Genomic DNA, 69,490 nt, shown 5'->3' with positions numbered 1-69,490 from the left:
TCCTGCTGCAAATTGTCAATGGCAGTCACATACTCATCAGCATTGACTCTGGCACCACCATCAATAATTGAATGGCATGTTGGGAAGTGGACAAATCTTTTCTCTGTGAGCTGTTTTTTTTTTTCATAAGCTGAGTTTCACAGAGAAGGTTTTTACACTCTCAAATGCTACAGCGACAAGTTGGTCTGGCCCCTCCAGTTTTAAATGAAGTGTTAAGTGCCTGTGTGATATCAACTAAGAAAGTGAAATCCATGAGGCATTTGAGATAATCAAGCTCAGGGACATGTAGCCTTCCTTCTTTCATGAATTCTCTGCTCAAACCCTCAATTCAAAAAACGTTTTCAGAACACTACCCCTTCTCAATCAGTGCACTCCTGTGAAGTACAACACATTTTCATATGTTGTTTTAATTTCTCCAGAAATGAACTGATGGTGTTGTAAACCTCTTGATCTGATGTAATTAATGCATTTCACTGAAACAGTCATGACACTGTCAAATTTCAGCATGTGCTGTAGAGTGCCTGCTGGTGAATGATGCAGTGTAATGCAATTGCGGTATCTACATTCTCTTCCTCCAGCTTTCTTTGAATCAGTGCTACAAGCCAATTTTCCCCCCGTCATTGATCGGGCACCATCAGTAGTGATTCCAACCAATTTACTCCAGGGTAGATCAGCACCCTCAATTGCATTGTACAGCTCATCTCATCTCATCTCATCTTATCTCATCTCATCTCACCATCAACCACTTCTCCGAGGTCGGGTCACAGTGGCAGCAAGCTAAGTAGGCCACTTCAGACATCCCTCTCCCCAGCAACGCCTCCAGCTCCTCCTGGGGGATCCCAAGGTGTTCCCAGGCCAGATTGGACATGTAGTCCCTCCAGCGAGTTCTGGGTCTACCCCAGGGTCTCCTCCCAATTGGACGTGCACAGAAAACCTCCAAAGGAAGGCACCCAGGGGGCATCCTAATCAGATGCCCAGACCACCTCAACTGGCTCCTTTCGACACGAAGGAGCAATGGCTCTACTCCAAGCTCCCTCTGGATGTCCGAGCTCCTCACCCTATCTCTAAGGCTGAGCCCAGACACTCTATGGAGGAAACTCATTTCAGCCACTTGTATCCACGATCTCACCCTTTTGGTCAGTACCTAAAGCTCATGACCATGGGTGAAGCATGGAACAAAGATTGACTGGTAAATTGAGAGCTTTGCCTTCTGGCTCAGCTTCCTATTCCCAAACAGAATCGGAGACAAGGGACAACTTTGGCGAAGTCCGACAACCACTGAAAACTGTTTGACATGGTGTCAAGAAAACAGCCACAGCTCTCACTTTGGTTATACAAGGACCAGATGGCTTGTAGCAACTGCCCCAGTACCTCATACTCCCGTTATTCCACGGCCAGGACAGAATCCGCATTGCTCCTCTTGGATCCAAGGTTCGACAATCGGTTGGAACCTCCTTTCCACCGAGTACAGTAGACTTTCCGAGGGAGTCTGAGCAGTGCGATGCCTCGATAATTGGAGCACACCTTCCAGTCCCCTTTTTTAAATATGGGAACCACGACCCCAGTCTGCCACTCCACAGGTACTGTCCCCGACCTCAACGCAACACTGAAGAGGCGTGTCAGCCAAGACAGCCCAACAATGTCCAGAGCCTTCAGCATCTCAGAGCGAATTTAATCCACACCCAGCGCCTTGCCACCAAGGATCTTCTTAACTACCTCAGAGACCTGTGCCAGGGATATGGGTGGGGCTTCCCTCGAGTCTTCAGATTCTACCTCCTCCACTGAGGACATGTTAGCCAGGTTCAGGAGCTCCTCAATGTGTTCTTTCCACCACCCAACAACATCCCCAGTCCGGGTCAGTAGTTCCACTCCCTGGCTGAACACAGCCTAAGTCAAGCCCTGCTTCCCCTTCCTGAGTTACTGGATGGTTTGCCAGAACTTCCTTGAGGCCAACCGAAAGTCCTCCTCCATAGCCTCGCCGAACTCCTCCCACACCCGAGTTTTTTGCTTCTGCAACCACTGAAGCCACAGCCCTTCTGGCCTCCTGGTACCTGTCTGTTGCTTCAGGAGACCCGTGGGCTAACCAAGCCCGAAAGGCCTCCTTTTTCAGCCTGACGGTTTCCCTCACCACCGGTGTCCACCAGCAGGTTCTTAGGTTGCCACCTTGACAGGCACTGGTGACCTTATGAACACAGCTCCTACCTGCCACATCTGCAGAAGAGGCTTTGAACATGGCGCATTCAGACTCCATGTCCCCAGCCTCCCTTGGGATACATGAGAACTTCTTCTGGAGGTGGGAGTTGAAGACCTCACGGACAGAATCCTCCACCAAATGTTCCTAGCTCACCCTCACTACACGTTTGGGTTTGCTAGGTCTGTCCAGCAGCCTTCCCCACCATCTGATCTAAGTCACGACCAGGTGGGGATTAGTTGACAGCTCTGCTCCTCTCTTCACCTGTGTGTCCAAAACATACGGCCGCATATCTGACGTTATGGCCACAAAGTCTATCATCAATCTTTGGCCTAAGGTGTTCTGGTACCAAGTACACTTATGAACTACCTTATGTTCGAACATGGTGTTTGTTATGGCTAATCCATGACTCGCACAGAAGTCCAATAATAATGCACTGCTCGGTTTCCTATCGGGGAGGCTGTTCCTCCCAATCATGCCCCTCCAAGTTTCTCCATCATTGTCCACTTGAGCGTTGAAGTCCCTCAACAGAACTATAGAGTCTCCAGGCGGAACCCTATCCAGGACACCATCCAGAGACTCCATGAAGGCCGGATACTCCAAACTGCTATTCGGTACATAAGCACATCCAACAGTCAGAGCCTTCTCCCCAGCAACTGGCAGTCGTATAGAGGCAACCCTCTCATTCCCCGGGGAGAACTCCAACACAGCGGCGCTCAACCGGAGACTTGTTAGTATCCCCACACCCGCCTGGCGCCTGTCACTTTGGCCAACTCTGGAAAAGTAAAGAGTCCAGCTTCCCTTCAGGACATTGGTACCCGAGCCCATGCTATATGTGGACGTGAGCCCAACTATATCTAGTTGGTAATGCTCCACCTTCTGCACCAGCTTGGGCTCCTTCTCTGCCAGAGAGGTGACATTCCACATCCTGAAGACCAGTCTGCGATACTGGAAGTCGGCACGCCCCGGTCCCTTCCTTTGCCTGCCACCCGGCCTGCATTGCACCCTACCCCAATACTCATCCTAACGGGTGGTGGGTCCACGGAGTACTGCATCCCAGCGGTGCTGCATTGTACAGCACCTGATATTTGGTTGTAGTCTTGTAGTCTTTCCCTGCACTGGATATAACGTTAGCAGTTAATTTGTTAACTCAAAACGGTCCTTGATACCGCTTACAAATATAGCGAGCTGAGCATTGTCATTTACATCTGTGTTTTCATCAAGTGCCAAAGCATAGTGCAGGAAATAATTTGTTTTAGTCCACAACTGTCTGTAAATGTCACCTGAAAACTTGTTGATCCATTCTGCCATTGTATTTGGGCTGAGACTGATGTTTCCGAATACAGATGCCTTCTCCGGGCAAATAATATTCGCTACCTGCAGCATGTAGTTGCTCAGAAACTGTCTCTCCATAAATGGCTTGCCAGCCTTCGCTATTGCCTCACGTACCACATATTGGACAGATCACAGGCGCATTAAATTCAGTGAAGAAGTAGTCACATGTCCATTTCTCTTGGACCTGTCAGTGCTCCTGGTCAGCTTGCATGACCAGAAAGAAGAGAAATTATCCGCAATGGTAAGTATTAATGTGTTGCCTTGGGATGGAGGTAGGCCAGTAATGAAGTCGAGTGCTGTGTGTGGAGCAGCCCAGCAGGCAGCTGGTGGGAGGCTTTTTTTGCAGTCAGTAAAAGTACACAGTACAGGCGGAGACAGAGGTATGATTGTCAGCATCCATGGTGAACATCCCTGGTGGGCCACCAGAAATGTCATTTCAGAAGGGACAGGGTGCGATCAATCCCTGGGTGGTAGGTGAACCGGGAAGTTTGCCCCCACTGGAGAACCTGGGAGCATACAGAATCAGGCAAAAAGACGATTAGGGGGATCATTACCTGGGCCTCTTTAATCATGGATTTGATCTCCCAGGTAATTGCAGCCACGACAAAGGATGATGGGAGGATGGAGTTAGGATTGGAAGCGGCTCTTTCGGAGACATACTGGCAAGGGAGAGTTTTAGGTTTCACATTCTTGGAACCAGGACAGTAGACCCCTTATCATTTCTCTTCAGACAGAAGAAAGAATGCATGCGTGTGGTCCCCGCCGTTGAAATGCTGTTCTAGTTTATCCTGGTATTTATTTTGGCTGACTTCATGGCTTTCCTAAGCGCGTACCTGGCTTCCGATCCTTCATCCCCGGCCTTAAAAGCAGCAGTCCTTCCTTTTAGTCTCAGCCGAATGTTGCTATAAAGCCATGGTTTCTGATTCGGATAGGAGTGGATGGTACGAGTGGGAATACAGATGTCCACACAGAATTTAACATAGTAACTGTGTCAGCGTATTTATTCAGGTTCAGATGGTTCATAAAAACCGACCAGTCTGTTGAATCAAAACAACCCTGAAATTTGAGCTCATTTCCCGCCGACCAGCACTGCACTGTCCTCAACGTGGGTTTGTGTCCCTTTGAGAGCTTATACGGCAAACGAAGTTAGTCCATATTGTTGTTGAGGGACTGGATGTTAAACATCAGTATGCTGGGAATCGGGGGTCGGGTAGGACGCTGTCGAAACCTCACCAGGACACCATCTCGTTTCCCTCGCCTCCGGCAGCGCTGTCTGCGACCTTTACAACATGGTGGTACCTGTTTGTTGTAGGTAATTTCTCTCAGCAAGTTAAACGGCTTCCAACTGGTGGGAACATCAAATCTTATGTCCAGTAAAGTCTGGCGACCATAGGTAATTGTGCAAGACGCATTTTGTGTAACAAACGCGACATATAACACGAAAATCAACAACAAAGCAAGAGCAGCTCGTAGCGAGTTACCATAATGTAACGCCATCTCCCTCTCCTCTGGTGCCCTCTGTTGGTCTTTGTTTGTGTGTGTGTTTATCTGTCACGCCCTCACCTGTATTCAGCACACCTGCTTTCCATCAGCTCATCACACACTTGCCTTCCATCCGCTCATCACCCATCCTGTATTTCAAACCTAGCTTTTCATCCATTCTTCGTCGGGGTGTCATTTCAGTTCTCATGGTAGTCACGTATTTAGACTCTCCTAGTTAGCGATTAAGCTTTTAGTGATCCTAGTTCTCGAGTAGTGATTAAGTCTAGGGATATTTTGGCTCTTGGTATTTTGGCTCCTTGTGTTCGCTCGTTACCTGTGACTAACAGACATTTCTTGTTCAGGATCACGCCTCACCTGTTGCCTGCCTGCTTGCTCATAGCTGCACCTTGCTGCTCAGCCATCTGCTTCTCCCAGCTTCCCCCCTTGTCCTTCATTAAACAGCTGTTCAGGCTTTGATCTCTCTCCTGTGTTGTGTTCTGCGTATGAGTTCACACCGAACTTCATAACAAAGTGGTGCTGAAGATGCTGCAAGGAGGAAGGAATAGCTTGGAAACAAAAATGTCCAGATTCCTGTTTAGTTACAGAATCACCCCTCAGTCTACCACAGACTTGTCCCAGCAGAGATGCTGATGTCCCGGAGGCCTAGGTCTGCATTGGACCTGTTGCTCCAGGACTTGAAATCCAAGATAGAAAAACAAAACAAAAAAACAACAAAAAAACAGTGGACATAAAGTGAATTATGACACAAATATTAAGCACAGAAGTTCTGCACCTGATGATCAAGTTTTTACTAAAAACTACGGCTACAGTCCCAAATGGATGCCTACAACCATTGAGAGCTGCACAGGTCCACTGTCATACATAGTTCTCATTGGGAATGGACCTATTCTGCGGAGGCACATTGATCAGATAAGGAGGTCGGAGCTCAGCGAGATATCTGAGATAGATCTTAGTACACCCAAGTATATGGGTTTCCCAACCCCTGTGGAACCAGAACAAGTGCAGTCCCCTGAGGTCAGTGTCTCTGACTCCCCAACAACCCCTGTGGATGACTGAGAGTGGCCCACCTAAGCTGGAGAGTGAGTCCCCACCTGTATTACAGGAAACATCATCCCTCAGGCGCTCTACCATAGAGACGCCAACCTAACTATTATAGGTCCTAACCTTTGGGGTCAAGATGATGAGTACTACTACTACTACTACTACTACTACTACTATACTATTACTACTACTACTAATAATAATAAAAATAATACAGTAGGCTAATAGACTATACAAAATAAATTATTTGATTAATTTCAGTTAAGTATTGGCTGCAGACCTGAGAAGGGGGAGATGTACTATCCTGAGACTTTATAGCATTACTTACCTAGAGGGACCTCTAGGCTCCATGTGTTTTGCCTGTCCAGGTAGTCTATATTAAGAAGATGGGTGTGCCTGTTCTCATGCTTGTTGAAGCTGCCAAAGACAAGTAAAGCTAAGAAAAGCTACTTCTGGAGTCCTCACTGATGTTTTATTTATTTATCTTTCTTTTTTTTTGATATGCTGTTATGCCACCTATCTCCTACAGAACCCAACTATGACTTTGGGAACCGTGAGTTGCTTGCTGTTAAACTCACCTTGGAGGAGTGGAGACACTGGCTTGAGGGACCAGAACATTATTTCATTGTTTGAACCGACCATAAAAACCTTGCTTGGATCCAGACAGCTAAACGCTTTAACTCCCGCCAAGCTCATTGGACACTGTTTTTTGGTTGCTTCAATGTCACCCTCACCCACAGACGTGCTCTCTTGTTTACATGCGCCAAATGTGCGTGCGCAGATTGTGAGACAAAAAGGGGTCACGAGTCTTGTGTTGTAAACGTTACTACATTCATTTCGAAGAGATCACGGAGAAATTGATTTAGAACGAAATGCCTCACAGTTGTTGCGCTGTCGGTTGTACACATTGTAAAGATGGTAAAAACAGGCAACTGCATTTTTCGCATGCCGAACGGGAAAAGTCCAATCGAAAAACGAAGAAGACAGGCGTGGATTCATGCAATCCGACGGGAGGACCGGAAGACGTGGTCAGCGGAGCAAATATCAGACGTGAAGATTTGCGGAGAACATTTCATATCTGATAGACATCCGTTTCTCACACAAATAAGTACTGTGATTGAACATACAAACAGCTCTAAATGTGATACTGTCCTAGTAGAGCAACTGCCAAACCAAAGTTTGAGTTGTTAATGCCTAGCTTACCTCAAATTTGACAACAATTCCATCAGCTTTCTTGTGTCATGATGTTTGAGGTCATATTTTGACTCCAGCCTCAATCTCATAACTTTACAAACAATTCAACTTTTGTTGAATACAAACAATTCAACCGTACAAACAATTAAACTACGAGGGTTTACCTTTGATTTGATGAAGCAAAACTTGTTTTCCTTCGATAACGGACGGTAAAAGCACTCTTGGACATGTCCACCACCAAAGTAATTGTATGCTTCTAAAGACTTGTATGCCTTCATTGATTATTTCGTAAATATCACTTGATGTGTCTATGAGGTATTCAGTCACATTCCTCCAGCCGATGTTTGGCAACTTCGTGACATCACTTGTCCACTGAGCTTCAGCAAGCACAAACGGATCAGGAAGTTTTTCTCCAGTGCTTAGTGTAAATTTCGACTCGTAATGCTTTCTGTCTTCCTTGCTTAGACCTTCAACATATTCTGAGATTTCCATTGTCTCGAATTTCTAACTTTCCTCGATTTAATTTTAAGTTTTATACGCTTTCATCTGTGAGTTTCATAGGTACGCCCGTTGTTTCTCGGCCATGTTTTGCCACATGTTTACAATGCAGCTTTTACATCATGCGATAAGGAGTCTACTGCCCTGGTTCCAAGAATGTGAAACCTAATGTTCTCTCTCGCCAGTATGTCCCAGAAGAAGCCCCTTCCAATCCTGACACCACCCTACCATCATCCTTTGTCGTGGCTTTAGTTACTTGGGAGATCAAATCCATGATTAAAGAGGCCCAACAGACTCAACCTGTCCCAGGTAATGATCCTCCTAATTGTCTTTGTGCCTGATTCTGTATGCTCCCAGGTTCTCCAGGGGGGGCACACTTCCCAGTTCACCTACCACCCAGGGATTGATCGCACCCTGTCCCTTCTGAAATTAAATTTCTGGTGGCCCACCAGGGATGCCCACCATGGATGCTGACAATCATACCTCTGTCTCCGCCTGTACTGTGTACCTGTACTGACTGCAAAAAAGTCTCCCACCAGCTGCTTGCTGGGCTGCTCCATCCCCTGCCTGTCTCTCGTCACCCTTGGACACACAGCACTCGACTTCGATACTGGCGTACCTCCATCCTAAGGCAACACATTAATACTTACCATTGTGGATCATTTCTCATCTTCATGCGACAGGCATGGGCGCAAGTCTATGAACACTGGGATGGCATCCAACTCTTTACCTGTGCCCCCATCCACAGGGTTCATGGTTGTGTCAGGAAGGGCATCTGATGTAAAATTTTGCCAAATCCTTATGCGGGTTTAGCAGACCATAGATTGACCAGTTGAGGCTCACTACCAGATCAGTCAAGGCCCGAGTTAACAACGATCACCATTGATGCTATGCCCGCACAAGGCACCAATAGAAACTATAAATCCACTGTGGCGAACAAGCTGAAAGAAGATGATCACGGATAATTTCTCTAAAGCTGTGCACTTTGTGGCTCTCCCCAAACTCTCCCATTAGATGCTCAACCTCCTAGTTCATCGCGTTTTCTGTCTTCATGGAATCCCCTTGGATATTGTCTCAGACTGGGACCCCAAATCATCTCACAAGTGTGGAAATCCTTCTGTCAAGCCCTCAGAGCCTTGGTGAGTCTCTGTTCTGGTTTTCACCTGCAGACTAACGGTCAGATGGAATGTGCCAATCAGGACCTGGAGGCTGCATTCCGTTGTATCTCCACAGTGATCCATCTTCCTGGCGCCCACAACTCCCTGACCAGCACTTCCACCAGTATGTCTCCTTTTGTTCTTTGGGCCATCAACCCCCTTTGTTTCCCACTCAGGAAGATGAGATTGCCGTACCGTTGGTTCAGACTAATCTCCACAGATGCCGCAAGGTCTGGAGGGATGCTCACTCTGCCATGCTCTGCTCTGCCAATCACAATCAGCGCATCACTGACTACCACCAGACCGCTGCACCCAACTATCAACCAGGTCAGAAAGTTTAGCTTTCTTCTAAGGACATTATTTTAAAGACTGGCTCTAAGAAACTCATCCCACTCTCCATGTCTCCCAGTTAAAACCTGTGTCTGTCAGTCCATTGTTCCTTCCAGCTGATCCCCTTCCACCCACCGGATCATCGACAATCACCCGGCTTACACTGTCCGGTGGCTACTGGATGTGCCCCGCCGAGGATTTCAATATTACATGGACTGGGAAGGATACGGTCCAGAGGAGTATACCTGTATTCACTGCTTCATCTTGGACCCGTTCCTCATCCAGGACCATCTGGACAAGCCTGGTGGTTCACCTGGAGGCTCTCTCATTGGGGGGAGGTACTGTCATGGTCACGGCCATGCCTCCAGTTAATTCCTTGTGTTTCTAGTATTTCCCTTTCCCTGTGTCTCATGTGCTCCCGTGTGTGTGTGTGTGTGTGTGTGTGTGTGTGCGCGCGTGCACACACGCGCACATTGTGGGCACACGCGCGCACATTGTGGGCACGACGTTCCTCTCACTCTCCTAGCTTCCTGGTTGCTGTTCCACCTGCACACCTGCAATCCATCTACTCATCAACCCAGCAGTATATCTATCTTGGTTATTCAACCACTCTTCCCCAGATTGTTGTTTCAACCTGTGTGGTAGATCACATTCTCACGCCACTTAGAATTGTGTATTCTAAGCTTTACTCTCGTGTTGTTTGTGATCGCTGAACTAATCCCTGTCTCCCTGTGCCACAGAATCATTGCATTCCTGCCTGTTTCCCTGTTCGTCTCCCTGCCTGCCAATCAGTCATCCAGTTGCACTCTCAACCCTGCATTCATCCCTGCTCTGCCTTGCTTCACCAGCTTCCCTCTGCCCTCTGCCTTTGCCTCTCGTAACCACCTCCATCCACCTTTAGAAAAGTCAATAAACCTTTTCTCATTCAATTCTACTGAGTCCACGCTATACATTTGGGTTCCCCTAGTTGATCGTAACAAGATCACGTGATGTTATGCTGACTTATGTTATCTGGGCCAAGCAATCTAAGTAGTCTTCAGCTGTAAACCTAAATGCCAGATTTAACAAATATAGTAATTAATATAGTAAAACAACAAAATATATCTATCTAGCCACTTTGTCTGAAACCTTTGTGTGATGATCCACATTGACCACCAGAGGGCAGGATGCATCTATAAAGCTAATTAAACATTTAAACGAACCTTAACTATAATTTTAGTGTCGCCAAGCTTCCAATGTTACTAAACTCTTTCAAGCAACGTATTTTTGTGCAATTGATTGTTACCCATACTATTAATTTTTTGGTCATTTATTGACGTAAGAGTTTGACGAATGTAGTTTTATGATGTTTTGGGAAAAAAACGGACGTGAGAGGAAAAGGGAAGGAAAAACGTAACAGATAAAGGAGACTAAAGAAGAGCAGTTTGTTGTTTCATACCTGCCGGTAGACACTTGCACCTTTCTGGTTAATGTGTAACACTGCTCATCTGTTGAGGTGTATGTGTGGGTCAGAAAGAGAGACAGACAAGTTAATTGACTCCCTGTATCTCTCACCTCCTCCCATCTCGTGTTCCACTTGAATGTTGAACTTTGAACCTTTATGAGGGCGGATAGTCGCACGTTGTGGCCAAGGAATTACAGTTGTCTCCATGGCAACAGTGTCACCTGAGCCGACAGTCAGAACAGGTAGAGCCAGGTATTCATAATGGAGAGGGCGGCAGACAGGAACAGGTGTACTATAGAAAACAGAGTCAGGTGATTAAAGAGAGAAGTAAAATAAGCGAAACGGAACTAGGAGTGAGAAAGTACGGCAAAAGTCTCTGTAAGCTGATGAAAAGGGGGTTTGTCCAACACAACTGGGCAGTAGGAGAGAGAAAGTCAAGAGACGGCGAGAGGAAGAAGAGGGGAGAGAAGTCATGGACGGAGAAGTGGACGAGGAAGATGGCACCTTTACAAATATCTCTCTGGCGGATGACACAGGTAAAGACTTTACACATTTGTCGGGCAACCCCCCTCCCTCACACACACACACACACACACACACACACACACACACACACACACACACACACACACACACACACACACACACACACACACACACACACACACACACACACACACTCCGAATTTATGTGAAAATAGCGCCTGTAGGTAGTAGCAAGTGGCCACGGGATCAGGTAAAACTAAACATTCAGTAATTTGTCCCGCGGGGTGATTTACTAGACTGATAGGACAGAGATATTGCATAAGATATGAGGCATATTTCGTTCAGGAAGTAGATTTAGACAATGATATTTAAATAATCCCAGTTTTGCGTTTTTCATGCAATCGTACAGGAAGGGGCAGAGACGCCTTGCGTTGTCGATGCAGCAAATTGGTCGGCAGACACGACCAATCAATAACAGAGCACCTGGCCGGACGCAGAGACGGAGGGCGATGCAGCCGTAACACGGCTTGTAAAACTGGTGCGGTTGTGTGGATGCATTTTGGCGTGACAGCTGTTAGGTGTGTGTCTCTCAGTAAAAACTGGGTGTGTTGATCTGATATATTTGTTATAGAGGCTTATGCACACACACAAATAAACATGTGCGCAGGCGCGCGTTTGCTATTTTCAACGACGGATATAGTTGGGCGAGTCTTGTAGATAGGAATGGCTTGAAGACAACAATCGGATTCCCCCACAATACGAGCTAGCCTATTTATAACATCACGTACAATCAATGTGCACGTATTGCATCAAACAATCTATAAGAGTTGGATTGAAGTGTCTTAATTTGTTCCAGCTAAATTAATACCCAACACGCCGATAAGCGACCTTGATAGCGCTTAACTAATCTGCAGGCTCGAGTTTTTTTGTTTTTTAATTAAACTTTAGATTACATTTTCTTGAACCTTAATATTTCATGCAATGGCTTTATTACCTTGCTTTTGCAGTTGGAATACAGACAAATGAGAAATGCATACCTAGGTTTCACTCAGTCCGTGCCATCTCCTGTAACTTTCAACACAGGCACAGAAACGCAAACACTCACACAGAGAGAGAGAGAGAGAGAGAGAGAGAGAGAGAGAGAGAGAGAGAGAGAGAGAGAGAGAGAGAGAGAGAGAGAGAGAGAGAGAGAGAGAGAGAGAAAATAGTTTGTGGTGTGTAGAGTTTGGGCTGAAGCAGAAGTGTCCCCATGAGTTTACCTTGGCTAACAAGCAGCAGTTTATGGGCTCCTCTGCACAGAGGCTTGTGACCTGCGCCTGCACACGCCAAGTCAGAGAGAAGCCTCGCCTCATATCTGTCCATCGCTGAGATGGCCAGACAGACAGAGATGGACAGGTGTGGACCTGTCACACACACACACACACGCACGCACGCACGCACACACACACACACACAGCACACAGGCGGCGTCTGGTAGCACTGCAGCGCGCATGCGCGTGTGGCAGGTGAGAGGTTCTGAACCAGTGGAAGGTTACAGTCTGCAGTTAAACTAGTCCACCCCTCCCTCCTGTCTGTCTGTCTGTCTGTCTGTCTGTCTGTCTGTCTGGTCACAAAGGAGGAGCTGATGGCTGTTTTGCACAGCCCGTTTCCACAATGATTCAGCCTGGCGTAGTCACGCCGTGTCATCCAGAGGGTTGGTGCAGTGCCCTCTGTCGGTGTACCGCAGACACTACAGTGACTGTTTTTGTACTTGTTGTGTAGCGTACCGGCCAATGATGTTACGTGAGTGTGTCAGAGAACCGGTGACCCAAACCCGGGGAAACCTCGGTGTCTGTTGACAAGGCGAGTAAAAGCAATTGGAACTGACTTTCTATTCGTCTTTACCGAAGGTGAGTACAGTTATCTTGCACAATCGTTCGCGTTGTCATTGGAGATGTATAAATATACGTAAACCGAGGATGGAGTTGGGAGATTTCGAATGCACTAAACTAGCTAGCGTTAGCATTAGCAGACGGTCTGCCCAAACCACAGTATTCCACAGCTTTTTAGTTAAGGAATGCTCCCTTTTTACACAACATAACGGGTCATGGTCTGTCAGTGGACGGTGACGCAGTTGTTAAAGTCAGACTAGAAATAGGCTAGTTTACTGAGGGTGGTTGGCTTGGTGCTACATGTGGGCCTGGGCGGGGTGTTCTCTGCAACGCCAAATGTTTCTCTATCAGACTTGCTCCTCTACGCACAGCACACGGCATTTAAACCGTGATTTTATTTGAACCAAATCCCATGAACGTTACATACTCAGGGGATAGGGGTGTTCAGGTGGCGAGTCTCTTAAGAGCCATCGAAAAGACCCCGATCTCCTTTTCTCAGAGTGATGAACCGAAAATGACACGTATCTGTCACAGACACAAGTCTGTTTGAGAGCCCCCCATTTCTGAGTTTGTCGACGAAATTGACCCGATTTACTTGTTTTGCGTTACAGCGGACACTGGAACCGCAGCACTGTACACAAAACAGGACAAGCTCCCCACCATGAACTGCGACATGGATGGTAGGTCTATATACCCCTCTGTTCCATTCTTTGTGCTGGGTGGGGGGGGGGGGGGAGAAAAACAGGGAGAGTAAGTGGGTGAAAGGGTTTTCAAATTTGCTGTTGTTTGGGTGTTGTATTTAAGGAGAAATGGAGAACCAAGTGGAGATGGAGGAGAAGACGAGGCTCATCAATCAGGTTCTGGAACTTCAGCACACACTGGAAGGTATTGTACACACACACACACACACGCGTGCCTCTAAATGCTTTCAAAAATATTTCCTCCCCGTGTCTGTGTGGGTTTCCTCTGGGTGCTCCGGTTTCCTCCCACAGTCCAAAGACATGCAGGTCGGGTGAATTGGCTGTACTAAATTGTCCCTAGGTGTGAATGTGTGCGTCGGCCCTGTGAGGGCCTGGTGGCCTGTCCAGGGTGCCTCCCCGCCTGCCGCCCAATGACTGCTGGAGTCAAGCATCCCCGTGACCCTGAGAGCAGGATAAGCGTTTTGGATAATGGATAGATGAATTGGAAGAGCCATCAAATGCCTCATTGTTAAACTTGATGTAACAAAAAGATGTGAGATTTCAGCAGACTTAATATGTCCATGCATCCACTTACCATCCATTGTCTATACTTGCTTATTTCAATCCAGGGTCACGGGATGTAGTGAAATAAATGTATATGATTAAATTATCATCCCAATGACAGCTATTCCAAAACTGCATCCACCTGCTGGAAGGGATCCTGGAATAGGTTGGAAGGAGCAAATCTTTGTGTCAGTACCATAAATCAACCTATGGAAGAGAAAGAGAGGCAACGTTTCGACTCTTTCACCCCTTGCACTCAAAAGCTCTATCTCCCCCTTCTTCCGCTCACTAATACCAACTCAACCAAACAGAACCCTGCCTGCCTGTTTTTATCTTATGCCTATGTCAGCTTATCATGGACTGTACAGCATCAAACCTTTTTAAAGCACCGGTCCTTCCTGTCCTCTCTCTTCATCCTTCATTCATATCCACTATTCCTTTGTCTTAACAAAGTCCTCTGCTGATGACTTTCTTTCTCTTGCTTTTTCTTTCTTGTTGTACATAAACACTAAAACACCAGAGATTGCATCAGCCAGTAGTTTTCAGTCAAGGGCCTGCAGAAGTGTTGATGCACCACCTGCAGAAGTGTTGATGCAGAGAGTCAACACAAGTTCAAGAAAGCCAACAGTCAAATCTGCGCTAATTTTTCCAAAAGGTTACCTTAATCTTATCACGATATCAGTATTTAGCTGTTTTGGCAGCTGGAGTTAGCATGCGTTTAGGGAGAAAATGATAATTGAACACTAAAATTACACTTATTTTGTAATAAAAGACTGGACAAATTCTATTTTTTCCACTAGTTAAAATAAATTGGCAATCCAGTTTTTTAAATGAGGTGAGCTGTTAGTGTGAACTGTTGGCAGGCTTGCGTGCATGAACAGATGTGCGCGCACACTGCTGTGACAATAAATCCTTCAGTTTCAGTTCGTTTTTCATCAGTACAGCTTTGAAACAATTTGGGCTCACTTCTCTCCCGACAGTCTAATGCAGTGCAGTGAAGCATTCAGGTCTTAAGTCGAAAATTTTCGAGTTTCCTGTATTTATTTTTCCAGCAGTTGCTGGGCAAGAGGAAAGCACCAGGAACTCCCACCTGTAAAGTGGGTCTAACCTGAAAACTCTAGTGGTTATGTGGCCGTCTCCCTTTCTGCAGAGCTCATCTGCTTTAGAAGTTGATTTCCTCCGGCACAAACACGACAGCTTCCAGTATTTGTATTGCAGATTACCCTTGTGTAATTGGAATCTTCTTTGCTTTAAGATAGCCATTCTCCCTTCATGTTTCAGACCTATCTGCACGGGTGGACGCGGTTAAGGAGGAGAACTTGAAGCTGAAGTCGGAGAACCAGGTTCTAGGCCAGTACATCGAGAACCTCATGTCTGCCTCCAGTGTCTTCCAGACCACCGACACCAAGAGCAAACGCAAGTGATGAGCCGGCCTGGAAAAACTCTGGACGTCGATGCCAGCGTCTGGGAGATTGAAACCCACCATGGAGGCATAGAGAGGGGGTTGTCTTCTGAACAGACCGAGGCATTCTCTTGGCTTGCCTGAGTCCATATAAATTGAACTTAACCAAAACTGCAAGTTGGCTGTTGGCCATCCATCCAACTGACTCTTCCTTGACCCAGAAGTAACCAATTGATTTAATAACAGTTTGGATCTGGGTCTGTTTTGCAGCAGTTTTCTCTCTATGTTATAGACTAGGTAGACGTCACCCGTAGACCACTAGTTAAGGGTCAGACGGTTTTTGTCTTTAACAGTCAACGCTAAAATGCAGGGTAACTGGAATTCTTCTACTGAATATTAGAATAATAATGATCTGATCCAAGATAAGTGGTTGTGGGTCATTTCTACCAATTAAATTCTTAGCTCTTGCTTTACTGTACTTGTGAGTTCCAGATGGGTGGGACCTACAGTATCAGGACATTACGATAAGTGTCAGATGTGTTGTCCGTCAAAATGATTTTCACATAATTTCCTGTGTTGTCAAACTTATGCGGCATTTATTATCCTCCATGTGGCAAATCCCACCCATCTGAACCACAGCACATTAAACCAAAAGGATATTTTGCAAATACTTTGTGACACTTGTCTGCTCTCAATCTCCGGATCAGGTGTCTATTCCCTTTTAGCGCTCAACTTCCCTCTCTGCTCATATTAATTTATTTGTAGTTTCCTGTGTTGCGCCCCCCCCTTTTTTTATTTTTCTTTGTCAGTTTGATCTGAGTTTTATTAGTTCTCAGATGTCAGTACAATGCCATAACCAAATTTTTCTTGAACTGATCTCAAAAATGATGTGGAGAATGTGGAATATGTTTGAATTGCATGGTCATGTAATTCACCTGTGTGTAGTTCACTCCTTATAACGGTTTTTATCATTTATTTGGCCAACAGCTCAGTTTTTGCGTAGCTGCAGCACATGATTGCAAAAGGCCTGATGGTTTCTTCAAAGTACCTCTACCGCCATGAATTGGATTATACATTCATATGTAGTTATGCAGCCCCAGTTAACATAATTTTGAAAGTAAAACCAGAGAAAGGTCATGTGAATGTCTTGGTTCATGCATTTTGTTAATCAAGTAGTTCTTTATAAAATCACTGTATGATGTAACACAGAGATTGAGATTTTCTTTAGTTTATCAACTTGCTGTATCCAGCATCAAGTGATTGTTGGGGTACAAACTAATAGTCTTTTTTCCAGCATAATGCGATATTGTTTCCAGGCACTCCCCTCTCATAGTTGGTTTGCAGGACCTAACACTGCGAATTGTATTTTGTCTCTCTAATGCTGTAATGTTTACTGACTAATAATGTTAGGGAACAGCAAAGTGGATTAAAACCGGGAAGAAGCGAGGGTTTAATGAACGAAGAGGTAGGAAGGCAGACGGGCGTTCTCCTTTAAGTGTATAAGGAAAAGTAAACCCTTGTAAAGAGGCCTTGAGTGCTATTGATCCAGCCTGTTAGCAGGAAATGTGCTGAGCTCAACATGCTGTGGGAAGGCCGAGCAGAGGCCTGCGATGCCCCAGTGAGCGGGATGCTGGCAGAGGCTCGCAGGAGAAAGTATTGTGATTGTTTTCATCTTGAATTGCAGATATTATCAACAAAGATATCCAGGGAATTTATGTCCACAAAGTGAAAGTGTTTAGAGTCAAGGAGTTATGCTTCTGGTGCTACTGTAAAAAGTAAGTAATTTATTTAGTTTTTTTCCAAATAAGGTTAAACACATAAATGCAGCCTTTAATTTATGGCCATAACCTGTATTTATTTTTTCTCAGCTGTTGTACAGTTATGTGCTTATTTACTCATTTTGTTTCTCTCCGGCATGCTGACTATGCCCTACTACCTACACATCCTGAGAGTTCAACTGCCTTTTGTGTGGCAGTGTACATTTGACTGAGTTGCCTTTGAACATTTGTTTTAATAAAAACATAAGGTCACTTCTTTTTCTGGGTGTTTTCCTCACTACCCAATCCCACATATACAACACAACATGGTAACACGCGTCCGGGTAGCATAGCGGTGTATTCCGGCCTAACAACACGGGGATTGGCGGTTCGAATCCACGCGTGACCTCCGCCTTGGTCGGGCGTCCCTACAGACACAACTGACCGTGTCTGTAGGTGGGAAGCTGGATGTGGGTATGTGTCCTTGTCGCTGCACTAGTGCTTCCTCTGGTCGGTCGGAGCACATGTTTGGGGGGAGGGGGAACTGGGGGGAATAGCGTGATCCTCCCACGCGCTACGTCCCCCTGGCGAAACTCCTCACTGTCAGGTGAAAAGAAGTGGCTGGCGACTCCACATGTATCGGAGGAGACGTGGTAGTCTGCAGCCCCCCCCCCCCCCCCCGGATTGGCAGAGGGGTTGGAGCAGCGACCGGGACGGCTCGGAAGAGCGGGGTAATTGGCCGGATACAATTGGGGAAAAAAAAAACTTCGCACATGCTTAATGACAGCTGATAAAACTTGCAACAATCATATTAAATATTGTTTTATTTCCAAGAGCAATGTACACTTTGCAAACATATGTAAACAGGGATATTTGCCATCTGGTAAGAACATAAGCTCCAAACTCTTGAGAGTATCTCAAAAACAAACAAATATGCATAACTTCTTTACAGGCAAGCATTCTACAACAAGAACTGCAGACACTCTGGGACAGCACAGCTGTTTGCCAATCGAATGGTTTCATGTTCAGTTGTTCAGCGAAACGCGCTGACTTGTATGTAGTGACTGACTACTGACTGTCAAACTTATCTTGGTGCCTAGAATTGCTGGATTCAAAGGCAAGCTACTAAGACCTGGCAAGTTATCAATGGAGCATTTCAAAACAGGCCCAGGTTCAAAGTAAGCAAATTGGAGGCAAAATACAAAACGGCTTATGTCACTCAAAAAAACTTTTTCTTCATACTGGCTTCAAAATGAACACAAGTTCTAAAACATAATAGCGTTATCAGTGCTGATCCTCTAGATCCTCTGAATGCAAACAGCTATAATTTAGTAAAAAAACGTAACACACATAAAACTGATGCTTCCTGACTTCCTTTGAAAAATAACCTTAAAATATGAACAGAACATCTTTTTCTGAAAGAGGTAATCTTTTAAACCTAAGCTGAGGCAATTGATCTAAGATGTCCTGTCGCCATGGTGACATCTTAAAAGCAGTCCTCCTCCATTGTCTGGCATCCCCTCCTCCTGACCCGCTCTTAAAACTCATTCAATGGACTATTAGCTACATAAAAGTGGGGACCTTGGTCAATGACTGTTTCATCAAATATGTACCTGCCAGAGGAACAGATGCAAGGAATGCAAGAATCAAACTTTTGAGATGTACCCACCCCTCTGTGCACTGTGGTGAGTGCTGTGAATAGCAGGAGATGACAATGCCGCAGCGACTGGTGATTTGTTCTCTTGGAGGAGCCAGATTGGTACATTGTAAAATACCAACAATGAACCCTAAGAAGTACAGTGAACTATATTCATTAAAGGAAGACTGAAAGCAGAGATGGGGTGGAACGAATTGGAGGTAGAGGAGGTGGGGCTTCTTCGGCTACAAGGTTTTCGACTAACAAGTAGAAGGGAAGATGGGAAGCATGGAGGCTGTGAAACGGAGTGGACAAGCCAAACAGGCAAACACTCTCCAGGATTTATTTGCAAGCTGAAGGAATGGATGAGTAGGGTAGAGTGGGGGCTGGGGGGTTAGGAGATGTAACCAGGATGTTGCTAGCATGCTGGCGGCCCCTACTGGACCATTGCCGAGCAATGGAGGAGAGGTGAGTGTCGTCACGGCAGAATGGACGATTGAAGGATACAACTTGGCTGGAGGATGTGCATCCTCAACCTGGAGAGGGGAAGGAACAAAGAAAGCCCTTCCACCTCTTCCCTTTTAGGGCATGCTTGAAGGAAAGGAGAGAGAGGGGAGACAGTAGTTGTGTGGCTCTCGTCCTCAGTCTTTCCGTACCCTCCTCTTTCTCACAGCTTGTTTTTGACAATCCCCAACAGCATCTCCAGAATCATTTTGCTGGACAGAGTGAGAGAAGGAGGGGAAAGAGAGAAGGCCCTGTTGAGGTTTCAAGGTATCGACATCACCTAATTGTCAGACCATTTTCGATCAGTTACTCAACAAATGCCAATGAGATTATTTATGAGGCTGGCTTCTGGAAAAAGGATAAGTAATAAGTAGGCTACTTAAGCCAGGATCATGCTGAGTTTTAATATTTCCCTAAACATAAACCTATTTGCATTGGCAATGATACAACATTACCAAGTATTTTTTTTCAGAATTCAATTAAGGAAAAAAAATTCTGAGTAGGAAATGATTAAGATCTAAATCTTATTTGGAGTTTTCCCCTAAGCAGTGTGTGATGTTGTACACAGACAAATATGCACCAAGAATGGAGAAAAAGTGTGTCAAAAGGCATCATGTCAGTTTTTTACTATGTAGTCTGGATGTTTTACTTAAGTACCAGTAGTTGCTGATGCACAATGTGCACTGCATCTGTTTACACAAATTTTTCAAGCACACAAAGACACATATTTGACCAATCATTAACTGGATTAGCCACAATATGAACAAAGTGGGCTATTGAGTTGTTATGCTACATTGACATGAATACTTTTGGCAGATGAAACCATTAATTTCCCTATCCATAAAGACAGCCTTTTTTCATTTTTCTCTCATGTTAGTTTGCCTTGCAAGTGATCCTCTTTGCATACAGGCCACAGTGGCTGTTCAGTGCTGGAATTCACTGGTAATTTTTAAACTTGGGCCTCCAAAATTATCTTAACAGATCTTAGAATACAGGAGAACAGCAGCTTTTTGGCAACTGGGACTTATGGCTGGGGAAAACAAGTATTCAAAAGAAAAACACCAACCTCATCCTCTGATGTTCGCTCCTGAGCTTTGCCCTCATCGCCTTCTTCCTCTTCCTCCAACTCCTCTTCATCTTCATCATCCCGCTCAAGGCTGTCCCCTCCTGCCTCTCCCTCATTGTTCTGCTCCTCTTTCTCTGTCGCCTCTGATAAGAGTAAAGGAGAGATGAACAGAGATGAGGAGAAATAAATATAAACACTCATCGTTAATGCTAAGGTTACATTTAATCTGCAGAGCAGATATACGCTACCGCACATGGTCCCTGAGCCATGGGATCCTTGCAGAGAACATTAGGAGATAAACTAGATAAGATGTAGTTTTTGACTGGTGTGTTAAAATGGAAATTATCATTGTGGTTTATTTATGGACTTTAAGGAGATCAAGTAGCAGAAAAGAGTTTAATCTACACTAGTGAAATAAATCTGATACATGCGACATATACATTACGAAACACCTGCAGTGCAGCATCGACCCTTGTACAACATCATTTGTGAACCTGCGAATGTGCACTGCTAGAGATGCACACTTGCACATTCCACTTCAATTATTAAATCAGTACACATAAACACTACCCGCATTTATTTGCCACCCACCCCCACATTTTTTTTTGGTCACCATCTTTACCTTATTTGTACATGTATCCTAATTCTCTGCTTCTCCCATTAGAGCACGAATAAAGTTTCATATCATCTAATGCAGTGGTTTTCCACCTGGTCCTCAGTGAACTCTGGTATAACCAGTTTTCTATTATGCCAGGTAGATACTTACATTCACCTGTTGTGCCAGGTCAAATAACTCACCGATTAGATGGCTAGAATACTTGACACAGGAGGTGAATGTAACCAACTATCTGGCAGAATAGAAAACCAGCAGTACTGGTAGACATGAGGACCTGATTAAGAACAACTAATTCAATATGATGCTTTCATTTACAAATGGTGAAGCTTTAACTGAAAGAGAAAGTGACACTGAGGGTCTTGAGTGCGATTCCTGCTTGACATTTGCTGCTGCGGTGGAGAGGGTTTGAATCAACATGCTATGGAACAAAAGAGGGCTATGTACGTGTGGTGGGTGATGAGTGTGCTGTGCCCCGTGTCTGGCCCCCTGACCTGCTGCCGGTGCACTCTCAGTGGCTAATGCTTCGGCAGCTCTCTCTTCTTCCTCTGCTTCCACATTCTCCTCTTCCTCTTCCGCCTCCTCCTCTTCTTCCTCCTCTAAATCAGCCTGAGGCAGGTCTACCTTCTTGTACACGAAGTCATCTTCTGATTTCTACAGAGGTGAAATGATGTGGGGACAAAGTCAGACCAAGCGACTGAACAGTAACAAAATGGAATGCATTTGATGTTCAGACATAACAAAAGCAGCCCCGACCTGGTGTGTGTGTGTGTGTGTGTGTTGTTCAGTCAGAGATGTGGTCAGGAACACACCAATAGAAAATTAGACAACAAAAATGAAGGAACCCGGGCATTACAAAGAAAAAAAACACAAAACAAAAAACACAACACTTCCTCGTAAGCATACCTTTGGCCAGCAGAAAAGAACAGTAAGTCCTATGGGCAGGCCTACTGTCAGTATGTAGATCACCCAGAGCCACGGTCTCTCCTCTGCAGCCATCAACAGTTGGGCAAACACCCCAGGCTGGTGGGAGGATGGAACAGAGGAAGAAAAGGGGTATACAGGGGAGAAAGTACATACAGGTGCAGCTGAAAAAATTAGAATATTGTGGAAAAGTTCATTATTTTCCATAATTTAATTCAAAAAGTAAAACTTCCATATATTCTAGATTCATTACACATAAAGGGAAATATGTCAAGCCTTTTTTGTTGTAATCTTGATGATTACGGCTTACAGCTCATGAAAATCAAAAATCCAGTATCTCAAAATATTAGAATATTACATAAGACCAATCAAAAACAGGATTTATAATACAGAAATGTCGACCTTCTGAAAAGTATGTTCATTTATGCACTCAATACTTGGTCGGGGCTCCTTTTGCACAAATTACTGCATCAATGCAGCGTGGGATGGAGGCAATCAGCCTGTGGCACTGCTGAGGTGTTATGGAAGCCCAGGTTGCTTTGATCATGGCCTTCAGCTCATCTGCATTGTTGGGTCTGGTGTCTCTCATCCTCCTCTTGACAATACCCCATAAGCCACAGAAGGTCATTGCTGAAAGGGCTGGCTGTTCGCAGAGTGCTGTATCAAAGCATATCCATGGAAAGTTGACTGGAAGGGAAAAGTGTGGTAGGAAAAGGTGCACAAGCAACAGGGATGACCGCAGCCTTGACAGGATTGTCAAGCAAGGCCGATCCAAGAACTTGGGGGAGCTTCACAAGGAGTGGACTGAGGCTGGAGTCAGTGCATCAAGAGCCACCACGCACAGACGTGCCCAGGAACTGGGCTACAAGTGTCACATTCCTAGTGTCAAGCCACTCCTGAACCAGAGACAATGTCAGAAGCATCTTACCTGAGCTAAGGAGAAAAAGAACCGGACCATTGGTCAGTGGTCCAAAGTCCTCTTTTCAGATGAAAGTAAATGTTGCATTTCATTTGGAAATCAAGGTCCCAGAGTCTGGAGGAAGAGTGGAGAGGCACAGAATCCAAGTTGCTTGAAGTCCAGTGTGAAGTTTCCACAGTCAGTGATGATTTGGGGTGCCATGTCATCTGCTGGTGTTGGCCCACGGTGTTTCATCAAGCCTAGAGTCAACGCAGCCATCTACCAAGAGATTTTAGAGCACTTCATGCTCTAAATATCTAAATCTTATCTGCTGACAAGCTTTATGGAGATGCTGATTTCATTTTACAGCAGGACTTGGCACCTGCCCACAGTGCCAAAACTACCATGGTATTACTGTGCTTGATTGGCCAGCCAACTCGCCTGACCTGAACCCCATAGAGAATCTATGAGGTATTGTCAAGAGAAAGATGAGAGACACCAGACCCAACAATGCAGACAAGCTGAAGGCCACTATCAAAGCAACCTGGGGCTGCGTAGCCGCAGACTAGTCAGATTGCCCATGATGGCCCCTGTCCACCGTTGAACTGGACCTTGGAACAGTGGAAGAAGGTTGTCTGGTCTGATCAGTCCGGTTTTCTTTTAGATCATGTGGATGGCCATGTACGTGCGCACCGTTTAACTGGGGAAGTAATGGCATCAGGATTCACTGTGGGAGGCAGCAAGCTGGTGGAGAGAGTGTGATCTGGGCAATGTTCTGCTGGGAAACCCTGGATCCGGCCATTCACGTGGATGCCAATTTGACACGTGCCACCAACCTATACTTCGTTGCAGACCAGGTACACATGGCAATACCCTGATGGCAGTGGCCTCTTTCAGCAGGATAATGAGCCCTGCCACACTGCATACATTGTTCGGGAATGGTTTAAGGAACATGAAGAGCTCCAGATCTCAATCCGATTGAACATCTGAGGGATAATGCTGGAGTGATAAGTCCGATCCACGGTGGCTCCACCTTGCAACTTACAGGACTTGAAGGGTCTGCTGCTATTTTGGTGCTAGATACAAAAGGATAACTTTAGGGGTCTTGTAGAGGCCATTCCTCCATGGGTCGGTGCTGTTTTGGCAGGACCAACAGTATATTAGGCAGATGGTCATAATGCTTTGCCTCATCAATGTACTTTTTTTTGTGCAAAATAAAAATATCCACCTCACTAGGCAGGACTTTAACAGATAAAATGTATAACTCAAACAGAATTAAACATAGTCTAATTAAGTATTATGAATTGATCTCTTTAAAGCTAGAGTAAAGGACTTTTACATATCAATGAATGTTCGTGACACTCAAGCCCTTGCCAAAGGAGTTCACACAATAATGATTAAGTCCATCACCGCCAGGTAGCTCTCTCAGTATTTCACAGCATACTAGTTTTAAATCCAGTGTCTGGGGTGACAGGCCCGTGCTGCATTCTCGCACTGGCACACCACAGGTGATGCGTTTTACATCAACCAGCAATGATTGCTTTGCCAGAGCTGAACTTCCATGTGACGAAAGCGTTCGTATGCCTCTAATTGGCTTGCCTTCAGGGCTTTCTGCCAGAAAGCTTTCGGACTTGGAAGCTATGACGGAAAAACCTAAGAAACATCTAAGGAAAGTTTCTGATGCTCCAGAGAAAAAAGAAACTCCGTGTTCAGAGGAAGGATTAAAGCAAAAAAAACAAAAAACAAAAAACAAAAACGAAAGTGACTGACGGTGAGGACAAACGCGGATAACCATTGTTCTAGTTTTTTCTCAGAGAGCGCTAAAAGAAGAGAAGTTATTACTTTTAATGCCAGACGGGGAAAACAAAACTTACGCATTGCAGGTTTAAATGGATTTAACGTTTGTCTAGTAAATTTCTATAACCATTTCTATAGTCATGCAGGTGTTAACATGCACCCTGTACACCTCATGTTTAAAGTTTTTCTTGCGGCACTGTAGATAACAGCATTCTGCTAGAAAGATTTATGTTGGATATTGTGTTTTGAGATGAAGATCATTTTTAATCACTGTATTGAAGCATGTCTGAGTGGAGTAAGAGTAGCCATGTAGTATATTAAAAGGGATCCATGGGCATTCAGTTCCTCTGAAAAACAAATGTGAAACATACTCTTTGTATGCTCGCTCGATTGCCTTTATGAGCCGTCACTAACTGAAATTGAAATTCCAGAGGTGCACCTTGAACCTTTTTAATTTAGTGTGGTGTACGACAAAGGTCTTCACTGGAATGTACAAAAGTACTGCTGATAAATTCAGGCTCCGACAAGATATCCCACCGAGCCTCCCAGCATGACAAGTCTAAGGACTTGACTCTCTTAGCCCCCTCCCTTCTAATAGTGGCATGCCTGGGTGTGTGAGTGTTAAGTGTGTTGTACCTCATTGGCACTCGCCACCAGTTTTTTTAGCCCCCAGCTGTCAGAGGCCCAGCGATCAGCCACCTCCTTGTGGGAAGTGATGATGAAGTTGTCAAAGTAGATCTCCGAGGTCATGGACCACAATTCCAAACCTAAGGCCTTGAATGCCATCATCCTGAATGGCTGCAAGTCCTCAAAGTACTCTGGGTTTTCAATTTTCCGGGGTCTCCACACTCCCTGCAGTGATGGGGGACAACTGTTTAGACAACACTTTATCTTTACAATCCTTCAGATTTATGTGCAAACAAATTACATTTTTGGTACTTTATATTTGCTGCCATACTTAGGCTAAGAGCTAATCCACAAATATCTAAATTGTGAACACATCTGTAGTTACGCATTTTTACTGGTTACCATCAGGTAGGACTTTGGTTCATTTAGTACTTTGGTTGGTCTGTTTAGTGTTTACCTGATAGTTCGGGTTGTCCACCAGAGAGGCCTTCCATTTGCCTTTGTACTGAGGGTTGTTGACCATGGGGGGCTTCCACAGCCCACAGCCAGGAGCCGTCTCACAGGCTGGGTTGGGGATTTGGGGCGCCTCCCACTCTCCATCCATCTCTTCATCCCTACAGGCAAAAGAGGAGAGGGAGCATAAAAGAGGAGAGAGTACCAAGAGGCCTGTTTCTACTTTAGGAAAGGTAAATGCAATATATTTCTAGATTTTTAGGGCCATGAGTGAAGTCCTTTTCCCTTGTGTGTGTTTGCATGTGTGCATGGTTACCAGTCATCAGGTTTCTCAGCGCTGGGGTCAGGGACAAACTCTGCTTCCACATCCAGCCAGCCTTCTGGCTTCACAGCATCAGGGTCCTCAATTTTGGCAAGTGCCTCTTCATCCCTGGAACACAGAACTCATTAACTAAGGAACACTTTTGTGCAGCTCCCATCATATACCCTATCCTGTCAAAACCAATGGAATCAAATCAAACTTTATTTATATAGCGCATTTTGTGCAAGACTGCAATACAAGATGCTTAACAAGACAATGAAAATACAACAATAAAGTGAAAATAAACGGTAATACAATGAAACGAGGGGATATTGTCGAGTGGTGGAAAGAACACTCTGAGGAGCTCCTGAACCCAACTAACACGTCCTCAGTGGAGGAGGTAGAGCCTGAAGAATCAAGGGAAGCCCCACCCATATCCGTGGCAGAGGTCTCTAAGGTAATTAAAAAGCTCCTCGGTGGCAAGGCGCCGGGTATGGATGAGATTCGCCCTGAGATGCTGAAGGCTCTGGACATTATTGGGCTGTCTTGGTTGACACGCCTCTTCAGTGTTGCGTGGAGGTCGAAGACAGTACTTGTGGAGTGGCAGATTGGGGTGGTTCCCATATTCAAAAAGGGGGACCGGAGGGTGTGCTCCAATTATCGGGGCATCACATTGCTCAGCCTCCCTGGGAAAGTCTACTCTAGGGTACTCGAAAGGAGGCTCTGATCAACTGTCGAACCTCAGATCCAGGAGGAACAATGCGGATTCCATCCTGGGGAACAATGCGGATTCCATCCAGGCCGTGGAACAATGGACCAACTCTTTACCCTTGTGGAAGTGCTGAGGGGGGCATGGGAGTTTGACAAGCCAGTCTACATGTGTTTTGTGGACTTGGAGAAGGCTTACGACTGTGTACCCCAGGGCACTCTGTGGTGGGTACTGCGGGAGTATGGGGCACTGGGGCAGTTGCTACAAGCCATCCAGTCCTTGTATAACCAAAGTGAGAGCTGTGTCCGCATTCTTGGCACCAAGTCAAACACGTTTTCGGTGGGTGTCAGACTCCGCCACGGCTGTCCCTTGTCTCCGATTCTGTTTGTGATATTCATGGACAGGATCTCAAGGCGCAGCCAAGGTGAAGAGTGTGTCCGTTTTGGGAACCTCAGAATTGCATCTCTGCTCTTCACAGATGATGTGGTTTTGTTGGCTTCATCAGAACGCGATCTCCGGCACGCACTGGGGCGGTTTGCAGCTGAGTGTGAAATGGCTGGGATGAGAATCAGCACCTCCAAGTCTGAGGCCATGGTTCTCTACCAGAAAATGGTGGATTGCTCCCTCCGGGTTGGGGATGAGTTGTTGCCTCAAGTGAAGGAGTTCAAGTATCTCGGGGTCTTGTTCATGAGTGAGGGTAGGATGGAGCGGGAGATTGACAGGCGGATTGGTGCAGCATCAGCAGTAATGCGGACATTGTACCAGACCGTTGTGGCGAGGAAGGAGCTGAGCCGGGAGGCAAAGCTCTCAATTTACCAGTCAATCTTCGTTCCAATCCTCACCTATGGTCATGAGCTTTGGGTAGTGACCGAAAGGGTGAGATCGCAGATGCAAGCGGCTGAAATGAGTTTCCTCCATAGGGTGTCTGGGATCAGCCTTAGAGATAGGGTGAAGAGCTCGGACATTCGGAGGGAGGTTGGAGTAGAGCCACTGCTCCTTCACATCGAAAGGAGCCAGCTGAGATGGTTCGGGCATCTGATTAGGATGCCTCCTGGGCACCTTCCTTTGGAGGTTTACCGGGCACAGCCAACTGGGAGGAGACCCTGGGGTAGACCCACAATGCGCTGGAGGGACTACATGTCCAATCTGGCCTGGGAACACCTTGGGACCCCCCAGGAGGAGCTGGAGGGCATTGCTGGTGAGAGGGACGTCTGGAGTGCCCTACTTAGCTTTCTGCCATCGCGACCCGACCCCGGAAAAGCGGCTGAAGATGAGATGAGATGAGGTGTTTACAGATCATGATGCCCTCAGCTCCTCTGGAAAGCTGTTCCAGAGGCGGGGCCCATAGACACTAAATGCTGTCTCCCCGTAATTCTTTGTCCTCACCCAGGGAACAACTAAAACGCCATTGTAAGAGGACGTGAGTGATCTAGAGCAGTCATTCCCAAAGACTCATCTCACCAAATAAAATCTTTTGCAACAGGTCCCACAGTATCTTACCATTAGGGGCCGCTGGGGCCTGGTCCTAGCAGATGTCGCTGGTATACAACATGATCAATAATTCAGTGTAACAAGTAATACATATAAAATTTCATCGTAAATAACATTGTTGTACATTTATTACATATGACAATGGTAGCGCTGTCTGACATATCCAAATATCTTCCTGTACCTGTTGCATAAAGGTCAGTACTTGAGCAGTCTTCGTTTGGTGAGCATGGGCCCGGCTGTCAGCGTTCATTTAACCAGGTGAGCATTTGAAAACACTGCGCATGTTCAACGCGCTTTCAATAAGGAGCTGTGGGGCACGATCATGTTGCACCCATGCTGAGAGCAGCCAATAACAAAAATAAAAGAATGACATAAGTCAAGATGTTTAGCAAACATTGTTTATGGTATCGGCGTTGCTACACAGCTAAATGCAACACCATGTGGCACAGAGGTTAAATGCACTTGCTATGTATCAATTGAAAATGAATTCATTCATGGACTGGTGGACTCCGACAGAAAAGCTATTGAGAAGTTTTCCCTGATGAAAGACTGCCATGCATCTTTTCTTTTCAAGTAACTAATGTCTCAGGTGAGTCTCTTTTGCATTATTACTGGGCGTGTTATTTTGGCTATAGGTTAAGGCCCAGAAAGCAATGGGTTTCCCTGCTCTGAAATGTTGCTTTGGATGTGTTATTACAGTTCCAGACCAGTGATGGTATACTGCTTGACAGGGATTAAATTGGGCCGGGGCTGCCCAGGGGTCAGCACCGCCACATAGCACCTCACACGTCATCAGGCGGAGTTGAGCACCGGCATACACACACACAAAAATAAAAAAAACTTCAATCAACAATTCATTTATACATTTTTACTCTGCCTTCAATTGTTAAAAAAATACATATATTACATGCTGACCATTCAAATAAATAATGATTCATGTTTTTCGCATTTAAAATTACTTTGCGGGGGCTTGGCACTCTACTCCGATGCCTACCAACATGGGGATCGCCGTTCGAATCCGTGTGTGGCCTCTGGCTTGGTCGGGCGTCCCTACAAACACAATTGACCGTGTCTGCGAGTATGCGTCCTGGTCGCTGCATTAGCGCCTCCTCTGGTTGGTCGGGGTGCCTTTTCGGGGGAGGGGGGGACTGGGCGGAATAGCGTGACCCTCCCACGCACTATGTCTCCCTGGTGAAACTCCTCACTGTCAGGTGAAAGGAAGCGGCTGGCGACGCCACATGTATTGGAGGAGGCATGTGGTGGTCTGCAGCCCTCCCCAGATTAGCAGAGGGAGTGGAGCAGCGACCGGGACAGCTTGGAGAGCGTGGCGATTGGCCAGGAACAATTGGGGAGACAAAAAAAAGGGGGGACTTTGCATCATCACTTTCGTGGTCAGTGGCGAGCTGACGGTCATATCCACCAGCGGCTGCGCCCGACTCTTGCAGGAATCGGCAAAGGCGCATCCCCGGAGAAAATGTCCAGTTGGTGTATCCGGTAACATTGGCGTTATCGTCGTGGGTTTATTAACCAGTGGGGAAAATTTCCTCACTATGGCATCCCTATTGGGAATATCAGACAAACTATGGTATACTCGTGACAGCTCTGCCTGTCACGTGCATGCGAGACAGGAGTGAGTATACCATGCAGTTTGTCTGATATTCCCACTAAACAATGTCGCCTCTATCAACATTGATATTTTAGCAAACTGCTGTAAACTTAATTAAATCAAGGCAAACTCATCATATCCTCAAGACAGCCAAGTAACTTCTTTTAGCTAGCTAGGTATGGCAGTAATATCAGCAGCCAGCACCATTTTGCTAGGCTAACTTTGTGACTGCAATTTGATAAGAACCATCCCGTTAATCAGGTTAGGCTGGAGACCAGTATGACAAGGCAGGGAGAAAAAAAGGTCAGAAACTGTCAGGTTTAATAACAGAATGTAAATTGCTCTGATATTCTGCTTAATGTTTCGATTTTACAAAATGATATAAACATAAGATAATTTGTGGCTCCATATTCAGCATCCTTCTCCCAATATACCCAGCATCTCTCCTCCGTACATGTCCAAACCATCTATATCTTGCCTCTCTTGCTTTGTCTCCAAACCGTCAAACCTGAGCTGTCCCTCTAATATACTCGTTCCTAATCCTGTCTTTCTTCGTCACTCCCAACAAAAATCTTAGCATCTTCAACTCTGCCACCTCCACCTCCTGTCTTTTCGTCAGTGCTGTTGTCTCCAAACCATACAACACAGCTGGTCACACTACCATCTTTATTCCTTCCCTTTAACTCTTGCTGGTACCCTTCTGTCGCAAATCACTGCTGACACCCTTCCTCACCCACTCCACCTTGCCTGCACTCTTTTCTTCACCTCTTTTCCGCACTCCCCGTTACTTCGAACAGTTGACCCCAAGTATTTAAACTCATTCACCTTCGTCACCTATACTCCTTGCATCCTCACCATTCTTCTGTCCTCCCTCTTGTTCATGCATATGTATTCATTCTTGCTCGTACTGACTTTCATTCCTCTTCTCTCCAGTGCATACTTCCATCTCTCCAAATTCCTCTAAACCTGCTCCCTACTCTCGCTACAGATCACAATGTCATCTGCGAACATCATAGTCCACGGAGACCCCTGCCTGATCTCGTCAGTCAACCTGTCTATCACCATTGTAAACAAGAAAGGGCTCAGTGCCAATCCTTGATGTAATCCCACCTCCACCTTCAACCCATCCATCATTCCTACCGCACACCTCACCACTGTCACACTCACCTCATACATATCCTGTACCATTCCTACGTATTTCTGTGCCATTCCCAACTTCCTCATACAATACCACACCCCCTCTGTTAGTACCCTGTCATATGCTTTCTCTAAATCCACAGACACCATGTAACTCCTTCTGACCTTCTCTATACTTCCCCATCAACAACCTCAAAGCAAACATTGCATCTGTAGTGCTCTTTAGAGGCATGAAACCATAGTGCAGCTTGTTCATCATCAGTTCTCCTCTTAACCTAGCTTCCACTACTCTTTCCCATATCTTCATGCTGAGGCTGATCAACTTTATACCTCTGTAGTTACTACAGCTCTGCACATCTCCCTTATTCTTGAAAATCGGTACCAGTATGCTTCTTCTCCACTCCTCAGGCATCCTCTCCCTTTCCAAGATTATGTTAAACAATCTAGTTAATAACTCCACTGCCTCATCTCATCTCATTATCAGCCACTTCTTCAGGGTCACATTGCGGCGGCAGCAAGTTAAGTAGGGCACTCCAGATGTCCCTCTCCCCAGCAACATCCTCCAGCTCCTCCTGGGGGATCCCAAGGCATTCCCAGGCCAGATTGGACATGTAGTCCCTCCAGCGAGTTCTGGGTCTACACCAGGGTCTCCTCCCAGTTGGACGTGCTAGGAAAACCTCCAAAGGAGGGCGCCCAGGGGGCATCCTAATCAGATGCCCGAACCACCTCAACTGGCTTCTTTCGACGCAAAGGAGTAGCAGCTCTACTCCGAGCTCCATCCGGATGTCCGAGCTCCTCACCCTATCTCCAACGCTGAGCCCTGACACCCTATGGAGGAAACTCATTTCAGCCATTTGTATCTGCGATCTCACCCTTTCGGTCACTACCCAAAGCTCATGGCCATAGGTGACGGTTGGAACGAAGATTGACTGGTAAATTGAGAGCTTTGCCTTCCGTCTCAGCGCCCTCTTCACCACAACGGTCCGGTAAAACGTCCGCGTTACTGCTGATGCTGCACCAATCCGCCCTATCAATCTTCCTCTCCATCCTAACCTCACTTGTGAACAAGACCCTGAGATACTTGAACACCTTCACTTGAGGCAACAACTCATCCCCAACCTGGAGGGAGCAATCCATCATTTTCCTGTAGAGAACCATGGCCTCAGACTTGGAGGTGCTGACTCTCATCCTGGCCATTTCACACTCAGCTGCAAACCGCCCCAGTGCACGCTGGAGGTCGCGTTCTGATGAAGCCAACAAAAACACATCATCTGCGAAGAGCAGAGATGCAATTCTGACGTTCCCAAAATGGACACACTCCTCACCTTGACTGCATCTTGAGATCTTGTCCATGCATATCACAAACAGAATCGGAAACAAGGGACAACCTAGGCGAAGTCCGACACCCACTGAAAACGTGTTTGACTTTATGCCAAGAATACGAACACAGCTCTCTTTGGTTATACAAGGACCGGATGGTTTGTAGCAACTGCCCCAGTACCCCATACTCTCGCAGTACCTCCCAAAGAGTGCCCCGGGGTAGACGGTCGTAAGCCTTCTCCAAGTCCACAAAACACATGTAGACTGGCTGGTCAAACAGCCATGCCTCCCTCAGCACTTCTGCAAGGGTAAAGAGTTGGTCACTGTTCCATGGCCAGGATGGAATGCGCATTGTTCCTCCTGGATCCAAAGTTCGACCATTGGTCGGAGCCTCCTTTCAAGCACCCTAGAGTAGACTTTCCCAGGGAGCCTGAGCAGTGTGATGCGCCGATAATTGGCGCACACCCTCCGGTCCCAACTCCGCTGCCATCTTTCCTAAACACCTCCATGCCTCCTCAACAGGTGTTTATGTTTTCAATAACATGTATATAAAACAAAGCTGTAATTTAACAAACGTACATCTTTTTGAAATGGCTGGTTTATCTATTCAAGATAATATAAGGTGCTGTGGAAATGGCAGTAAAAATGGTCAGGGATGTTCATTTATGCACAAATTCGTTCTTCTGACAATTTATAGATAAGGTCTATTGTGAATTGAGTCACAATGGTTTGTCATTTTTAAAAAGTGGGTCCCCAAAGAAAAAGTTTTGGAAACACTGATCTAGACGGAGCATAGAGCAATAGCATGTCTGACAAGTATTCAGGCACTAGTCCATTGAGTGATTTGAACACCAATAAAAGGATCTTAAAATCTATTCTAAAACTGACAGGCAACCAATGAAGGGACTTTAGGACAAGTTAGAGGTGTGCCCACTTGTCATCCCCCTCTAACCACAGATAAATTGAACTTCCTGGGAAATACGTAAATTAATTTGCTCTTTCAAATGACTGGTTCGTTGGTTGAGGAGTATTCCGCATTAAAACGGTTGAAAGATGTGGAGAATTCTTGGAAAACAATCTTAACCAGAGTGTGTAGTTTCAAAAGTTATGTCTGGAGGTGGAGGTGTGGTGGTATGGGGGGATTTCAGCTGACTGTATTGCCAGGAACCACAAAGGCCACATTTTACCTTGATGTCCTGGACAACCCTAGGGTATCCACAAAAAGGGGCAGTTTTATGTAACAGCCCTATACATGACGTAACATTAAAACGTCTCACACAAAGCCTGCATTGTAAATATACATGGTTTGAGGACAATAATGTTAGGACACACGAGTGGCCAGCACAAACCTGGCCACAAAACTACAACCCAGTTGAACATCCTGGGGATGATTTGGAAGTTAGAATTAGGGTGTGTTTAAAAAAGGTGTCTTCAATCGACAAACCCATCATTCTATCAAAAGCAGTGGCTGGCTGTTCCACTTTCATTGTATCAGGACTTGGTAGAGAGCCTTTCCCAGTGTTACTGGCTGCAATTATTCTGTTCAAGAGTAGACCTACAAAGTATCAAACTCTGCAATAAAACCATAACTTGGGATAAATGACATGTGTCTCAATACTTTTCAGAGGATAGTGTGAGATAAGCCAAAACAACAACTATGAACATTTTGTATGAGTTGTATATTCTTAGTCTGTCTTCTTACAAAAACACAAACGTATTTATTCTGTCAAATCTAGTTACTTAAATATTCTAATAACTAACAATTTTGTCTATTTTCTTTATGTGGTATCTGCCAAGTTAGCATTATGAATAATGTGAAAGAAGACGACGACGATGAAACTTTGTCATTGTACATATATACAACAAAATTCGTTCTCTGCATTTAACATCTTGTGCTAGGGGAAGGGGGCAGCTGTGGTGCACCGCCCAGGGACAAAACCATCATTCTAAGTTGTTACAAGGTGGAGAAAACCTTTTTAAAGGAGACTTGGGCCATTGTTAATGTGTAATATGCACCCCATCACTATGTGCAAGCATCTTTTTTCACATAAGTGCGGGAATTGCTCTCACCAGTCGTCAGGCTTCACAGCCTCAGGGTCAGGGATCTTGGCTCTTTCGTCCCAGTCCTCTGGCTTGGAATCGTTGGGGTCGTCAATCTCCTTAGGTGGGTTGACTGGAGGCACCACATCATGGAGTAGGCTGCCGCGGCTCACACTAGACTGATCAATGTACATCTCATAACTGTTGTCTGGGTTCAGTACTGACAGGGAGAAGGATACCAACACAAAAAGGTTTTTAAAAAAAATTGAAACAACAAAAACAGCAACAGGTGAAACTTAAAGTAAAACAGGACATAACGTTTATTGAAAGAAACACTTCATCACTCATCTAAGTGACCTCTTCAATCTCAGCTGACTGCACGTATCCCCACCCTTACATACAATACAGTGGCATAATGACTGAAAAAAACCAATCGGTTTCATATGCAAATTGCTGTAACCATTAACTAGTTACAATGGCAGCGTGTACTATTCAGAGGATTGGGGAATGGTTGCAATCACAGGATTGTAAAATGGCAACAGATCAGGAAAACTGTCATTTCATGTACTTGTGTACAATGAAACAAAATATCATTTACCCTAGCCCACAGCAGTGCAACATAAAGACAAAAACATATATCCAAAAATTACAAGAACAAATATATCAAACTACAAAAAAAATCACTGTCCAAGAGACTGAATGCAGGATGACTGTCGGAACTGTCGATCTGCATGGGCTAGCAGTTAGCTTAGCCTGCCCTGCTTCCGTGTCCTGTCAGACCGCCCTCGGTGTACTCTTGTATTACTTGTAACTGTATCTTATCTTACTTGTATCTACAATATCTTGTACTAACATATACACTTACACTGATGTGTTAGCTCTTCTGTGTTGTGCCATTCTCTTGGCCAGCATGTTTGGCTTCCTCAATGTACAAGTCACGACAATACTCCCGGCAATTAACAGCGTACACTATATTGCTCTGTGCCGAGAGACCCAATCCTTGGGGTGCACCAATTTCTGGCACAGCATGTTTGGGGGGTTGAAAGCAACTGAGTCGCTTTTCTTACCTGGATTATTAAGCATGCAGAAAGACATTAAGTAAACCTTTTTTTACATGCTGGATCTTATTTGCATAGTTTTTATTATGCATATATGAATTACGATATTTTACTCACTGGCTTCATTTAGGAGATCTTGGAAACTGGACCAGCAGACAGGTTTCAACAAGTCCAATTTAACCTAATCATCTAAACCACATATTTGGAACTGACGCACAAGTTGAAAGTGCAAGTCAAAAGTTACTACCCAAAATGTCCCATATTATCAATGGCTGGTTGCACTCCTGAGATACTTCCTGGTTCGACTTGCAGGATTGATCAGCCTCAGCCTATGTAACCATCAATAAACTACCTTGCCAGTGCAAATGAGAAGTTATAGAAAAGAGGAAATCAGGTACCACGTCTAACTGAGACTCTAGTTTTTTTTGTTATTGAAAGGACAGGTTTAAGGCACACACTCAGTTGCCCTGTAAGATATCGTTGTAAAACTATGTTCAGCTGTGTCCAAAATCTCTGCAATGAAACTGATTACTAAATTGATCACAATGCACAATGACAAAAGCTATGAAAATAAGACCCTGGTTATTAAAAACCTGAATTTTCTTTCCACACAAAAGACATGAACATGAAGTTTAAACTGAAACCCCAATCATACAAAAGCTCCTAAAGATCTATAAGCCATTCTCTCTCTGCTCATAATACTTAGCATGAACACACTTAGGGTTAAGCCTTATGCCTCTGTTCAAATGTCTGCATTGTGTTGATGCTGTTGTGTGCACAGGTATCTACCCTCAGTCAAGTCCAGTTTATTTATATAGCCTTAGAATACTGTTAGGGTCTCAGAGGGCTTTACATACACATTACATTGTTCCCAAAAAGGTAAATACATTCACACATGTGCCTGTGCACATGTACCCTCGAGGGCAGTCATGTTTACAAAAGCAAATATAAAGGAATGGCTCTGCAAACAGAAGCAGGGAAAGTAGAATGAAATGGGAGCTTGAAAACTCTGGGTATATATGTATATCCAACTTTTGTTTTGTTCTCTTGTTTTGTCTTTTCCTCTGTTTTGTGTCTATAGTGTTAGCTCATTTGTCCATTACTTTTTAGCTTTGTGTTGATGCCCCGCTATTAGATGACATTTCCTACAACGCTCAGCACCATTGATGTATGTATTCCTGCAAACACAGTTGACATAATTCATCAAGTTTGGACGTCCGCTTCTCTTTAAGTCTTTACAAGTTGAAGCTACCCAGACCCTCTCTGCCTTGCAAAGACATTTATTTGTACCCATGCAGAAGAAGCATATTTCCAGCCTTTAGGCTGTTCAATTTCCACCATCATGAACAACACACACATCAAAGGCACCAACCAAATAGTATATATCTCTAAATCATCCATTAACCACACACTCACAACCTCTATTCCTCAATACAGTAGCCCATTACCCAAAGTGTAAAGGTGGGTCTTCTTGTCTGTGTAGAATTTCTTGAGGTCCACGTCTGTTCTCTTTGCGTGCTTTTCCTCCAAGTCTTTGTTCAGGGGGTTCTGGTGGCGAAATATGAAGTGCAGCTTGTAGTCCTCGCCACACTTGTCAGGTCCAAACATAATGGTGTAAGGAGTACGGTCATGGAATTGCTCCTATGGTGTGGAACAATCAAGAAAGTAGGTGAATATGCAGGATATGTGTACAGACAACCCTAGTTAGATTTCACCCAAATGAAATGGTAGAACAATTTAGCTCTTTGGGTAGAGTGTGGTACTAACAATGCCAAGGACTAAAGATTAATTCCCACAGGACCACCCATACAAGAATAAAGAACATGTACTTTAATCACCGTATTTTTTTTTTGTTTTCGCATTTTTCACTTTTATTTGATAGCGACAGTAGAGAAACAGGAAAGGCAGGGAGAGAGGGGATGACAGGCAGTAAAGGGCCCAGACCAGATTCGAACCCAGGCCGCCGCGGTAAGGACTCATGTGGTACACGCTCTACCAGGACGCCCTGTACTCACTGTATTGTAAGGCCCTTTGCATAAAGGCCCACACAACAGTATCTTACACACAAGTATCTAACAGTTCACATAAAATTATTAATAAAGAAATATGTCAAAATGTATACAAACCAGATCTAGATTGCCTGTATCAGAGAGTAGCTTAATATACGCTCCACCACAATCAATCCCATCTTGGAAATTCACTTCATACCTTGAATAGAAACACACATACAGACTGAGCCAGTCAAAGTGTTATTCCTTTATGTATTGACTTGTTACATACAGTGCTGCTTGAAAGTTTGTGAACCCTCCAGACATGGTCACTGTTTTTGTAAAAAACATTAAAATAAGCTTATTACACATACATCCAAATCCCAATTTGTAAAGCACACCTTCCAAATAATGGACATACACACAAAAAGAGATATCTTTTCATTATTTAATTCAACGAAGGTGGTTTATTTCACAAAAACTGAAAATTTAACATGTGCAAAAGTATGTGAACCCTTGCATTAGTAGCTTGTGGCTCCTCCTTTTGAGGCCATTACTTCAACCAAATGTCTTCTGTAACCACTAACCAGTCTCTCGCATCTGCTTATGGGGATTTTTGCCCACTCCTCCTTGCAGAACTCAGCCAGTTGAGAGAGGTTGGAGGGACATCTGGTATGTACCAACTTCTTCAGGTCTCGCCACAACATTCCAATTGGATTAAGGTCCGGACTTTGACTGGGCCAATCCAGAGTACGAATCCTCTTTCTCTGAAGCCATTCCTTTGTAGTTTTGCTGGAATGCTTTGGGTCATTGTCTTGTTGCATAATCCATTTTCGTCCCAGCTTCAACTCCCTGACTGATGGCAGGAGATTCTGGTCAAGAATTTGTTGATATGCCGGAGAATTAATGGTTCCTTGGATAATATGGAGTCGTCCAGGTCCAGAAGCAGAAAAGCAGCCCCAGACCTTCACTTTTCCACCACCATGCTTCACTGTTGGGAGGAGGTTCTTTTCTTCATATGCAGTGTTGGCTTTTCTCCAAACTTGTTGGTTTTGATTATGACCAAATAATTCTATTTTGGACTCGTCTGTCCAGAGAATGGACTTCCAGAAGGCCTCTGGTTTGTCCAAGTGCTCTCTGGCAAAGTTGAAACGGGCAGCTTTGTTCTTTTTTGAGAGCAGAGGCTTCCTTCTAGCAACCCTCCCATGAATGTCATGGCGATTAAATTTTCATCTGATTGTAGACGCATGCACATTTGTCCCAGATGCTACCAGAGAGGTCTGCAACTCTCTAGAGGTGATGTGTGGGTTGGCCTTTACCTGATTTATTATTTTTCTGGTGCTTCTGGGTGATAGTTTTGATGGGCGTCCACTTCTAGGCAGAGTTGCTGTCATGTTGAAGGCCCTTCATTTGTAAATTATTTGTCTTACAGTGCATGGATGGAGCTGGAATCTTTTGGAGATGGTCTTCTAGCCCTCCCCAGACTGATGGGCTGTCACTACCCTCTTCTTCATGTCCTCGGATATCTCCTTTGCTCTCGGTATTGTTGATTTGTATGGGACCACAGTGGTTTGGTTGGTTTCCTCTCTCTTTTAATTAGTGCAGGCCAAACCCTTTCCCAAGGATGTCTCATTTCATTGGTCTGCTTAAATGATTAATTAAGCACCCAAATGTGTTTCACCACAGTCTGTTACCTGCTTGACTTAACCAATGCAGCTGGGGGTTCACTTACTTTTGCACATACACTAATTCCATGTTTCATGTAGTTTTTGGGCTACTTAAACAAGTCCCACTAAACGAGTACATGCAATTGATAAACATATATCTGACATTTCATATATAAAAACCGGTGATGATAAAATAAGAAAATCATGGTAAAACAACAGAAACATCTAAACTGCTCAATGGGTTCACATACTTTCAAGCAGCACTGTATGTCACACAATACATTTTAAGAAAGCATTAATGCACCCCCCCGCTACTGATTTTGTGAGCAAAAATATGAGGTGGCAGGTTTGTGAACTCACTGTACAACCAGGGGGTCATCCTGAAAGACAAATGGTTTGTCCAACAGAGCAGCAAGGGCATGGTGTTTTGCTCGGGACTTGAGCACCAGGCCTTGGTCTCCTGGAACTTTGTTTTCCTTCAGCTGCTCCACTGCCCACTTACCTGGAAACCAAGAGAGGCAAGAGGGAGAACAGTTAACACTAGGGCTGTGCGATATGAACAAAATCTCATATCCCTATAAAGGTAATTTCATATCCAGATTACAATACATATGACAATATAGCAAATTTTCTGTCAATTTAATGAATAAATAGTTTCTGGTCTGTGTTCCCTCACTGTGTGTGTGTGTGTGTGTGTGTGGAGGGGCAGCCCCGCCCACACTGTACCACAGAGAAGAGAGTAGCGTGACCATAAATGATAGCAAAATGCAGTAGAATCTCTCACACTGAGCTTAAATGAAACGAGTGCACACAGATTAGGTCAATAACATAAACATGAGCTGCTGTCATTTATGGTTGCATTAGTTTCTTGTCTCCTCAGCTCTCTTTTTCACCACAGGTGAAAGACTCTCAGCCCCTTCACACACGGAGCTCAGCAGAGCAGGAGACAGACAGCTATGAAGAGTTGGAGCTGACGACAACTACACTAGTTACATTACTTTAAGTGCAATAAAAGCTTCGTGAGTAAATAGCCAATAAGAGTAATTTGTTAATGTAATCCGCAAAAAAGATGGACAGACTCCAAATGACAAAAAATATTGCCACAAAGTGTGATTTGAGACACAATGAAATAAAAGATAGAAAACATCTATTGTTTCATATTATGCTCTATCGCACATGATCGTCATATCACAAAGCCCTAGTCAACACACAAAAATACACTAATATACTGACAGACGTCATTAATATTATATATGGGAAAGTAATACTTTGGTCAAATAAAGTGATGGTAGACTGTAATTAAGACCAAATTGTGCCGCCTCTTTCTGAAGAATGACTGCACACATCAACACATACATGCACACAAAATGCCGAATTAGCAAAAAAGAAAGAATCAAACCATCATATTTGGCTATGTCATCATCAGCATCCTCTTTCATTGTCTTTGACACCTGCCATCTGTGAAGATCAACAGAGCATACTTAGCTTCTATAAAACTGGTAAACTGGTAAATCTCTAAGCTTATTTCAGACAGTTGAGACCATCTGAGGACAAGGAAGACAAACATCAAGTTTTGGAAAATTATTTTTAGCATCTTTCAACAGGAACTTAGTGGAGTGGTACCTGTCTAATGATCCATCATCAAAAGTCTCCACAAAGTAGACCTCTCCGGTAGGAACAGGAGTTTCATACGTCACCTGGAGATTGTGAAGTCAATAGAATTCTAGTGGTAATACATGACTTTAAATATGAAACTGACTGGCTCGATATTGGGTCCAATAAAAAATATATACTTCTAGATGTACTTCAACATTATTCTTTTATAGCTTATACTGGCAACCCTTTGATCTGTAAACTATTCCTGACCTGAAAAGAGACATTAGCATCAGCTCCTTCCTTGCCAAACTTTTCTTTTCCATTTTCTCCATCCTTGTAATCTGTCTCCTTTTCCTCCTCTACCAGTGCCTCCTCCTCCTCCTCGTCATCCATCAAAGCTTCCCTCTCTTCCTCATCCAGACCCAGGTCAGTGTCGGAGTCAGGGTCAAAATCATCAACCCCCGAATGCTTTTCTTGGGCAGCCACTGCTGTCACAGCCAGGGAGGACAGGAGCAGCATGCACCACAACCAGCCCCTACCCAGCTTCATCTAGAGCAGGGAAGGGGGAAGGGGAAAGGGGGAAACAAAAGAGAAGGTTGAGGGCAGGATGGTGAGGGAAGACAGTGAGATAAAGAGGTAAGGAATGTGGATGGTATGAGCAGTCAGGTGGGGCTGCATGATTACAGCGGTGGTGGGAGTTAGGTGTAAAAGATACCAGATATTTATAGAGAGCAAGGGGGATGACGGAGTTGTTGATATAAATAGAAATACAATGAGTGTTTCGTAGGATGGAAGAGAGGGAGTGAAGGGTAGGTCAGTGAAACAGCATAGGACATGAAGGTCACACAATTTGCACAAAGCCCATCTCAAACCAGCGCTTAACACCTAATTAACACACTCATTTTACACACATGGTTTCCTTTAAGCAAACTGTCTGACTCTTCCTCCTGCAATTCCTTCCTACCACATCAGAGGCATCTTGTCCTCAAACAGATGCCAGAGATATTCACTTTACTTGCTTGGTTTTCAAAGATTTTTAAGATTTCTCACAAAAGATCCAAAATCATTAATTTCATTCAAATAAATAAATAATTTAAATCATTTAATAGCATTAAATAAGCTGTTGAGACAAGACAAAATGTATATACATGTCAACATGCTTTTATATTTATGGACGACCATGGGTTGAAATGCATACTAGAGATCATAACCCACTGGTTCACTCTAAAGAGAATGTGATCAGGGTGCATCTCATTTCAACAATGTACGTACCAACATACTCAACAGCATAACTGCAAGCTGGGATACCATTTCATCCAATAAACACTACAGCAGATTGTTTACGGTGCAACGTGTTAGTCGCGCTGTTACCAAACAAGCTTCCACCAGAGCCAGGTGCCTTGTTGCCCTTGGCTGACAGTGAGTACGAACCACAACATTCTATACAACTGGCATTACCACCCAGCTTAGACTATGACACGGTTCATGTTTGTTGGTTAGTTATTTTGTGTTTGAATGTCCACTAACATCAGGGAGCTCGGATCTTGCCGACACACACCCGTCTGCAGGTATTCTCCGAAAAATATCAGACTGTGGCCAGAGTTTGTTCAGAGTACCACGGACCTTGGTCTCAATGGCTGTCTAATTAGTAAAGTTACCGTATTATCACCATGGAGAAATGTTAAACACTTAAAACGACAAGCTGCCAAAAGTAGAGCAGGGTAGCGGCGCTAACATGGCTGCCATTAAACGCCGTAACGTCTAAATCTTGGTCAGATCTGGAGCTGAAGCAGCCGCTCCGCTAGATGGACGGACGGCGCGCCAAACGCACAAAGCCAACGGTAACCTGAGTGAGGCAAGCTAGCCTCGTAAACTAATGACCTGCTAAGCGCATAGAGAAAAAATAAATATCCAATGAACGAATGTATATGAAAACACTGACAGTAGTGTCGTCGAGCTGATTTAGCGAAAGCAACTTATAACAACGCAAACAAAAATTACCCAGCCAAAAAAATTAAAAAAAATGAATGAATAGCAACCACTACGCTAGCTGGCTAAGCAATGCTAGCAGTTAGCTGTGCTAACAACATGTCGTACTGTTGTCATGGGAGGATGGAGAATGAAACAGTGGACACAAACAAACCTTGCGTGCGTGGTTCTTGCGAGATAATACCGATACAGGCTCTTCAGCGTTACCGATAACCGACCTGGACCCACTGTTGGTGTGACGAGGCTCGACGACTATGTTTGGGAAGCAGTTGGAAGAACACGGCCGATGACAGACCGTCGGTGACAGCCGGGGAGCGGCAGCTGGAGCAGCGCAGACCGTTCACCGGAACTGGGCATGCGCAAAGCGCGGCGCTGACTCGCTGTACGCAGATTATTTTTTTCTCCCTCATTCGGTTTTACTGGCGTCATTATTATTCTAGATTTCCCGCCACGATTTCATTATTCTGTGATGAATTTGTGATTTAGCTTCTGATTTCCCGAAACACATTTCCAAAATATCATTACAATTTTGTTTTAATGCACTTTTAGCAAGCTTATCTACAACCTCATTTCCCTCTATTCCAACGTGCTGGTATCCAGCAGAAATGAATATCTGTTCCTAGTTGCTGTAGATTTAACAAGATCATATAAACCTCAATTAATAGATACTCTCAAACAGAATCTGAACATATCACTACTTTAATTGGTTTAACCTTCTCTACCCACTGAAGACCAGTTATTATTGCTATCAGTTCTGCTGTGTATACTGATATCGTTTGAAATTATCTTGACAATTCCTTTATCGAATTCTGGAAAGTAAATGCCAACTCTTACATGGTCATTATTCGAGTGTTTTCAATTCAATTCAATTCAATTCAAAACTTTATTGCAGACTCAGGGTCCATAACAGACAAAGACAAATAGGTAAAAGACAAACCCCAGACAATGCAGAGTAAACACAATAAATAACACAAATGGAACAAATCAGTGTTGTATAAGAAGGCAGCTGTATCAGTGGTCCCACTTCTAGGATTGGTAGCGTATAGCACTGAATCTTATATTAAACGGCTGATGATTACATTATCAGAGTCATTGAGCCAGCAAATAAACGTATATATGAGCTTTCTTAGAAGAGCCTGAAAGGTATGGACTCCTGCAGCCACAAACATTTCACTTGCACTATACCATCTAGGTCTTTTTAGCAGTATTATCATAGCATCATTATAAACTACTTGAAGCCTCTGTAAGCTTTCTTTTTTATAGTTTGACCACAGGTGTGATGTATAGAGTGTTGTACAATATGCTCTGAACAGAGACATCTTCACACTAACTGAACACGCACCAAGCTTGCGTGACAGAGTGTTTGTTTGTGCATACATCATGCAGCATTGCCTATAAATATCATCATCATCTGTCATTTGTTCAGTAATATAGTGCCCAAGATATTTCACCTTATTACATACCCCAAGATTATTATCAGACAATTTAAAATCAAGACCTTTTAGATGATTGACCTCTTTAGTTCGGCAGATCATGACAGCACTCTTACTAGCATTGTATTTGATATCATGCTCCACATACACACAACATATATCAAGGAGCTGCTGGAGACCAGCGCTACAGGGACTAAGAATGACAAGGTCATCTGCATACATGATATGGTTCACCAAGGTATTACCAATCATGCACCCAGTGTTAGAGGCTTTCAGCTGCTTGGAAAAATCATCAATATTTCAATTGTAGAGAACTGGAGACAGAATTCCTCCTTGTCTGACACCATTGCTAACCCCAAATGGGGCTGAAACACTATTACCACATTTCACTTGAATAGTCTGGTGGGCATACCAATAAGCCAGAATTCTCACAATGTATTTAGGCACCCCTCTTTGACTCAATTTAACAAACAACTTTCTATGATTAACACGATCAAAAGCTTTAGAAGCATCAATAAAACACATAAGAACCGATGAGTTTTGGCCTCTATATTTGTTTACAATTTCCTTTAAGGCATATATACATAAGTCAGTGCCATTTTTAGCTTTAAAACCAAACTGGTTATCAGTGGAGTTGAGAAATTCATGCACTCTATCCAGCAGGATTCTTTCTAGGACTTTTGACAGTGTGCTGGCTAGAGCTATAGGGCTGTAGTTATCTAGGCTGCATACTTTACCAGCTTTGTCCTTAATGACTGGCACTAACAGTACAGACAACATTGAGTCTGGTAACAAGCCATGGACCATAAAGCCAGTAAAACAAATAGCAAGGAGAGGCGCTATCCTTGGACTGGCATATTTAAGGTGTTCAGCAGTAATATGATCTAAGCCACTTGCCTTGTTAACAGACAGCTTGTTTATAGCTTGGTACACCTCGTGTGACATGATCACCATTGAATCATCACTCTCAATATTGCCCACCTTATACAGATCACTGTGGACACAATTGAATAAGGTACTATAATGCTGTCGCCATAACTTACCAATATTGTCTGTACCGGAGATACCATCAACAGTGCATGGTAGAGATGTTTTATAGTTGTTGAGAGCTCTCACTTCTTTCCAAAAATTAGCAGGATAATTTCTTAGCAGCTTCTTAGCCAGGGAATCTGCCCTCATGGCTTGCTCATTTTTACAGAAGAAGCGAATGGCGTACTTGTATCTTGCATTAGTGAGCTTCTTGTGCTCAAGCTCAGACCCTTGTCTGGGTCTGCCTGCCATAGCCCATGATTTAAAGGCTTCATGTGCTTCTTCATGATACCCAGCTACATACTTGTTCCAACCAGGCCTGACGTTATGTCTTATTTTTATACTTATAGTAGGGCTTACTACCTTCATACAGAGCACTAAAAATATCATCATACATGCAGCAGAGATCTCTTCTGTGCCTCATATCCTTACAATTAATGTCTCTGCACATAACTGCATCTCTAAGCAGATGTATATTACCTAAGTTTTCATCTGAACGGGCATGATAGGCTAAGATATCCTCCTTTGTAAGAGTTGACCAGTCCAACCTTTCTGCATTATCACTATCTCCATTACTAGACAGCACAGGTAGATGTTCAACATTTATAGCCATAGCAAGAGGTATGTGATCAGTCGTTGCTGCCCCATACATAATACCCATACTCCCCAAAGAGGCATGTGCATCAGCAGTGCAAATACAGTGGTCCAGCCATGACACAGTGTGCCAGGTCTGACTTATGTATGTACAAGTATTTGTAGGCAACAAGACTTTGCTTGACAATAGATTACTATCTTCACAGAACTTAACCATGTGGTTAGCAAATAACGGATTCCTGTCTGAGATATCAGCATTCAAATCCCCAATGACATACACACTGGAATAAGTATTATCTTGAATAAAGGAATTGATGAATGCAAGCCTATTTAAATATTCATCCTCATTCTGCTGGCATTCATAGGGCATGTACACATTTAGGATAAAGAATTCCCTGTTTTGATCCATCTGTAAAAATATTTAAATAATTATAGTAGCTCTTCTTCAAATGCTCTTGAAGTTAATGTTCCTCTCTGTCCACTCTCCTCTTTCCTAATATTTGAAGATGTACTTTGGGTTGTGGAAATATCCATGGGGGAATGCTGCTAATAATAATAACAACCGCTGAACTGTGTTGTATAGTACACACTTTGTACAGTTTCACCTTCTTGGTAATGTCCCATCCAAAACCTTTACCAGAGAAAAAGTTGTGTACTCCCAACAGTTCTGCAGAACAGTTGATACTAAAGTTCAATTTCTTCCCCCCTGAATTCTTATCCAACATGTTGTTTCTTCTTCCTTTTTTATAAGCGATATATCGGCATATACCCGAAATGTTGCATTACCGCCCCCTACTGAAATGTAAGAACTTCACAACACTAATTATTTACCTTGTACACCCAAAGTGATCCCATCCACGACGCTGTCCATTCTATCACCCAGACCCAGTCTGAGTTGATGCAAATACTTCCCGCAGAGTGACATCTAGAGCTTCTCCTGATATGTCAAAGACATTCAGATATCTCCTGGCAGCGGCCAGCACAGTCTTGATTCTTTCCGACTTCCCCTTTATTTCAGCAGCGCAATTTATGACCATGACATTGAATGTCAAAAATCGTTTCTTGCCCATGCATGCAGATGTTCTGGTCAGCTCTATTCCTTTTCTGCTGCGGTTCTTTTTGCACGTCCACAATCTCAGTTCTCTCCCTTCTCTTAGCTGTTTCGGCGTACTACAATCCCATTTCTGCTCTCATCTTATTCACTTTATTTTACTTCATTCTTTTTGGACACTATGCTGATCCCGTATCACGATTTCCCTTGCAATGCAGGCACTTTGCTTGCGCTTTCTCCAGCTTACAATCTAAACGTGGCAGTTGTCCGCCTCACATCTCCCATATCTTCCGACTCCATAACATACTGCAGCAGTATGTCTATATTTTTGACAACAAAAACAAAAACATCCGAGAGGAGCTCTCTCATATGGCTTCGTCCCGTCACTCACATAATCAAGGCACTCTTTCCGGTTTTATGTCGTCCTTCTCCCTTTCTCGGAATCTGCAACATCACGAAATGCTGTCTGTACTGACAGTGGCACGCCATTTACCACTCCCGTCTTATTAGCTTTTAATCCGAGTGGGAAGGAAGTAACAGAGACATCTTCTAAATACCTTGATCTTATGGGCTATATCCCTCGGACGCTTTGAGATAAATTCAATAATAACAATCCCTCTTTTAGTTATCCTGATCGATCGCACATCTCCGAGTTTTTCCCCTACAAACTTTCCGACCTCATGTGGGTCCTTGAAAATCCCGTTTTCTCTTGTCACGACTTTCATCCCAACGAGATACGTTTCCTGTGTTCTCAGTGACTGACTAGCATCGCTTGAGAAATGTGATGTATTCTTCCCTTTTTTATTTTAAAATCCCCTCGTGTCCTAAATTTCAATTCCAATTTCGCTCTCCGACTCCGACGCCATTTCCGCCATGACCACCGTAGCCGCGCCCACATTTCAAAATAAGAGCTTCTTTAAAATACTCTCCTTTGTAAAGGGGTTATTATACTTTCACTCATACATGCCTTCTCTTCACATAACCAGTACTGCTGTATGGGAAATGGAAAATACATAGGCGGCCTATACAGCTTGTTCGTTTTTACTATCACACATAATTCCACAAGTGGAACGCATCGGCAACAACGACTAACGACAACTTTTACCAGTGCATATATTAAGGTCTTCCGGGGGTAAAGTTCATCAGAGATCGACTGTCCGCACATGTAAACTGAAAAACCTGCGGCGCATGAATCAGTTAAGGAGTGTTACTCAGTTTACAGAATGAAAGATACGCCGTTGTCTAACTGCGAGCGGGATTTCTTGCTCAAAGGAATCGCAGAGAAAAAGGTAGGGTAGTACCTGTGGTCTGAGATGTTATCTGTCAACCTTAATTCACTTCAGGTTTTGGAATCTTACGATTGTTTCAGGTCAAAGATCATTTACGTTGTTATCTTAACAGTAAGCTTACAATTACTTGTTTTCATTCTGCACAAAATAAAACAAACCCTCACATTAATCCTGTGCAAACAACAACGCCTCATAAAGTGCATTTCTATGTAGCTGTTTTGGAAAACTTTTTTTAATGAATGCAAGAGCAACTTTGAGGGTTTGCTGGATGATGTGTACAGACTTAGTTTTGTAAGTTCTAGCTCTTGAAGACCTGTTTATGCTGACGATCACGTTTATGCTCGTTAATTCTCACAGCGTTTGGATGGCCGGCAGACCTACGACTACAGACGCTTAAAGATAACGTTTGGGACGGACTATGGATGTTGCTTTGTTGATCTCGGAAATACCAGGTGAGCTCATATTCAGCTTTCAAGACTCGTACAACAAATATCTGAGAGAAAGAAGTGAACTTTTATCCCCTGGTTAATTTTAGTCCAAGCCTAACCGTAGAAATGAACCAACAGATTAGAGGTTTTAAAAATTTGCTGCTTGAAACTGAGCTGCACAATGTCACCATCATTAACAACAAAATGAATAGTAATCATGTTCTAAATAAGAATAACTTCTTGACTGCATCAAAAGGGTAACATTTTCAATAAACTTAAACTATCCTACGATTACCATTGTGCCATTCTATTACCCACATTTGTCATGACATGCATTTTGTATATGTTTTGTTATGCATTTTGCCTATTTCCGTCTGGCATACTGAAATGTGACATTGTCCGTCTACTTAGTTGAAACTCCCATCACTCCCCCTTGACGATCCAAGGCATTCTTACACTAAATGGCTGGCAGCCATACCAATATGTACCCTGGCTCTGCCAAATAACGGAAGCTACGCAGGTGTGGGCTTGGCTAGTACTTGGATGGGATGTGAATGTTATTGTCAATAAAGATGTAAAAAAAAAAAAAAAAAGTACTTGGATGGGACACTTCCTGTGAAAACTGAGTTTCTGCCGGAAGTGGTGTTGGTCGGTCAGTAGGGGGCAGTCTTCCCTCCGGCCCTAATAAAAACAACAAATATTAAATCCCAATGCCCTAGTGCAGTGACAGGGACACTGTGCTGTAGGAGATGCCGTCCTTTGGATGAGACGTTAAACCGAGGTCCTGACTCACCATGGTCATTAAAGATCCCATGGCACTTATCGTAAAGAGTAGGGGGTTCCCCGGTTCCTGGCAAAATTCCCAAGCTGACTCTCTCAATTTGGCCACCTAACCATCCCCCCATGTAATTGGCTCAATGATTCCTCCCTCTCTACCTCGAGCTGATGTGTGGCGAACATTCTGGTGCAAAATGGCTGCCGTGCATCACCCAGGTGGATGCTACACATTGGTGGTGGTTGAAGTGAGTTACCTCTTCAATATGAAGCGCTTTGGGTATCTAGAAAAGTGCTATATACGTAAATGTCATGATTATTATGATTATTATTATTAAATGCACTTGACTGGACACTGACATGTCATGGCCCTCCTGGCTATAATATGATTACTATTCAGTGTCTAGGATGCCAGTCAGAAACACACACATTTATCTGCTACTTGCTGGCTTCCTCATGCATTCCTTTAGATAAAAGCATCTGAAAAATGGAAAATGTTGACGTTGCTCGCTTCCTAAACAAGCTGTTCTGGTTTTGTTCAGGATTCTTGAGCTAACCTGTAAAATTGTATGCCTGCCAAAATCAAGAAAATCGTTGTCTTTTAAACCATCCACAATATAAGCAGTTCCACCCTCAAGACATATACATAAACCAGTTGAAACAAACAAAAACAGATACCAAAAGACATTATGCATGAATAAAATGGTGTCTGAATGTATCCTAGTTGATATTTTAGTTGGTAGTATTTGGGAAAAACATTTCATAGTGGTTTTTATTATCAATAAGATGCTAGAGTCATTGAAATATCTGTATGTTCCACTGCACAGGGTCATGGCCCAGGTATCTGGTGAGCTGATTGTCCCCAAAGAGAATCGTCCAAATGAAGGAATGATGTTCTTCAACTTGGAACTGTCACCCATGGCCTCACCCTCATTTGAGATGGGCAGGTGGGGAAAACTAGTGTTTGTCTTCACTTTGTTTACTGCTTATAGGCAGGACTGATAATGTTTCATTTTTCGCTGTCTGGTTGAATTGTCATACACCTATTTGATGTCTAATGTATAAGCATTAGCGAGGGTCTCTTAGGGAGGGTATATTTTCAGGGCTTGAGACTTATTTTATCCATCAGGAGCACTGGTGCTTTTTGCCAAAATGTTTTGGAGCACTGGCCTTAATTTAGTGGCGTCACTTAAAACAATCCATTTGTTGTTGGATGGACTGGGGGAGATGTGTCCCTGTGATTTGAGACCGCACCCACTCACATCTCAGTTGTGGCCACTGGCCAGCACATTCTCTCCTCGGATCAAATTTCTATCCATCCATCCATCCATTCATTATCCAAACCGCTTATCCTGCTCTCAGGGTCGCTGGACCCTATCCTAGCAGTCATTGGGCAACAGGTGGGGAGACACCCTGGACAGGCTGCCAGGCCATCGCAGGGCCAACACACACACACACACACACACACACACACACACACACACACACACACACACATCCACACCTAGGGACAATTTAGTATGACCAATTCACCTGACCTACATGTCTTTGGACTGTGGGAGGAAACCCATGCAGACATGGGGAGAACATGCAAACTCCACACAGAGGATGACCTGGGACGACCCCCAAAGTTGGACTACCCCAGGGCTCGAACCCAGGACCTTCTTGCTGTGAGGCGACGGCACTAACCACCGTGCAACCATGCTGCCCCAAATTTCCATCCATTCGATGCAATAGTATCCTCAGTTAGGTGCTTTTACATTACGAAGGGGTTAAGGCCAGAATGGGCAGCAGAGTGAACATTTCAGTTGTTACACAGCAGTACAGAGACACTTTTCTACATGTTTTTTCAACAGTATGACACTTTGTCAGAAATTATAAAATGATACCATGGATGAAGATGTTTACAAATGGGGGGAAAAAATTATATAAAGTTTAGTTACTCTTTAAAGAGTAACTAAATGACCAGCGCACCTATCAGCATTGACAGACAGATAGACAGGCAGACAGACAGAGCCAGCACTAACAATTGTCATTAGTACTGTCAATGCTGGTTCTCTGGTACACCTCCATCCAACAGATCCATTATTAATGTTATCTGCAGCTGTGTTTATCTTGTTATGCTAACGTCACAGAGTACCAAGAGTACCATTGTGTCTGTAGGGACACCTGACCAAGCCGGAGGTAACACAGGAATTCGAACCGGGATCACCGTGTTGGTAGGCAGTGGAATAGACCGCTATACTACCCGGGTGCCCCCTCAGTGTGTACTTTTGTGACTGTGCCCTAGCATACAGACGTCAGTTTGCAGGAGAAATTGTCCCTGCATGCATTGTGCTTCATGTTTAAACTTTTGGCTGAGCCTTGTGTTGACTCCTCTCTGTTTCTTTGCCTGTCTCTCTCTCAGTGGTAATGAGCAATTTAGAAATGAACATGATGGGGGGGGGGGCATTTGCAAGTCTCACTGATGCCCCTAGTTATAAATTTCAGTTGCACAGTTACAAAATACAATTAAATGGTCGCACTTTGGAGCCCTGAATTTTTATTCTGTTACACATTTCTGGTTATTTGTTTCAGTAATGGAGCCAAGCAATATAATCAGAGCACAAACTGGCAGATTAGGATTGGGAGCTCTGCTTTAGTCTTTGACATGTGGCTTTGTGCAGCAATTTAGCAGAGAAGGCAATGATGCAGTGTGGATGTGGGTGTTCTCTCTCCACAGGCAGTCTGATCTATTAGTGACATTAAACAGGCAGCTGGAGAGATGCTTGAGAAACTCCAGATGCATGGATACTGAATCCCTATGTGTGATTTCCGGAGAAAAGGTACACAGAATGCACAGCTCAGACCCATTTAATTGTTAGATGTTCGAATTAACCTCTTCTCGCCAGTTGTAATTGTAGCCATGGTGTTGAGGATTTGTGTGTGTGCATGGTGTGCGTCTCTATTTGTGTTTATGTCCAGGTGTGGCAGATCAGAGTGGACGTTCATATCTTAAATCATGATGGAAATCTGATGGATGCTGCCAGCATAGCCGCCATTACCGCTCTTTGCCACTTCAGACGTCCCGACGTCAGTATTGAAGGAGGAGAAGTGACCGTGGTGAGCAAGCGAGCGGCTCATATTTCCCTGAAACTATCTAGGGATGCATTTTGCTCTAAGTGCAGAACTCATTTATCTTTTAAATTTCATGATATTAGATTTCAAGTTGATAGAACTGATAGTAGCTCAAAAGAATATTCCTGGCACATCGCCGATGATCCCTTATTAATAAACACTGTATTTTTTTTCTTCTAATGGTATTAACGACCAAGGCCGTCATTTTGACAGTTTGGGATTTTCCAAGTTTAAGAACTTTGTGAAAAAAAAGATACCGACCTGCCGCTCCCTGAATGCTCCTAAAATGAGTTTTAGATCAGTTGCACAAAAAAAAGTTATAAGATATAAAATGACCATGAGCTGTCAAAAAGACGGCTTGTAATTTGCGCGTCATGTCACTATTTATGACATGTGTTGGTCGCATCATTTCCTTTGCGAAGTTCATTGCTCTGTCCTAGAAACACACTAGCATTCTCCAGTGCAGAGTAATAGTCTAAACTATCTCCAACATGTCTGGGTACAGACGCTATTACAGATGCACCATGACTACCACCAAGGTGTTGCAGTATTTACAGGCATTGGTCAGCGGCCATGTTTAATATTTATTTTCAGTTCTTTTTTTACATTTCACGTTTTATAGGCCTTGTTACGTTTGTTAGATTAGCAGTATGTGTTTTCCGTTTTGTTTTTCATATTACCTGAAAAACAAAACGGAAAACACATATTGCTAATCTAACAAACATAACGAAACCTAGACTGGTCTCCATACACCCCAGCATCATGTGAAGTGCAAAATATAGCCTCTCCATGATGAATGACCGTCTGTGCGTGGTGAAGAGCCAACACCCTCCTCGCGGTAATCCTGTTAACGTTGTCAGGAGACAACAGAGCAGAACACGGTGGATCTAGAGAGTAAACCTCGATAATAAATCCTGCTATTCCTATGGGTAGCAGTAGTCCTAGGTGCATTCATCGATAGACTGATGCTATGGACCGGGGGACATTGTGGCTTTTCAGATGATCAATGTGTCTTGATAATGGAAAGGCACAAAATCTCCACTTAGCGGAGAACCATAGAACTGCATGTGGAGTAGCGCTCCATGCTTAAACAACCATGCGCAACCGAAACCCTTTGGGGCGTCCTGATGGACGACCTAGATGAGGAGGTGGTTCAGGTAATATTTTCACTTTTTTAATTTTGCTATTCAAGTTGGACCATGTCTCGCTGAAGTTTAAATTGTTTAGAAATAGTATTCGTCTTCTTCTTTCGGCTCGTTCCGTTTCCCAGGGGTCACCACAGTGGATTTGATAGTTTCCATCAGTACCCTGTGAGGGCACAGCACCGATGGCGGTCTTGTCAATCCGCATAATGATTTGGCAAAATTTTATGAGAAATAATTTTATAATTGTTAAAATGTTAATTTTGGTGTTAGTCATTTCCTAACAGACATACTAACATATGTAATGCATTAATATCTCAATTAGGTATTTATCTTGGCAGAATATAGAGTTTAAAAACCAGCAATCATTTTGACAGCCCATGGTCGTTTTAGGTAGGAGGGAAATCCCAGTCGTTCTAGTGTTAATTTCATATCTTTTCATTACCATATCCACACACTTACTGCTTCTGTTGGACCATGGTTGAAGTGTTATTGCCTTTGCAGAATGTTTTTTTGTAACGGACTTATAACTTTAACCCTGGTTATAACAGTGCGTGTGTTCCTGTGCACCCCTCAGTACCATCCTGAAGAAGAAAGAGACCCTATTCCCCTGAATATCGTACACATGCCGATCTGTGTCAGCTTCTCTTTCTTCCAACAGGGGTAAGACCAAAGTGAAACGACTGTGTTCTTCAGAAGGAGCTTATTAAAAAAGTATAATGAATACACATCATTTTGTCTCATTGCCATTAGGGCTGTTTAACTTGTGATTAAATGTCATTCAAATCTACTACTACTACTAATAATAATACTGTTAAATAATTGCATTTAACAAACATATTGCCTGTTTTTGTTAATTTTATGCCCCTGTTACAATTTAAGCCCAATAATGGCATAATAATACACATACACCTTATGAAGAGCCATTTATTGACATTAAACATTGGAACATATAAATAAATTGATTTTTTTTTTGCATTTTAGGCTTTATAGACACTTCAGTAGACAAAGCCTATTACTGAACTAGGTGAAAAAATTACAAATTGCCCCCTCCAAGTTATTTGGCTCTCCTTTTTTATCTGTCTTAAAACCAAAATGTGTCCGCAGCGGTACTGTTGTATTTGGGTTTTTACTACAACTAGGCCTAAATCCATGTTGTTCATTTCAACCGCTGCTCATCTTTTGGTGACAGAACTGTCAATTAAATTTCAGATAGTTTTAAATAATGTCTCACTCCTCGCTCTAGATAAAAATTAATTTTAAATTACTGTGGCAGACTGAACAAGTTAATTAGATGGCATGCATAAAATAAATGTTCCTCAGGGAAGTTGTTTGGGCCCATTGCTCTACTCTATTTTTACCAATGATATGCCACTTGTTTTGAATAATGCTAGCTTAGCTATTTTTGCTGATGATTCCACAGTGTATATGTCATCAAACAGTGTGGATGAGTTAAATGTTCTATTGGAAAATGATATGAAATTAATTTTGGACTGGGTAACCAAAAACAATCTAGTTTTGAATGTATCAAAGACGAAATGTATTGTTTTTGGCTCAAACCATGCATTAAGATGTCAGAACCAATTAAGCATATCTATCAAGGGCAGCTGCATAGAACAAGTTACTGAGGCTAAACTTCTAGGAGTCATTCTTGATGAACAACTATCGTGGCAGAATCACATAGACAAAATAATTGGAAAAATGGGGAGAGGAATATCTATGATAATAAGATACTCTTTCCTTACACCAACTACCATCTTACAGATTATACAAACCTTGGTTTTGTCACACCTTGACTACTGCCCAGCAATCTGATCAAGTGTAGCAAAACAGGAGCTAAACAAGCTTCAGATAGTGCAGAATAGAGCAGCACGTCTTGCACTCAGGTGTTCAATGAGAAAAGGTATAGACCAAATGCACCGTGATCTTGCCTGGTTGAAAGTAGAAGACAGATTAACATGCAATCTTCTAACGTTATTCAGGAATATAGTTGTGTCAAAACAACCCTACTGCCTGTACTCAAGAATAACTTTTTCCCCAGGACAGAGATGAACATGGAACAAGACAAGTTAGCAGGGGTCATGTTACAAATGTAATGAAAAGAACTGCTATGTATAGGGCCATTTCACAATGGAATAGGTTGCCATAGGTTATTACTCAAGCAACAAGTAAAGAAAGTTTTAAAAAGCAACTTAAGAGGTTATTTTTGGGTACAGACATACACACTGTCTAAAATATCTAATACATAAATTTTATATTTTTATTCTGAAATATGTAGCTCAAAGCAGTTGGTAGAAGTAATCTGTGATCGATGCTACTTTAAGGGTGTGTGTGGAGGGGGTTATATGTTTTGCTTCTCTAATAATGCTGGTTTAATTGAGGGGTGGGATGGGGTGGGGGATGAATTTAATTTAATGATGCAATTATGTTTATGTATGTATGCATGCATGTGAAAGCATATGAACACATGGATGGTGTTGTAGGATGTTTTTAATGTGGACCCCAGGAAGAGTAGCTGTTGCCTTGCGTAACATCTAATGGGGATCTAAATAAACAAACATAAACTTGGATGGAAACATGGCTTTATGTTTCCCTGTTGCATCATAATAATGATAACGATATTATATGTTATGATATAATATAATTAATGATATAATTATAATTATGATATATATTATATAATAATAATGATGTAACAAATTTTGAAAATAAATTCAAGCATCCTTCTTCATTGGTCTGTTTTGAACCACTTTTTCATTACAACTGGCAGGCCTGCACAATAGTTTTAGTAAAGTTTGGGTTCTCCGACACATGATAATGATATTGAACGAGAGCTTAACAGTCATGCAACAAGTAGGAGATTGAAACACGTTTGTCAAATAAATAATGATGTAGCAAATATTGCGTGACAGATCAGCTTTTACATTTCACAGCAATTTTAAACTGGGATTAAACAAATGTAAATTAAGCAGCAAAGGACTGTCTGTCAATCTGCAGAATCACTTTACCAAGTGCTATCCAACTCACTGCTGCACCCATAGGAGAGATGCTCCCCTCTACATGAGGCCTCATACTTAAATCCCTTTTGAGTATGATTATGAAATGATGATGAAATCTAACGGTTATGGAAAATGATCGCTATCAGCTCAAGTAATCGCGATCAGATAATTATGTAATAATAATTGCAACAGGCCAAGTTGCTATTGGTACAGAGAAACGTCTATCCCCTACACAGGGAAACAGCAGAATTTTCCTTGCAAATGCAAACACATAATACAAAATAAACAAGAGGTTCTTGAAAATTCTTGAGTGGCACAGTAGCTCAGCATTAGAGCATTAGATCTCTGAATGCAAAGACTCCTTTTTCCAATTTCAGCAGATGTAGAAACAAACAAACAAAAACAAAAAAAACCAGTACCAGATGTGCAATAACATCATTTGGCGTCCACATCTATGGTGCTCACCCTGATTAAATTGAACCTTCATCCATGAGTTCCCTCTTCATGTGCCCTTCAGCAAGGCATTGGATACCAACAGTTGCTCAATGGGACAGCCACACTGTATTCACCAGTCAGTTTTGACATTTTCCAAGTATGTGTGTCTCCCACTTGGAATATGTCAAAACTCACTGGTGAATACTGGGTATTGGCACTTGCATATCACTTTTCTGATGTATACATTAAATATCTGGTCACTTATTTCAGCCCACTCAACCCTTGCTCATTTATCCCGACACTGAGACTCCATTCTGCCTTCTACTGAAGATACAGCAATGTTGTCATTCTCTTCATACCCCTCTTTAACTCCTCCCTTTGACCCACCTTCTCTCCTCTCCTCTCTTACTGCATTAATCTCCCCTTTGGCCCAAATATTTATTTTCCATCCATCCATCAACACTCTCCCTCTAAGTTATCTTCGTTATTTAACCAGTTGACTGACAAGCAACAAGGGCCAATGTCCTTGATGCAATTATTAATAACCCCATGAGACACACTGTACCTGTGTTTGCGTAGCTGAAGTTAACTTTCCAACCCCCCATCCCCATCCAGGACCTACCTGCTCGTCGACCCATGTGAGCGAGAGGAGCGTGTGATGGACGGCCTACTGATGATCGCCATGAACAAACACAGAGAGATCTGCTCTATCCAGTCCAGCGGGGGCATCATGTTGCTCAAAGAACAGGTGGAAAGACACTGACTGCTCTGCAACTGTTTCACTGTCTTTGCTGTCTCTCTCTCGCTCTCTCTCTCTCATGGGAGCTATACATCATACATCATTTCTAATTACATGTAGTTGACAGTGAATTCCACTTGAGATTTCGATAAGATGGTGACCACTTTGCAGATGTAGGTATGAAACCCGGGTGGTATAGAATGTTGTCTCTGACCATCTCGTAATTTGTCTGATGTGTGCTGTCAAGCTCATATCGAAATGCATGATGTACAACACTTATTCTCAAGGGAGCATTTTTTTTTTATCCTCCCCCCTTTTTTTTCTCTCCCCAATTGTACTTGGCCAATCACCCTGCTCTCTGAGCCATCCCGGTCGCTGCTCCACCCCCTCTGCCGATCTGGGGAGGGCTGCAGACTACCATGTCTCCTCCGATACATGTGAGTCGCCAGCCGCTTCTTTTCAACTGGCAGTGAGGAGTTTCACCAGGGGGACGTAGTGTGTGGGAGGATCACACTATTCCCCCAGTTCCCCCCTCCACCCTGAACAGGTGCCCCGACCGGCCTGAGGAGGTGTTAGTGCAGCGACCAAGACACATACCCACATCCGGCTTCCCACCCACAGACATGGCCAGTTGCGTCTGTAGGGATGCCCGACCAAGCCAGAGATAACAGAGGGATTTGAACCGGCGATCCCCATGTTGGTAGGCAAAATTACACAAACTTTTTTTTGTGGCTTAACAGGTTCTGCGATGCACTAAGATTGCCAGCCTCAAAGTTTCTGAGATCACAGAGCTTATCAGCACAGCCCTTGAGAATGACAAGAATTCCAGGTACGTCCTTGCATCTTAGCATCATTCTTCATGCGTGATTCATTGAAGCAGAGATGCTGTAAAGTCATATTTTAAAGTGTAAATCATGTCTTTAGGAAAAAATAATCATCAGTGACAGTCAGCGGTAGCTTGGCTTTTTGTTGACCAATCTGTAATTCTGTTTCCACAGGAAAGAGGGTGGTAGTTGTGGTTTTGCAGAGTCTTTGCCCCAGGAGCGAATCACAGCCTTGAAAATGGACATAACTCCTGTAGAGATGACGGATGTCAGAGAACGAGCCAATGACATCGTCCAGAGTGTTGAGGCCCCACCCCAAACGTATCCAGAACTCAACATGGACTTTTGCCATGCACAAAAAAAAAGTAATGTCACACATAAAAAATGGTGCACCATTCAGCACACAGCAACATAAAGATACAGCAGTTTGCAGTGTGAAATGCATGTGAATCTATTTAGTGCAGATACCAAAACACAGTTACACAAAATACCTGCAAATGTGAAAGACTATTAAATTAAGTGCACTCAGGCAGGCCTACCATATTCTATTTGGACAGCTCCAAAAAAACAAGATAATATTGGTATTGTTCACTCACTTGGTCTTTCGGCCTGTATGTGGGGGATATGTTGTTCCCCCTCTCCATTTACTTCTTGTTGTATGTATTATTGAAACCTTAACCAGTGTATGGCAGGGTGCCATCTCCTGTGCTTCCCACGCCCGGCATCGGGCAGGTGGGTGAGGACCTTGAAAATGCCTGGGGACTGTTGGAGGATGAGGAGAGTGAGGAAGAAGGGCAGATGGACTCATCAGAGGAAGAAGTGAAAGTGATGGAGGAGGAGGATGGAAGTAGGAAAGACAAACAGAAGGGTAAATGAAGATAAATGAAAAAAAAAGTCATACATTTGAAGAACGTGGTATTTGTTTTTCTTTTTAGATTGAATAAATATGCATGCAGGCACATGAGTGTTATGTTATATTGATTTCTTGCGTCATTTGTCTTGCTTTACAGGAGACGTGTTGGTAATATCAGACAGTGAGGAAGAGGAAGTGGTTATACTTAATCCAGAAAATCCAAAGGCAGCTACCGAGTAAGGGCTTCCAGAAGATGGATTGTACACCCAGCAGCAGCAGCAAAGTACCTACGAAAATAACAAATGCATCCTTCATAAAGTTTTTGTTACAAAATCGTGTGTGTGTGTGTGTATGTATATATATAATTTTTTTTAAAAATTTTGTGTGTGAATGTCTGTTTTCTCAGATGCTCAGAATCCAGTTCCCATCAACAGGAGGCAGTAACGTCCAAGAAAAAGAAATCAAAGAAGAAATGAGGATGAAAAATGGATTACCTGAGGATTGTCGGCCCACTGTAATTCAATGAAATTAATAAAGAGTCAATTTGAACAATACTAAGGCCCTTTTATCACAGTTCCCAGAAACTGTGGTGGGTTTTACAGAGGGGGCAGACTGGATAAAAGAAAAGTCATTGCAAGATAGCTCAAGTTTTGAACATTTCTCTTTGTGTAAAAAAGTATTTGACATGTGTTCTGTATTTAGTTTTTTTTTTTTTTTACATAAAATGTCAGTAGCATTTTCATGAAAACGGCTCTCAATAAAGGTTCCATTTTATTGTTTAGATTACTGTTGGAGAATGAACTGTCAAGGGGGTTACTATTTGGGGTAAGTTGGAAGTTCTGTTCAACTTGAATATTCAGTGGGAAAACTTGAAGGGATAGTTTGGTTTCCAGGATTTTTACAACATGTCCATCTCAGAGCCTTTGAAGGAGGCTGTGGTTCTACTCGGCATTCAGACAAGCTGGTGGATCCTCAAGTCTGTGTGTGCAGTTGGAGCTAGAAGGTATGCTGAATGGTGAGTTTAGTTTAGCTTAACCCAGTTCCTTGATGTCTTATCGAGATCATTAGCAACTCCGCCCAAAAGAAGCGAAATACACCTTCTCCAAAGTCGAATATTAGTGGTTTTTATTCGTTAGCTTGGGTTTAACAATTTTCTCAACCAACGTGTTCGCTAGTACATGCAAAATCTTAAAACTTACATTATAGATTTAAGCTGTTAACATAAACGCATACATGTGATCTATGGCGAAAAATGACGGGGAAACAAAGATAGATATACTTATGGAAAAAACAGCTCAAAACTATTTGTATTTTGTGTGTAAAAACGTTGGTTGAGAAGATTTGTCAGTGCTAGGCTAATGAGTAGAAAGTACTATCTATCAATTTCGGAGATCTATTTCCCCGCTATGGAGAGAAGCTGCTGACCTCGTCATTCAATGTATATTTTCTAACTACACGCACAGCGGGAAAAAAAGTTTATTTCTTACACTAACTATATTTTAAAAACAAAGCAAACCAGCCTATCCCCTTAACAGGCAGGTCTAGTATAGTTTGAGGTTGATGTCCAATAGCTTAGTAAGTAGTTCATAGAGATAAAACACTGTTTTGTCTATAATTTGACTCGGAGATGTAGATCGGACAATACATTGAAGCTAAGAGGTGAAGAAAACATAGGTTCCACCGAGATTTGAACTCGGATCGCTGGATTCAGAGTCCAGAGTGCTAACCATTACACCATGGAACCATTCCGTCAGACCGAACAGAAATTACTTGCTTTATCAGATGAAACGCACGAAAGAGTAACTCGGTAGTATGTTTATGGGAATAAAAGTAGTGACGTCTTGAAAAGCGCTGCCTTACCACACACAAATAGCCTACTCGAGAGAGAAACAATAGCAGTTAATGAACGCCATGAAAAATAACTGGCCAGTACGGGGATCGAACCCGCGACCTTGGCGTTATTAGCACCACGCTCTAACCAACTGAGCTAACCGGCCGCTTGAGACATCTGTCTAACACATATAGATTCATATCAATAATATTCAAATTCACGTTTTATCCAGCGTTGAATTCTTTTTCCAAAGATAAGCGATGTCTAGTTATAAGGTGTACTTGTAGAAAAGTATACCTGTAATATTTTGACGTGGGAATCAATAAATCAGACGGAGACTGGGATTTTTACTGTGCAACATTTTCCGTTGTCACTTACGCTGCTACAAGACTGAAGAGTATTTCTGAAGGAAAAGTATGCCGGAGGTGAAGAGTTTCAGACAGTGATGAGTATGAAGCTGGAAATCGAAGGTGTGATGGATGAATGTTATCAGCGCATATGCCCTGCAAGCTGGGTGTGAGATGGAAGAGGAAGAATTCTGGAGTAAGTTGGATGAAGTGGTGGAGAGTGTACCCAAGGAGGAGAGTGGTGTTTGGAGCAGACTGCAGTAAGCATGTTGGTGAAGGAAACAGAGGTGATAAGGGGGAGGGGGTAGGTATGGTGTCAAGGAAAGGAATGTGGAAGGACAGATGGTGGTGGATTTTATGAAAAATATGGAAATGGCAGTGGTGAATACATATTTCCAAGAAGAGGGAGGAACACAGGGTGTTCAGAGTGGAGGAAGGTACACACAAGTGGAGTATATCTTATGCATGAGGCGTGATCTGAAAGGGATTGGAGACTACAAGGTGGTGACGAGGGAGAATGTAACTAGGCATCATCAGATGGTGGTCTGTAGGATGACTTTGGAGATCAAGAAGAGCAAGAGAGTGAAGGCAGAGCCAAGGATCAAATGGGGGGAGTTGAAGAAGGAAGACTGTTGTATGGAGTGCAGGGAGGAGTTAAGACAGGTCATAATGACGAGTTTCCAAATGGCTGGGTAACTACTGCAGAAATAGTGAGGGAGACAGCTAGGAATGTACTTCATGTGTCACCTGGACAGAGGAAGGAAGACAAGGAAACTTGGTGGTGGAATGAGTAAGTACAGGAAAGTATACAGAGGAAGAGGTCAGCAAAGAAGAAGTGGGATAGTCAGAGAGATGAATTAAGTAGACAGGAGTACCAGGAGATGTGACATAAAGCAAAGAGAAGTGGTGAAAGTAAAGGAAAAGGCGTATGGTGCGTTGTATGAGAGGTTGGACACTAAGGAAGGAGAAAGGGACTTGTATAGACAGAGGGACCGAGCTGGGAAGGATGTGCAGCAGGTTAGGGTGATATAAGATAGGGATGGAAATGTGCTGACAAGCAAGGAGAGTGTGTTGAGAAGGTTGAAGGGGTACTTTGAGGGGCTGGTGAATGAAGAAAATGAGAGCGAGAGAAGAGTGGATGATGTGGGGATAGTGAATGAGGAAGTGTGGTGGATTAGCAAGGAGGAAGTGAGGACAGCTATGAAGAGGATGAAGAGTGGAAAGGTGGTTGGTCCAGATGACATACCTGTGAAGACATGGAGATGTTTAGGAGAGATGGCAGTGGAATTTTCAACTAGGTTTTTTAACACAATTTTGGAAAGTGAGACAATGCCTGAGGAGTGGAGAAGAAGCATACGATTTTAAAGAATAAGGGTGATGTGCAGAGCTGTAGTAACTACAGAGGTATACAGTTGTTCAGCCACAGCATGTATATATGGGAAACAGTAGTGGAAGCAAGGTTAAGAGGAGAGGTAATGATTAGCGAGTAGCAGTATGGTTTCATGCCACGAAAGAGCACTACAGATGTGATGTTTGCTTTGAGAATGTTGATGGAGAAGTATAGAGAAGATCAGAATAAGTTACATAGTGTCTTTGTGGATTTAGAGAAAGCATATGACAGGCTGCCAAGAGAGGAGGAGTGGTACTGTACGAGGAAGTCGGGAATGGCAGAAGAGTATGTAGGAGTGGTACAGGATATGTATGAGGGCAGTATGGCAGTGGTGGGATGTGCAGAAGGAATGACAGATGGGTTGAAGGTGGAGGTGGGATTACATCAACGATCAGCTCTGAGCCCTTTCTTATTTACTATGATGATAGATAAGTTGACGGGCGTGATCAGGCAGGTGTTTCTCCGTGGGCTATGATGCTCACGGATGACATTGTGATCTGTAGTGGGAGTAGGGAGCAGGTTGAGGAGAGCCTGGAGAGGTGGAGGTATGCACTGTCAAGTCAGTAGGAGCAAGACGGACTACATATGCTTGAATGACAGTGAGGACAGCGGAATGAGGAGGATGCAAGGAGTAGAGGTGACGAAGGTGGATGAGTTTAAATACTTGGGGTCGACTGTTCAAAGTAACGGGAAGTGTGGAAAAGAGGTGAAGAGTGGAGGCAGGGTGGGGTGGGTGGAGAAGAGTGTCAGGAGTGATCTGTGACAAAAGGATACCAGCAAGAGTTAAAGGGAAGTGTTTTATGCATGCTCAATAATCCAGGTAAGAAAATCAAATAAGTACTAAACTGATATATATATCAGTTCATCTGGATACAACGTTTATTGACAGATACGTTTCATCACTCAACTAAGTGACCTCTTCAGTCAAAACTGAAGAAGTCACTCAAATCATACTCAAATGACTAACTTAGAGGCCTGCTTGGCTACTGTGAAAAATTGATGTCACTTAACTTTCTGCTTTTCAATTCGGATAAAAGCGAGATGCTGGTCATTGGCTCTGCTAGACACAGACACCAACTTCATCAAGTAACGATAACAATCGACAACTCTCTGGTTTCACAAAGTGTGGCAGCCAAAAATCTTGGTGTTACATTTGATCCCAGCCTTTCCTTTGATAAGCACATTAAAGAAATCACCAAGACTGCCTTTTTTCACTTATGTAACAGAAAACATTCGGACTTTTCTCTCCATGGCTGACGCAGAGACTCTAATATATGCATTTGTTTCCCCCAGACTTGATTACTGTAATGTTCTGTTCTCAGGTCTGCCACATTCTAGTACTAAAAGTCTTCGGATGGTTCAGAATGCTGCTGCTAGAATCCTAACTAAATCTAGGAAATTTGATCATATTACACCAATTCTTGCCTCCATTCATTGGCTACCTATCCATGTTAGATCAGAATACAAGGTGCTTCTGCTGACTTATAAAATCCTAAATGGGCTTGCCCATCCTATCTGTCTGATCTCCTTAAACCTTACATTCCATCTCGAGCTCTTCGCTCTCAAAATACAGGGTTCCTGTGTGTACCCAAAGTTAAAGAGAAGTCAGCTGGTGGCAGGGCCTTTTCCTATCAGGCTCCGTTCTTGTGGAATAACCTGCCTGCTGCCATCAGACAATCAGAGTCTGTTGAGTCCTTTAGACCCAAACTTAAAACTCATCTTTTTGCCTTAGCTTACAATTAGATGCCTTTGAGTGCTTCATAACCTGTACTGCATGGTGGGTCAGTTCTCTGTCTCAATAAATTTACCAACCGCTGTTCTGCCGACAAGATTATAGCATATAGATTATGACTGACTATTGAAAACTGTTCTCTTCTTTCACATGTCTTTTCTCTCTCTCTGAATGATGTCTTCTTCTTTCTCATTTTCTATGCGTGAATGGTGTCATGTGAGTCTTCCTTGTGTGCACGTGCAGTCGGTTCTCCTCCCAGGTCTCCGTCCTGATGGTGGTCACCACTTGGACGCTGCCTGCCATTCCCCTCATCACATTTGCTTTTTATAGATCAAATTTTTTTTCTTTTTTACATGGTGATGCTGGTCGCATGGCTTGGGTCCTGGACTGTTCCGCTGGCGTCTGGACACTGCTTGGCATCCTGTGCATCATATTCTTCACAAATTTTACAAGTCCATTCTGTTTATCTTCTTTCAATGTTGTATTGTGTAAATTGTGTAAACACAACATCCATTGCACGTTTCCTGTCTTGGGAGAGAGATCCCTAATCTGTTGCTTTCCCTAAGGTGTCTTCCTATTTTTTCTCCTTGTTAAAGGTTTTTTTTTTTTTTAGGGAGTTGTTCCTTATCCATTGAGAGGGTCTAAGGACAGGATGCTGTGTTGCTGTTAAGCCCACTGAGGCAAATTTGTAATTGTGATATTGGGCTATAGAAATAAAAATGACTCGACTAAACTAAGCTGTCTGCAGGTATCCGCACCCCTTATAAACAATACAGTACAATGCAATTGCATAATGACCGAAACCAACGAGCAGTTTCATATGCAAATATGGGTGTGACAATTAATTAGAGCTTCAAAGGCCATGTGTATTACTCAGAGGACTAGGGAATGTTGCAATCACAGCATTGTAAGATGGCGATGTTAACCAAGAACAAACCATATGCTATAGAATTGTGTCTGCACCACAAGGCAACACAACACAACTAACCTGTTCAACCACCTGAAAAAACAGCACAAACTGCAGTATGACGAATGCATGAAGGCCAAGAAGAATGTCAGTAATGTTACCTCACTAAGTCCCCGTCCTTGTCCAACGTCAACTCAGACATCCATAACAGCGACCCTGTACAGCACACCACTGTATCAAACTCCCAAAGACAGACTGAAATAACCAATGCAATTGCATTCCACTTGGCCAGTTTTACTTATATTTTGCTTCTCGGAGATGCACTGAATTCAGGTGATTAATAACGTTATTTTAACTCTTATTTTGATGCAAAGATGTGTTAATTAGCAGGAACAACATGAAAGTGAAAGCAGTGCTCTGTTGATTTAATTTTGGGTAAAAAGTTTTGGTATAATTTTATTAATATTTTGCTTCCAGAAGAGGCACTGAATTTAGGTGAATAAGGACCTGTCTTATTTTGATGCAAAGAGTTGTACATTAGCAGGACTTGTGGTTTATACTGATGAGCAGACTGGCGGGTAGTCCTTTTTATGAACTTTATTCAGGAACAAAGAACCAGAACCGTGCATATGTATCCTAACCGACTTCAGTTCTACTTATGTACATCCGCCTGAGAGCACGCCTACTGGCCTCTCGTCATATTACCTATAGTATAAGCTCACCACCGTATTACTCCATGTATATGTTCAAACCCATATACTATGTTCCCCTTTTTCCACAGAAAAAAAAAAAAAACAATCACATTATAGACTTGTTTGTTTCACTATCTATCAGTTTGGCGATATATCAATATGGAGATATAACACTGTCTACAAGACTACTATGAACTGTTTAAAGGTCTGCCTTTGAATGTTTACTATATCTATTGTTGACATCGGTACAGTGTTACATTCTTCATACATTCATTGTTCATACTAGACATTCATTACATTTTCTTTTTTTTTCTTTTCTTAAGAACTCTGTACACTCCTTGTACCCAGTCATAGAGCTACAAGGCTGGATGTCGAGAGAGAACGCCGAGCCTTTCCTAAGAAAACAAATATCAAGTGCCATGTCTCTTTCTGGTCTTGATTTAACCAGTGGCATTGTTGTTAATAAGTGTCCTTAATCTCCAAATACTGCTTCTGCTACACTACCAGTGGTGTCTGTCATGATGATTTTGTGAGTATTTTGCACAAATAAGCTTTAATTTAAAGACAAGGCCCTTATTCATATGAGACACTATGAATAATACCTTGGCCTGATTGTGTACAGATGTTCAATGTTAGTAAGCCTAAGAACATGTAGCGTGATTAAAAATGTGCTTTTGACCTTAGAGCTGGGTTGGGTCAGGGTACAATCACACACATTTTAAGGAAAATTATGTTTTGGTTTGGAAATTGTGTTTTATTCCAATAACAATGCACTTCTCCCTCGAACCTGAATTTTTCATTTCCATGTGGACCATAATGGAAGACAACATTGAAATTATCATTTAATTTGCCTTCTACTAATCTTATCTGGCAGCCCTGCCTCAGCTGGTTAGCTTACTGAATATTCTGTGGCTTTGGCAGATTAAAGTTGTAACTGAAAATGCATTTGCTATCTTTAACTTTCAAAAGCTTTATATATATATATATCCTCCAGGTTATGTTATTTTAGGTTAATTTATATCATAAAGTGTCTTCCATACATTAGAGGAGGGGGTTTATGTGAATACATATTGTCAAATAGCAATTTTGTCTATAAGAATATATATATACTAACCACCCATAGGATCTTGTGCTTTGCTGCAGGGAAGACATACATTTGCTTTGATCTAAAGGCGGGGGTGGCTGTGGAAAAACTTCAGTGATGAAACGATTTTGTTGCATTTTGTTATATACACAGATTTGCTAACAATAAGCCTCTCGTGATAGCTGCATAACTGTGATGAGTAGTAGACATACAGACCGTATCAACAGCGTTTTATGACAAGATAAATCTGTACAAATGCTAAGTAGATTTATAGTTACTGTGTTCCTAGGAATCTGTACAGGTCATTTCAGGTTTCTCCCTCTTCTGCTTTGGCCTCACTTTTCTCCCTGATATTGTATTTCATGGTAGAAGCCTGAACAACCTCAAGCACAATTTTTATTTTTCACTCTAGTCAAGGAGGTTGAATAAACTATGGTTTCATCCCAAAGCAATTGAAGGGGGGGGTGTCGATTTATTTTTCTTTCTTTCCCCAGGTTGACGACTCATTTTTCCTTTTGAATGATCCATCATAAACGGGGCAATCTAATAACTCCAGACTATATATCAGTATGGCTGGGTGTAGAGCTTTTGCACACATCTTTTGATTAAACTTCAGTCAGAGTCTGGCCTTGTGCTTTTCCTCGCTCTTCAATCTTGCAAATGTGAATTTGCTCAGATAACTCTAATTTTGTAATCCCAACGGATCGCATGAATCCACGCCTGTCTTCTTCGTTTTTCGATTGGACGTTTCCCTTTTGGCGTGCGATAAAAATGCACATGCTTGTTTTTACCATCTTTACGATTTGTACAACCGACAGCGCAACAACTGTGAGGCATTTTCGTTTCGTTTTAAATCAATTTCTCCGTGATGAGCTCTTCGAAATGAACGTAGTAACGTTTACAAACACAAGACTCGTGGCCCCTTTTTGCCTCACAATCTGCACACGCACATTTGGCGCATGTAAACAAGGGAACACGTCTATTCATGCAGCCCTAATTTCGAGCATACTTTCTACAAATCTACAAAACCAATTCTTCACGGGTGACGTAACATGTCCGATGTTAACCCAATTTCAATTCTCGGTTCTTTGGTTTCTAGCATTGAAAGATAGTTTGGGGTAACTCATTTGTTTGGGAATTTCTGTATTCGTAACTGCTGAGCAAAGTTTATTTTAATCAGCTATAGATGATGCCGTGAACGATTGTTCTACATTTACTAGTTGGGAATAAATACGCCTTTACTTTGGAAAGTCAACATAGCAATCAAATTCGTAATTACGTACCAACACGGGGATCCCGATTCGTATCCCCGTGTTACCTTCGGCTTGGTCGGACGTCCCTACAGACACAATTGACCGTGTCTGCGGGTCGGAAGCCGGTTGTGGGTATGTGTTCTGCTCGCTGCACTAGCGCCTCCTCTGGCCGGTCGGGGCGCATGTTCGGAGGTGGGGGAATAGCGTGATCCTCCCACGCGCTACATCCCCCTGGCGAAACTCCTCACTGGCAGGTGAAAAGAAGCGGCTGGCGCCTCCACATGGATCGGAGGAGGCATGTCTGCAGCCCTCTCCGGATTGGCAGAGGGGGTGGAGCAGTGACCGGGACATCTCGGAAAACAGGATAATTGGGCAGAAAAAAAGGGGGGGGGGGGTCGTAAATTACTAAATGTAAGCAAATGAAAGCAAACAACTGGCTGTCACACTGCTGCATTCATGAGAATACCCCAAGTTAAAACATTTCGATATTTTCACACAGGAAATATGTGGTGCAAGTAAAAAAAAAAATCAAACCAATAATCTAATGATATACTAATACTCAAACGTGCCTATAAGTAACTGATAAATTATTTCAATGAAACAAAAGATATGTTTGGCTGTTTATTATGTAGTGACATGGTTTCTCACTACAACTGACATAGCAGTATGATTCA

The 69,490-nt window shown here is 43.3% G+C and overlaps 3 protein-coding genes and 2 non-coding genes across 8 annotated transcripts; 2 read left to right on the top strand and 3 right to left on the bottom strand.

Annotated features, from left to right (window-relative positions):
- Nucleotides 1–10,945: 10,945 nt before the first annotated feature.
- scoca (short coiled-coil protein a) lies at nt 10,946–17,949 on the top strand. Of its 2 annotated transcripts, XM_056279928.1 has the most exons (5): nt 11,137–11,229; nt 12,941–13,068; nt 13,662–13,730; nt 13,855–13,935; nt 15,576–17,949. In XM_056279928.1, exons 3-5 carry the CDS (start codon nt 13,712–13,714, stop codon nt 15,716–15,718), a joined length of 243 nt encoding a protein of 80 aa, XP_056135903.1. In that variant the 5' UTR covers nt 11,137–11,229; nt 12,941–13,068; nt 13,662–13,711; the 3' UTR covers nt 15,719–17,949. The 2 variants fall into 2 exon arrangements, with proteins under 2 accessions (XP_056135902.1, XP_056135903.1); XM_056279927.1 differs by lacking the exon at nt 12,941–13,068 and having other exon boundaries at nt 10,946–11,229.
- A 239-nt stretch (nt 17,950–18,188) lies between these two features.
- On the bottom strand, nt 18,189–43,195 carry clgn (calmegin). The gene is made up of 15 exons (XM_056279926.1): nt 43,028–43,195; nt 41,155–41,433; nt 40,912–40,985; nt 40,688–40,746; nt 39,649–39,790; nt 37,760–37,841; nt 37,082–37,274; nt 34,606–34,795; nt 26,288–26,401; nt 25,976–26,132; nt 25,528–25,743; nt 22,179–22,295; nt 21,767–21,926; nt 20,660–20,802; nt 18,189–19,805 (listed from the first exon to the last, which is right to left on the bottom strand). Exons 2-15 carry the CDS (start codon nt 41,431–41,433, stop codon nt 19,731–19,733), a joined length of 2,001 nt encoding a protein of 666 aa, XP_056135901.1. The 5' UTR covers nt 43,028–43,195; the 3' UTR covers nt 18,189–19,730.
- A 4,934-nt stretch (nt 43,196–48,129) lies between these two features.
- exosc9 (exosome component 9) lies at nt 48,130–60,338 on the top strand. 3 transcript variants are annotated; one of them, XM_056280672.1, is made up of 12 exons: nt 48,130–48,269; nt 48,627–48,721; nt 50,299–50,418; nt 52,194–52,296; nt 52,436–52,570; nt 54,308–54,393; nt 57,780–57,912; nt 58,644–58,732; nt 58,902–59,048; nt 59,420–59,595; nt 59,738–59,816; nt 59,987–60,338. In XM_056280672.1, exons 1-12 carry the CDS (start codon nt 48,204–48,206, stop codon nt 60,054–60,056), a joined length of 1,299 nt encoding a protein of 432 aa, XP_056136647.1. In that variant the 5' UTR covers nt 48,130–48,203; the 3' UTR covers nt 60,057–60,338. The 3 variants fall into 3 exon arrangements, with proteins under 3 accessions (XP_056136647.1, XP_056136646.1, XP_056136648.1); XM_056280671.1 differs by having other exon boundaries at nt 52,436–52,573; XM_056280673.1 differs by having other exon boundaries at nt 52,436–52,573; nt 59,738–59,863.
- A 914-nt stretch (nt 60,339–61,252) lies between these two features.
- trnaq-cug (transfer RNA glutamine (anticodon CUG)) lies at nt 61,253–61,324 on the bottom strand. The gene has a single exon. It is a non-coding gene; the product is annotated as a tRNA-Gln (tRNA).
- A 179-nt stretch (nt 61,325–61,503) lies between these two features.
- trnai-aau (transfer RNA isoleucine (anticodon AAU)) lies at nt 61,504–61,577 on the bottom strand. Its single transcript has one exon. It is a non-coding gene; the product is annotated as a tRNA-Ile (tRNA).
- Between the last annotated feature and the right edge of the window lie 7,913 nt (nt 61,578–69,490).

The sequence above is a fragment of the Lampris incognitus genome, chromosome 5, assembly GCF_029633865.1.
Source record: "Lampris incognitus isolate fLamInc1 chromosome 5, fLamInc1.hap2, whole genome shotgun sequence".
Taxonomy (NCBI): Eukaryota; Metazoa; Chordata; class Actinopteri; order Lampriformes; family Lampridae; genus Lampris; species Lampris incognitus.
Note: the sequence above shows the minus strand (reverse complement) of the source record. Positions and strands in the feature narration are given on the sequence as shown.

Bases quoted from the DNA above. Each gene is read 5' to 3' on its own strand.
- clgn (XM_056279926.1), bottom strand. From the start codon at position 41,433: ATGAAGCTGGGTAGGGGCTGGTTGTGGTGCATGCTGCTCCTGTCCTCC. The intron at 37,842-39,648 runs GTGAGTTCACAA...TTTCTATTCAAG, and splicing joins GATGACCCCCTGGTTGTACA to GTATGAAGTGAATTTCCAAG. The intron at 25,744-25,975 runs GTAAACACTAAA...CCATCACTGCAG, and splicing joins TGGACAACCCGAACTATCAG to GGAGTGTGGAGACCCCGGAA.
- scoca (XM_056279927.1), top strand. From the start codon at position 11,166: ATGGACGGAGAAGTGGACGAGGAAGATGGCACCTTTACAAATATCTCT. The intron at 11,230-13,661 runs GTAAAGACTTTA...TTTGCGTTACAG, and splicing joins CTCTCTGGCGGATGACACAG to CGGACACTGGAACCGCAGCA. The intron at 13,731-13,854 runs GTAGGTCTATAT...GTTGTATTTAAG, and splicing joins CATGAACTGCGACATGGATG to GAGAAATGGAGAACCAAGTG.
- exosc9 (XM_056280671.1), top strand. From the start codon at position 48,204: ATGAAAGATACGCCGTTGTCTAACTGCGAGCGGGATTTCTTGCTCAAA. The intron at 48,270-48,626 runs GTAGGGTAGTAC...TAATTCTCACAG, and splicing joins AAGGAATCGCAGAGAAAAAG to CGTTTGGATGGCCGGCAGAC. The intron at 58,733-58,901 runs GTACGTCCTTGC...CTGTTTCCACAG, and splicing joins GAGAATGACAAGAATTCCAG to GAAAGAGGGTGGTAGTTGTG.